The sequence below is a fragment of the Mercenaria mercenaria genome, chromosome 18 (genome assembly GCF_021730395.1).
Source record: "Mercenaria mercenaria strain notata chromosome 18, MADL_Memer_1, whole genome shotgun sequence".
NCBI lineage: Eukaryota > Metazoa > Mollusca > Bivalvia > Venerida > Veneridae > Mercenaria > Mercenaria mercenaria.
Window position 1 is genome coordinate 63,202,975 of NC_069378.1, and position 72,089 is coordinate 63,275,063.

The 72,089-nt window shown below is 34.3% G+C and overlaps 2 protein-coding genes across 2 annotated transcripts; one reads left to right on the top strand and one right to left on the bottom strand.

Annotated features, from left to right (window-relative positions):
- Positions 1 to 12,746: 12,746 nt before the first annotated feature.
- Positions 12,747 to 43,216, bottom strand: LOC128550606 (protocadherin Fat 4-like). The gene is made up of 8 exons (XM_053529900.1): positions 43,155 to 43,216; positions 40,649 to 40,782; positions 40,033 to 40,101; positions 26,291 to 26,394; positions 19,843 to 20,108; positions 15,595 to 15,719; positions 15,376 to 15,444; positions 12,747 to 14,001 (listed from the first exon to the last, which is right to left on the bottom strand). The coding sequence occupies exons 1-8, from the start codon at positions 43,214 to 43,216 to the stop codon at positions 13,751 to 13,753; spliced, it is 1,080 nt and encodes a 359-aa protein (XP_053385875.1). The 3' UTR covers positions 12,747 to 13,750.
- A 2,049-nt stretch (positions 43,217 to 45,265) lies between these two features.
- On the top strand, positions 45,266 to 58,222 carry LOC123538270 (cadherin-23-like). Its single transcript, XM_053530434.1, has 5 exons — positions 45,266 to 45,536; positions 51,519 to 51,783; positions 52,371 to 52,507; positions 53,060 to 53,128; positions 54,867 to 58,222. The coding sequence occupies exons 1-5, from the start codon at positions 45,479 to 45,481 to the stop codon at positions 55,100 to 55,102; spliced, it is 765 nt and encodes a 254-aa protein (XP_053386409.1). The 5' UTR covers positions 45,266 to 45,478; the 3' UTR covers positions 55,103 to 58,222.
- Positions 58,223 to 72,089: the final 13,867 nt, after the last annotated feature.

Consider the following 72,089-nt stretch of genomic DNA (forward strand, 5'->3'; position numbering starts at 1 on the left):
GCTTGAACTTCATAGACTAAAGAAGAGTTGCAGAATTTCAAGAAGGTTTCGAGCTATACGGACAGCGCATAGGAGTTTTATCTTAAGGGTAGCTGACTGCTATAGACGATAGCAAATACAGTCTGGACATCGGAAAGCTGAGACAGAGACCCAGAATCCAGGAGTCAGGGCAATCATATACAGTTGCCACTTCAATTAAAAGGACAGGGGCCTAGCGATAGGACTCGTATGTTGTTAATTCAAAGACATTGTCTGACGGGACCTTCGACAAAAAGACCAGTCAAGTATAGAGTCTCCAGCCTATAGGTGTTTGAGCTATTTATTATTAATTGAAGATTGTTAGTTTGAAACATTTAGTGACTGAACGGTCCCTGAAATTATCTAGCTCATAATTGAAATCATTTACAAATCATTGGTACACGAATCATTTAGGCAAGGTAGCAAGAGAAAAAAATTATGTATGAGATATTTGGTCTCACCAGCTATACGTTTGAACAAACGACATTCTTTATCGTTTGTCAGCTAGTCTAAAACATAGTCATCTTAGCGATTGGACCCATTTCATTGTTCAAGATACTAAAGACGTAGGCACTTCCCTGGGTCATATAAAATCTGGAAAGTAGATCCCTCGGAAGCACCGAAAACAATGCAACCATTGACAATTGCATCCCGATAATTTGTGGGCTCGTCCTGGAATATATCCAAGGAAGTACAGAAACTAGTGGTTTCAATGTTCTGTTGGTGTACCAGAAAGCGCTGTAACTGAAGGCTGTTTGAACTAAAAATAGTTGGGTTTTAGAAGAAGAAGAAGAAGAAGAAGAATGATTTATTGACTCAAACTGTACATAGTTTCCCGTCATACATATATACTTATTACATTAAACATAGTTTAACAATAAGGTCATAGTAACTGTAAAATAAATCTATAATTAACACCAGTAGTTTGCTCACAAGTTATATACTGTGCTATGAGGGTGGTTTTCTTTACATTATAACAATAATATTAACACTTTTGTCCATCATAATACTCTTACTTTTCTAGCGACTATACCTAAATATCTAACAAGCAAAATGTTACCAAAATAGATGCTCGATTTCCAGTCTACAGTAGACTATATTTAGGGCTAGTTTCAGTCTAAAGTTTCAACATGGATTACAATAAATTGGTGGCGGTAGGAGAACGAATGGGCTTTTCGGGTTCTTATCTCAGTGAATATGTGGATAGAAAAGAGAAGGAATATACTGAATGGGAAGTACGTATGCTGAGACGAGATGAGGAAGGACGGCATTTGTCAGCTAGACTAAGACATAGTCACCTTAGCGATTGGACCCATTTCATTGCTCAAAATACTAAAGGCGTAGGCACTTTTCTGGGTCATATAACTATATCCTGACACTGTACAATAATGAAACAAATAATTTGTGTCGTATTTTTCTCTTTAGTACATAGTTATTTCGAGTCACGGATACTTTTAGATAAATGCACATTCCTCTTTAGATGGAGCGTGCTTTGACTTTCGTCACAACTAAAACTAGGTAATAAAGAAAGATTTTCCGTCCTGATAATAGATTGTAATCTATATATATTTTGAATAGCTGCCATGAACTTTATTGAAATCGGTAGTAAACCAAACGGTAATGATTTAGTTAAACACACCTGATATTCTGACGCTAGCTAAGCCAGCCGTAAAATATCTATTCACTTTCTTGGCAAAAGGGTAGTGACGACAAAGAGTAAAAATCTAAACCAAAATCTCGAAGAAACATGCTGTGAAACGTCTCCGGTCCAGCTTCTCGCTTTACGTGTATCGTAATCCTAACATCTCTTAGTCAAATCCATTAATACAACCTAGAATACAAAATCGCAACGCAACCAATCCCTTCATTGGAAATGGTGTCAAAAAACGTTTTAACACTCCCTTTTGTTGTATGTGTTTGTTGTTTACTGAAGGCCTTTTTCTAAATTCTAAACAGGTGGTCCGAACTTAAAATACATCCGGCACACCCAAACATGTTACTGGATGTTTTATGTAAGGGGTGTTGGATCTAGATTTTCAAGTCAAATATTCTTTATCATACAATTTTGATAAATTTGGCTTAGATTGTTTAAAAAAACCTCCAATTTTGTAGTGGTAGTATATATTTATACTGTGTTCAGTCATACATGTTTATAGCGTGTACTATTTCAACCTAATGCATAGTACTGTTAATACACACAGACTTGTTAATTTTATGTTTATAAAACTATAAATAGTATCTGTCAATGTTTTCAGAAATGAAATTTGGGTCTATTATACCTTTAAAGTGACTGAATATGTTTGATAACATATAAAAAATATACATGTGTACTTATCACATGTTGCTTTTTCTGCATGTCTGATATCACGGCAGAGCTCAAACTGGTTACAGTGACAGAAACAATAGTACATATAATGATATTTAAGACACGTCTTAATCTCAAATGTTTGCTAAATTAAAAACAAAAGTAGAAATATTACTGCTAGATATATTTACTCTTTGATTTAATTGACCAAACAAGAGTATATGGCTATAGACGTGAATTTATGGTTTTAAATGCAAATTACGGTACATTGTAAATATATATACCATAATGTATTGTAAATAAAGAAGGCGGAAGGGAACACAAAACGTCAATTAATCGACCATCACTTTTATTCTTATAATCTAATCTAAACTAAACTTAGAGACTTCGGGAATATCTCAGCGATAAAAAATATTAGTTATCATGTGAAATATTTATCAGTGCGGAATACATTCAATTTAGTCTGTAAATATGTTGTGAATACAAAACCAGTAATCGTATGTGATAGTCCTGCTGATGAAAAGTTGACCTTATGCCTGATTCACTTATTAACGCTTCTATAGTTACTCCAAATGCTGACTTTTTTATCATTTTACAGCTCTCTGCATTTACTTAACAACATTAATTGAGCCGCACCATGCGAAAACCAATATAGTGCATTTGCGACCAGCATGGCTCCAGAGCAGCCTGCGCATCCGCTTTCAAACCCTATTACAATTAGAGATACCGTTAGCGAACAGTATGGATCCTGACCAGACTGTTCGAATGCGCAGGCTGGTCTGGATCCATGCCGGTCGCAAATGCACTATGTTGGTTTCCTCATGGTGCGGCTCAATTATTATTTTTGCTGCATATGCTATATTTAATATTTTCTTGATTGTAAAATAATGACTCTAAACGACTGCTCATAACACGTTTTGGCTGTAAATCGTTTAATTTCGTTAACAATGGTGTGCTGCTGTTATAAAGTGGTTAGTCTGTCGACACTACTAACGATAAAAAGTCTGGTTTATATGAGAATCGTATACACATTACATATGTTTTGTTGTTTGGGTTGGGTTTAGCACCAATTTTCAACAGTATTTCAGTTATGCAAAAGCGGGCAGTAAACCTAGCCAATGTTCCTGGATTCTGTACCATTGCACACCTGCTCTCCGCAAGTAACCACCAACTTCCCTACATGAATTAGAGGTAGAGGATGAATAATGCTGCGTTTACACTTCGCCACGATGTCCACGATGTCCACGATTTGAGAGAAGCGTGGTGAGCGTGGCTGCTCGTGGGATCGAATCATGGTGATCTTGAGGGAACTTGGTGGAATCGTGATGATCGTAAGGATCGTGACAAAATTTTTGACGGTCAAAAATTTTGGCACGATTATCCCTATTTGTCTTGAATCTTAAGAGAGCGTGATAGAACGTAGAAATCGTTGTAGAGCGTAATACAGCTTAACAGACCTTAACATAGCGCATCAGACCTTGATGCTCCATCGTATGGGGATCTTGGTGAACTTGGAAACAACACGATTCTAAGTTCCACTAGATCTGGAGGCATCCTTACATACTTGAAGTTGGAGATAACATCTTCGCCTGAGTTCTGTGTTGAAAAGTTGAGGGTATTGTCCCAATTAGTGCCTATGGTTTCCACTTAACCATGGTCTCATCCAGCAGGTCTTAGGCCTTCTACTTCTTCTTCTTCTGCTTCCTCTCTCTTCTATCCTTACCTGTTCCGTCCCTTGTTGCTGCTGCCGACGAGTAACTATTATAGGCATACACGAAAATTGTAAATTCAGCATTTTGTTTAGCTTATGATGCATAACTCGTTCCTCTTTGGAATCTCTGGAGAGAATAAGAGGATGACCCATGCCTCCTATTTATACGCCAATCGTGCTCAGAACGTGTCAATCTTGATCAAATAGTGGCCAAAAATCGTAGGAGAGCTTGACAGAACTTGATAACGTGAGGGATCTAAACAGAACGTGACAAAACGTGATAGCATGTCGTGGTAACCGTAAGAGAACTTGAGAGAACGTGATGAAAATCGTGGCAGATCTCGACCAGAATCGTGTTGGTTTCGTAATAAAACGCTGCAGTTAGTAACAAAACGTACTGAGAGCGTAAGAAAGCGCAGGAAAGCGTAGTAATACAAAATTCGTGCAATAAATCGTGGATCTCCGAGCTTTCCTTTAAATCGTGGACTTCGTGGACATCGTGGCTAAGTGTAAACGCAGCATAACATGTTACATATGTATTATGAGCGTTTGACGTTTACTGCAAATAATAGTAAAATCTTAAAATTTGTTTCCTAATTCTGTTGAGATATCACTATATAAAAAGTCCATAATGACCAATGGATATAGAATCATAATAATAAAATAAAATAAAAACTAATTGTTGTAAAAGTGTGTTCAAAGTTGTTATCTATGACACATTTATTTCTAGTGTAATACTTCTACATACAGTAGATAGATATGCATTTACTTCATGTCCCTCGTACTGAACAGTGTTTTACTATTAAAGAAAACAATCATATTTTATAAGTAATAAATCAATCAGGTTCTTCAGAAAAAATTATGGACGTATTCTTATATAGATAATGATATATAAATTTCAATTGTCACGATACGAACAAGGTAAGTCTCTAGCACAAGTTACAAATGATTTGCTACAGCAATTGCCTATCTTATACGATGTACGTATTTAGTATAATTAAATGTTGTCTTTCTATATAGACGTTTCCGTTTGTATGCTGATCTGGTAATTACATATTGTTTTATCAAACAATATATATCGTTATACAGTGATAAGGCTTTATGTTTCTCCATCTGTTGATTGTATTAGTTCATTGTTGCCGGCTTTAGTATATCTCAAGATTTACGCGAATCAAAGATTACAGAGTATGTTTCATTTCAGAATAAAAAGGGACATAACAAGAACGGATGTTGAAAAGAAACTTTATGAGTTTCCTCCTTTGCCCAATTTATATAACATTTGGAATATATAGGGGAGATGATACTAGGGAGAAAATTAAAAAGATAATTGACGAGTTGCCTCCTATGTCTTACAATATAGCACAATTTCAATAATTTCATGTAGTGGTTTCGGAAATTATGTTACGTATGTTATATTTCTCGAAGGACGCAGAAAGGAAGATGCATTTTATTATTTCTTTCATAGCAAATAAAGCTTATTCGTCAATTAAACAAACTGCTAAAATAAAGAGTTGGTCGTCGTTTGGATACAACATAGCATACATGTACATTTAGATACAAAACATATATTATAATACACCTAACCCTGTGAGCCTGTAACACGATTCAAACATAACGATAGTCATAGTTCTACATGTTTAAAGAACGCATATGAAAACTTATATGAGGAATTATAACAGTTGCTACTTATTATATGATTTAGGTCATTGTTTTCTGTTAACATCATAGCTCTGACTGACGCAAAACAGGTTTTTGAAAGTCTACTAGGCAGAAGTAAGCATTTAAAAATCATAGGATGTGTTACGGAGCACATTTCACATCTTAACGTAGCGCTACATGTTAGAATAAAAGATTTTTCTACACTTTAATAATTTATCTTTTTAAAACTTGAGATTATGCTTAAACAAATATACGATGTATGAGAGTGTAGTAAAATTGATGTAGATCCTAATTTTGAACTGAATTAACATTAACTTTTTGTCGTGAATAAACGTCCTTTGCAAGACGTTATCTGACTTCATGACAGTGTGTCTACCGAAACATATGCATGTAAAACTTGAATCTGAAGTTTATTCACAAAACATTTCGAGTGAAATACGTTTCTCCTCAGTATAATTCAATTCTGTCATTTGGAGTTTTCTCATCTAATAAACATCAATAATTGAATACGCGTTTCAACTGAAATCTACTGTTCAATTGGGTTTAGCTCTATATATGCAACTTATGATTCTATACCGTAATCTAAATCTACATCTAAGTATGGAAACTGGCTGGAAAATATCTGTATATATTCGGCCTCTTCTCTTCTACACGAGAGTGTCATTTCAATGCGGCGCTTCACATTACAGATATGCAGATATAGTTTTACAGACCAGCTTATTTGATATCACGACTGTGTTCCAACAAATGACAAAAGATTTAGGGACTTACGCAAGATACGGCACTTAAATCAGTTTCACTAGTATACCAGTCGTATTCTTTAAACAAATTAGATAAGGTTGAATGATGGAACAATATGTTCATAAATGAATATAGACAGTAGGTCGCTAGCTAGCTGAATGTAGGACGTATATGTCAAAGCCTAAACAAAAATTGTCATTTGATAGTACTCGAATGGGATCTTTGAACTCCAAACATCATCATGAAATTTGTTTGACCTGGCGTATTCAAAAATCTTTCTACATACTTTCTAGAAAGGAGCGTTCCCCGGGTTGCTCTCAACAGGTTTAGCTTGCAAATACTAGTAGTGTTTGGTCTAGCGAGGCTCCTGTAAGTTGCACAGTGTTCAAAGTAACTAGTTTCGGCGTATTTACCGAGTTACATGAAGTATTGTAATAGTATTATTAGTATTATATACATATAAACAAATTATAATAAGCTTATCTCTTTTCCGCCATGGTAGATTGGTTAAGATTTCCCTACACAGTTAAGGGCTGGGCACGGCCACAATATACATTTTACTCATTTTAACTGATTAATAAATCATTGCCGCATAGTTTTGATCTTTCACGGTCAAGTGGCATTTTAAAAAAGAAGCATTTATTTTCTGTGCTTCACCATGGAAAAGAGACTATATTGCGGTCAGCACGTCCTGCTGCTACCATGGTTTGTTTGTTTCTGTCATGTTCAGATTAATAATAACAAATTTATGCTGCTTGATTGCTGACGATAAAGTTACATTAGTGTGCCCTTAACTTCAATCTTCAGATATTGGAAAGTGTGTCTTTCGTCTGTTTGTGTTTTTAGTCTCACGTACAATTTTGACCACATTTATAGGGTCTTGTCCCCAGGTGATCACCAAAATACTTGAATTTTAAACAAATTATATGAGATTTATCTATTTAAATTTCAATTGATTGTAGAATAATGTGTATACTTGACAATTTTCTGGGAGTCATCAATGGGGATAATTGTTCTTTCGCTGGGATATAAGTTTTGATTACTTATTTAATTAGCTCCGTGGCAGTACTCGCTGGAACATATGAAATTAGGAAACTTTCAATGTTCATAGAGTCGTATGTATAGTGTATGGATTTAAACATGATCTCAACTTGTTTTCCAACTAATTTGTTTTTTAGTTTTCATTCACGTTTATGAATTCGTAGCGGCTGGTATTACAGACGTATTTGTTTGACGCTTACAATGTGCCAACGCATTGATGATCAATTGATACCTTATGGTGAATTCTCAAAGAAATGGCTGATGACTTTGCGTTTTGCTTACAGTTGCTGACATATCCTATTACATATAGTACATTGATGTAATAATAAAGTGATATTCTTTTACATATTTGCAAAACTAATACGGTTGCTACTAACAAAGGTTCTTTTTACTCAAAATTAAAAACCTGTAAGATATACTAACTACGGTTAAAATCTAATCATTTATTATATATTCTTCCTTGATTTAATGAAAGGTATATAATAAAAAGATATGTATAAAGATTAATGTTTGTTCACATAAAGGTGTTTCAGCGATACATTTATTTGTCAGACAGGAATGTGAAATGATCTTCAGATATATTGCAAAGTATATCCACATTACCAAAATATGAGTACTTATTTTTGTGACGATCGGCTTACTAAAGATTTTCATATACAAAACGCTGTATTTGCATTTTAATGAAATCGAGGATAATGGAAGCAGCTTATTCACGAAATAAATCCACGGAACAAGATAACATCTGACAACCGTTAATTATATAGTCAAAATTATGGTGGCATATTTCTGCCAACCACATATCCACTTATTTATGGAAGCAATTTTCTCTAAAAATGTCACATATCCAGTTATTATCTGGCAAGTGGCAAAATTGCGTGTTATCTAGATAAATTTTGTTGACATGACAAAACTGCTTGTAAGTGCCCACTACTACTATCCACATATTCACATAAATAAGTGGATATTGTGAAAGTTTTCCTGATACCCAGTTATTATTCGTACCCAAAATTGCCGATTAACGTGTTGACTTTTCGTAACAATTGTTCTCAAAATGAAGAAAAGTGTCATACATATTTAATTTCTTGACAGAGGTGTTAGATGTTGGATCTCTTTACAATTAAGCATCTTTCATGTCATTAAAGTGCTTTTTAATTTTAATAGCTTCTGAAATATTTTCTCAAAATATGAAAATTTCAATTTCTTTCAGCCTAAACCTGAAGACTTAAAATTCATCCCACCATTTCCTTTTTATGAGGAGAAATATTTAAACCATCAAACTGTTTTAAAAGTGGTATCTGCTCTTTCCCTTCAGCTTCATTCATTTTAGAAATATCTATGTCAACATTAAAACGGTTTTGTTTCTTGTCAGTTACCCATTTTTCGATTTTTTTCTCGGTCAGATAAAATCCTACACTTTCATGATGCTTGCTTGTATATATAGCGGACTTTAGGATGTAACAGATAGGGTGAATTCCATTGCATTTTTTGCACCTCCACTTGTTTTAATGTATTACTGACATATACTGACTGTGAAGTAGATTTGTGATGCATGTTTGTGGTGTTTCCTTCCACAATAAACTCATGAAAACCAAAGCTACCTGGTGAGGACTAAATTAGTGTGTATATAATCAACGGCAGGCAGTGTTCAAAAGTATTTGAAAGAAGAAAAAATGCTGAATGATTTGGAAAAATTATATTTTGTCCTTCTTATGTATAGTAAATACTAGCCCGGGAAGCCGTTGATAATATTTGTGCTTTGTCAGAAGAAATCATACATAATACCTATGCATTAAAGATCACTTAATTTGCGCTAATTAGTGTTAATTAGCATTCATCGAGCTTCTGATATTATCAACGCCTGGGGAAATCTGAAGGAGTTTCGATGTCACTACTGATTATCGATTTTCTATAATTAGCCTTATTAACATGTGATCATATTTGCGCTTGTTTGAAACGTAAACGAGACAATTTTGCCGAAAATTCGGCAATTCGGCAATTTTCGTAGATCACTAGGTCTGCATTAATATAACATCTTGATAGCTACAAAGCAAATTTAAGTTTATATTGACATATTTAAAAGTTGTTACAACTTGCTGGAAAAGCTATGGGAGGTACAAACTGGTATTTGTCTTTGGCCCGGAATTGTTCGGAAACCTTCGGAAGAACAGGATTCCGATTTGTCTTTTCCGTGAAAATTCCGTTTCTATTTTTAGCCATGGATTATTGCTTTCAGAAGTTATCATCCTTTATCAAACACCCGCATATTTCGGGTGTAATATAGGTGGCGCTGCGGTCGGAAAACAGGTTTCCCCATGCTGTCAATTTGTAAGTAGAAAAAAGTTAGAAATTGTCAGACTGGATTCCAAGGCTAAGTAAATACCATAGGGTGTAAGGTTTGTTGCAGTTTTCATCACAAATAATCAAATAAAGACCAAATTATCCATTGAAGACTAAATCAGTGTGTATTTATAAACAATGACAGGCGGTGAAAGTGCATTAATTTTGAAATAAATTTCAGACGCTGAATGTTTTGCAAAAAAGTATTTGTTATTCTGATTTAAAGTAAGAATTCCTAATATATCATTTTTTTCCGGATTAGCAGCAATTGCAGCCACCATCAGTGCTTTGAGCGCTTTGATGTAGAGGAGGACCGAACAATAACGATTTTACATAACGAATCCATTTTAAAGCCAATATCGCCCCATTCTCATTTTCGTTGCGCGAAAAAGTAGGATATCATTAAATATTTAGTTTAGTTTGTGATAAATTTTACTGTTTTGTATATAACAAACATTTAATATGCCTTCAGGCCATTGTAAACTGAGACACGAAAGGGGATTCACCCACATAAGGAACAATGTTTTCAAAACAGTGTTTCATATAAACTGTACGGTCTACTGATTTTAAAATGTTCTTATCATTTACAATGACTTGAGCTTATCAATTTAGAAACTCCGACAAGAATATTTAAATATAACAAAATTACTTGTTGAAAATATGGTCCATGTTATTATTATTTTCGTAATGTAAAAAGGATGAATTTGTGCACCATTATAAGACTCGATCTTTATTGCAATATCTCGTTGTATTCAATCATACTCATTTTTCAATAGCATCGTGGTAGCAGTCCTCTCATGCTTAACGGTTAGTGCACCGGCATCATCAGCGGAAAGTCTTGGGTTTACACTAAACTAGAGCAATGTCTGTAACATGCATTTTAATCTAAAACCTAACATTGTTACTGTTTTTTGGTGGAGTGGCAAATATGGTCTAACGGTTGCCACTATGAATGAATGTAGATGCAAAGAACTGCACAAAATAAGTTGTACGTTAACTTAGCTTATTGTGAACGAAAGGGAATTTTTCCTAGGCAAATATCAAATTAACAGGTCCAGGGTGTTTGTTGTCACGATCAGATTAGATCTGGTTATTTTTTTAAACTGTAAAATCAATCTTCACTTTTTTTTCTTTCACCCTGGTGTTTTGATAAAAATCCGATGAAAATATTGAGACCATCTACCAACACTTCTGAATAGTCTGAATTAACTTATGACAAGGTTTCATTTCCCAGTATGTGGTCAGTAAGGAGCGGATCACAATATGCTGCTTTAGGACATTTACTCTCTCGTTATATTTCCCACCTAAATTGGGGGTCTCATATTCATTCAGTGATGTACGTTTGTCTGTCAGTCTGTCTGTCCTCCAGTCTGTGTGTATTTCACAAAGTTTTTCATCAAACTTCACAAGAACAATCATTGCCTAGTTTATTTGTGCACATCGTCGGTATTTTCTGGGTTGGTGACTTTCAGCGGAATTACTGCCCATGATTCGTCAAACTTTAGCCACTTTAATTACATTATTGGGTGGATTTAAACCAGACCTTCTCTTATATATTAGGGTCTAGCCTAGTTATGCATATAATCAGTATGTTCCGGTTCAGTGATTTTCACCAAATGTCCTTAAAATAATGTCCATTGTGGTGTAAAAAAACACAAGAAAAGGACGAAAACCAAAAGGAAGTGTCACATTCAAACAAAGCAGCAACCGTTTATTGTTTGTAATTGGGAGTGTTTTTAAACTGACATTTGTCATCTACATGCAATAAAGATGTAACAGAATTTTTATCATGATCAAAGTTTTCTTTCAAGTTTTTAATAAAATTATATTAGAAAATATGGAAATGCTATATGCAGCTCAATGTACGTAAAATAATTAAAATTAAGATTTTCTAAGAATCAGATTAATGAGAAAATGCCAACCCCTTTTGCTGATAATGGTGTAGTTGTTAAGAAGATAAAGGGGAATCAAGAAATTTGTCGAAAGCAACGGCGACGAAATTGACGCCAGGACGAGTACAACAGAACTCCCAATTCTTCGAATAGTCAAACTCGTTTTAATTAAAGTTGTGTCAATACTCAAATGTTTGCAACTTTCTGACAGCGGATGTTAAAAATCACAAGGAGGTGTTCAGAGGAAGACAACTTTCTGGGGAAAATGTTGTCTAGCGGGAGGCCAACACGATCATTAGGTGGGCCGGTGGTCTAGTGGTAACACGCTTGATTGTCAACCCAGAGGTCCGGGGTTCGAATCCCGGTCCAGGCACTGGAAATTTCTGAGATGCTCTTGAGTGCCTCCCACGTAACTTAGAGGCCTGTACTGGTTCTTCCCAGGAAAGACGGCTTCGCGTTCATCGGTGCTATAAAGAACCAGACTGTCTATTCGCAAAGAGCTAGGGTAAGTTAGCCGAACAGGTCTGTATCTAAAAATAATTTCTCTCTATCTGTTCTGGGGGCTTTATCTGACTCTGTCCCTCTGGTCAGATCGCTCTATGTCTGTACTAGTAGAGGATGAATTTCGAGCCCTGTGTGGCTGCGTTTGCTATTTTTAAAGCGCCTTTGATTTGAGCGTGTTATCATGAAAAGAGCGCTATATACATCTGGTATAATAATAATAATAATAATAATTAACATGCAGGACATGCATACATTTACATGCTTATAATATTCTCAGTATCAGTATGTGTATTCGTATCCCATCCTATTCAAATACTGAATTTGCAGATTTGTTGTACATCAAGTGGTTTTGATATATGAAATACTGTTTCTATTTCAACTAGTATTTTTCTAGCCCGATGCACGCTGGTATAAAGATATACATCGTTTTCTGTTATTTGCAGACTCTTCTGTTGTGACTTGAACACGTGTATGTTTTCAAAATATGTAGAAAGACGTACAACGTGAAGTCCTGATAATTAATAGAACAAACGTAGTATATTGTGTCCAATATTTTATTTCTTCCACACAAGAATAAGAAAAAGTAAAACTAAAAGAATATTGAACATTAACTAAGTTATACAGATAATTATTTGCGTTGATTCCGATGACTTGACAATAAATAAGTTGGTAAATTTAAGCAACTGGATGTTAGTTTTAACTTAAGTTGTTTTTACGTTTGAATCCAGGACATGATAACTTGTATTTCGAAATTATATGAAGAATATAGTCTTAAAACAACTCACTCAGGATAAATGCTAATTCCTTTTTTTTTTTTTGAAGGGAACAATTGAAAATATGTGAAATGTAAAATAGCTGTTAAAATGCAGGAGCAAGAAAGTACATAGTCCAAAGTGGGAAATGACTCAACTGTCGATACAGTAGTATCTCATTATTGAATAATTTCTGGACAGATAACTGTTAGTACGACAACACAAACACACACAGAACAAATTGTACTAAAGGGAGTAGACAAAGAAACCTGGATTCTGTTTTATCTATTTGCATTCCAAACACTAAATAATCTATTTAAACCGAAGTGCACAAAGGTATTGGTAATTGTATGAGATTTTTGACAGCCGTTTTAGTTTGTATCGTCTAAGTTTTAATGTCTTGGTGAAGTAAAATGCCAGATATGTCAGTGAAATAAGACGTTTTCATGAGTATCCAGATTTACATGAGTCATCTCACCTATTGTACTAGAACAAAAATATAAAAATGTCCTTTCAGAGTTCAATTGGGAAAATTATTTGACGATCATTTTGGTACATAACATAATTTTTTCAGCTTAATAATTATTTTAAACAGTATAACTCTTGAATAAAAGGTTCTAAACCATGCCGCTGCTGGAAATCGGTTCTAGAATTATGGATTTGAATATACTGTGATTACGAAATAAACCAATATCATAAACAAAATAGTAATATTAAGAAAATGTTCCTGTAGCCTATTTTTACCGGTTCAGTGATTTTGTACGCATTATTATTTCCTTAAAATTTTCACTTATAAAACTGATACAAGCATGGTCACGAAAATTGCAGTGACGCTGAAACCTAGAGCTGCTGCGCTGCTACACTCGGCAGCAACAGTTACAGACACAGTTGTCGACCCTGTCTGAGCGGTTGATTCATCGTCAACTGCATGAATTACAAGCGTGTAGCTTGCAGTTGTTGCCATGGCGAGAGTTTTACCAGTGTTAACCTGTATAACGCCTGTAGTCGCATCAATTTTAAAGTCGGTGTTCGTGTTTCCAGCTGCAAATGGAATGAAGTATAAATTTCGTGTCGATTTTAGTAACGAAGATAAAAAAACGTCAATAATGTGTTAAAGCATGCATAAAACAGAAATATAATGTGTAATGTTTATATAATTATCTTCAATGGCATGTGAATTATACTGTTGCATTTGTTTTCATGTGTCTTATCTTTGAAGACCTTATACATTTTGATTTTTTTTTCAAATAAATTTATTGCAAAAAGGCATTATCTCCCTTGAGACAGCCCAATTTTATAAGATCACAATAAAACGTTCATAAGAATAGTTTACAATGATGAAATACGCAAATTTTAAGTGACAATGTTTGACACATGTTAACCAAATTAATCATGTTTTCAAACAAATATCAAAGGAATTCAATTTAAAATTTTACAATTATATTCCATCTTCTATCATCTACGAATAGACATATCCTTTTCACATACCTTATTTTTAGCAAATAACGTACTCCCTTTGATAATATCAGTTATAAATTTAATAACTGATATATATTTCATGTAAGAAAATCACTAGAAATTGTATCATCAAATCTTTAATGGTTTCCTAAATCTCACAAATTGTTATATGTTTGAGGGCCAATACCGACAAATACACATAGACCTGTATGATGTAGCATGGTAAAGCATTTTAATATAAAAGATGAAAGGTAAGGGTAGATTTCTTTGAAGCACAAAGCACCTAAACAGCCAGAACCATGCATCACATAGTAGGTCCAAAACAAAAAGAAACAGTAACGCAAAAATATAGTATACGTTTCTAAATAATGTATCTTAGACCTTCTGATAAAAACCCGTCACTCGCTAATTTCGCTGATAACTTAATGCATACGTCAGTCATAAATGCCCTTAAAATATTTAACTTCGGCACTAATAGTCCACCATTTCATCTGCGATTAAACTAAACCAGCGAAGAATGCATGTTTACCTTCTATGAAATATGTAAGAACTTTGTTATCTTAGTTTTCTTATATAAAATGCTATATAAAGAAAAGTCTTGGGTATTGTCTTTTTTTACATTTTATGAAATTTTGAAGTTAACGATAATTGAAGGAAAAGACCCATTTTTCATATCATGCTGGATAGATACATTGTTTTCGTTCCAAACACTTATACATCGTTTTAACTATTTTGGTTTATTTAAGTGCAAACATTTAATGTATATTCTCATTTAGATAGATCTAAAGGATGGCTAGGGCGTTTAATGCCCGCGTAGCAACAAAATTAATGAAATAAAGCTATTTGTTTATCATTCCCTTATTTTGACTTAAATTATAACTACAAGTTAAAAAATAATTCAGAGCACTTACAAAAGACAATATTTAAATTAGATAGTTTTGAAGACTTTATACTTACAATTTATATTATGAGTAATTGTATCACCAGGGTCAGAATCGGTTGCGAGGAGAGTTGTCAGTGTCGTATCTAAAATAAGTATTAAAATTTGATTAAAAACACATTGATGAGATTACAATCTGCACAATGAGAGAAAGCAAGTATACCTGTAATTTAAATACAATATATTTCCTACAATGTAATTGTCTTAACCTAGTTGAACAATTTGCAAAATCTCACCAGCAGCTGATCCATCAATTATACACTGACTGTAGGAAGTTGCACCGAATGCTGGGGCGTCATCAATATCAGTAACTGTGACCGCTATAGTAGCTGTACCTACAGCTGAGTTATCATCTGTCGCTCTAGAAATAAAACAATAAAACACAGTTTATAATAGCATCAAAATGGATACACATTCTATAACTTTTCATAAACATTTCAGCTTTAAAATTTATTGATTAGCAATAGCTTATTAGACGTGATGCCTTTGTTATTTTCCATCTACTTGTTGGGCTTAACGTCACACCGACACAATTTTAGGCCATTACAACGACTTTCCAGATTTTCATCGTGGAAGAAGATCCCAGATGCCCCTCCGGGCATTATTTAACAGGGTCGGGCGCCTGGGTAGAACAACCGGTCTTCCGCAAGCCAGCTGTTTCGTCACATGAAGAATTCTACGTCCCAAGTGAGGCTCGAACCCACATTTGTGAGGCAGTCAGTGACCTTAACCAATTAAAAGAACGCTTCTCTTGATAGTTTCAATAATGATTGGAGAAACTTCATATTAGTGCTGAAAATTAAATTTGTACAAACGATGTTTACCACCAAAGCGGTTACTTCTTTTTCTCTGATTTACTTCATTTTGTTAAAATTCCATTCACTTTACGTGAAATATTTCTTCACATTTTCTTTTTCCTACTCTCCTCCTTTTTTCATCTTTTTCATTTTAATCCAAATAAAATGTCTCATTTGAAATCAGTTGAAATTGTATACACTAATGAAATCTTTTAATATATATATTTAGTCATGTAATTAGCTGTAATGCATTTAAAATTGTAGTATTGTATAAATGTGTATATGATGTATTCATGAAATAAACGGGCCTTAAACGGGGTTAGAAAAAATAACTTGAACCTACCATCTAATATGGACCTATTTAAGACAGTGGAATCGTAATGACAGTCGAAAATACGGAAAACAGGAGAATGCCGATATAGAGATTACGGAAATTGCAAAATTAATATTACGGGTCCACTACCTTATTTGATTTCTTAAATGATCATTAGTTAGAATGTTAATATTTTGGCACTACAATCCCTGTTTCATCTGCAATTAAAATGAACTTCTCAACAATATATGTATTTGTAATGCAATCCGAATGGGTTGTTTTGTAATTTGTAATGCAATTATTTGTAGGATGATACATTGTATAAGATATGAAACAAAATATGGCAAAGATGCTTTCGTTTGTGAAGAAAGCACCAAAATTTGCATGAAATTACTTTAAGGTATCCCAAATCCTACAAGAGGAGGAGACACGCTCTATCTGCCCTGAAAAATCCTTTTAAATAAATTTAAAAAAGGGAGGTTAAAAATAGTTTTTCCTTTAAACAATAATGTATGTATAAAGTAACATTTTATATAATATTTTATTTAATATATCACAGACATGGACCAATAACCATTAGGTATTACAAATATACGAAATTTGACCAACAATGGTCATAATTCTCAAGGTACGCACTAAAAGGGACGTAAATAGATGCTTACTGTATGTTGAATGTTAAAACAGACTATAAAGAGATATTCTTGACGAAGAAAGCATGAACATTTGCATTTAACTACAATTATTATGAAGTATGCTGAATAAAAACAGGATTATAAAAACGATGTGTCGGTTTGAAAAACCCTAAAATGAGACCCAAAACGGGAATAGTATTCTATTTATTTCAATCAAATATATTTAAAACAATATCCAAAACATTAATTCATTACCTTAACCAATTATAGCCCTTGACACAAAATTTATTGAATTACATTGTGTACACTTTCAACAAACATGCCTCCGATAAAATGATATGAGGTCCTAAAAGGGGAAATTGTTGAAGAAAACTCATTTAATTATTCAGAGGGAAAATTAACTCATTTTAATCATGAAAAACTAAACATGAATACATGAACTGACTATGTATATCATGTATAAAATATCAAAAGATAAAAAAATATTTACGTTTTTAGGTCCTCGAGATATCTTATGTAATATGCTTACATGCACCAACTTGTACATGAATAGTTAGCCTTGTCAGTTTTGGATATTCAATTTTCATTCCTATTCTGTACTAGTTTCATTCTTACATTGTTTTAACAATGATAACGCTGTATTTGGTTTAATTTGACGTAAATATTAGCTGTATACATGTTATTATTATGGCAATAGATTTACCTTAAAACGTAAGGCCCCTTTAAGGATTGTTTTTTTTATATGCTTTTGTAGTTGTTTTTACATTTAAACACCAAATTAAACTCCCTAAATCTTTTGGTTGTTACATAACAGTATATGACATTATCATGTTTTCAAATCAAAAGACACCTCTAAAGACACGTAAAATAAAAGAGACTGAGATTTGTACCCTTACAATATATATCTGAGAAATGTAATAAGTTTTCCAGTATTTCTCTCTTAAGTACAAACCCCTTCACAATGACATAACTGTACATACAGTAAATTTGTTCGACAGATTCACATTCCCTATGCATAATTGTGTTCTTGCAGTGGCATTTAATTGGTTCCACAAAGGTACACCATAGTGGAACACAAATGTCATCACTCTTGGTCCATTCCGTGTAAACAAGATTAAGCAATTCCAGGAACCAAATAATGCCTCTCCCCAAACATGGCCTCCCCTCATTAATAAATGGATATAAGGACATTCGAGAAGCGTTATAATCGGGTAGTTGGGGTGTTTTTAAGCTGTCTATCTCCTTGAGAAACTAGATTGTTTTTCTGGCTCGATTTACTGATTTACAGCATGATGCCTTTATTTTATAACATGACAATGTATTGTTCCAAAAGTGTAAAGTATGTTACAACATGTGGAACATTAACTTGTATTAAATGACGCAGTGTCATAAATCAAGGCTATCTTCATGCTAATCCCTGCAGACGCAGAGACTGTATCACAGTCAGATAATCAATGAAAGAAACATGCACAACGATACATACATTCAGCAATTTATAGCATCCATGAGAAAGCTGATTATGTTATGCATTTGTTTGCCGCAGATGCATTAAAAAACTACAAAGGGATAATGTTACGTGCAACAGGCACTGGGACAATCAGGTGTTTTCTACAGTAAATCAGTTCGCTAGTTGTTAGCTGTAGCGTCTTTTGGCCATTCCAAACGTTCTGTTACATACTCATTCCGTAGCAAGCCGTCCTTAAAGCATAAAAAGAAGGACAAAACTCGAACAGAAAAAGCCACATAAAAAACAGCCGCCCATGCATCACTTAAAAGCTAAATTAAATATTCTTTATGCATTATCCGGTTTTGATACTGTCTCAAAACGTTTGCAGGTCTTTTTTTATGACTATGCCTCGTTTGGAACGATAGATTGTCCTATTATACAACAACAGATGTGAGTTAGTTAATATATTTTCTTAAGAAAATAAACACACTGAAAGCAATCCTGAGACTTCAATTTACGATGCTGCCAAAATCATTAAAACACCATAAGAAACTTGAAATTAGAAATTTTTGTTTAGAAAGAATTTGTGGTTTTATTTTCAAAGATCAAAACAAGTGTCAACACCAGTGTCATTTGAAAGTCCAGATTATTAAAACCATGAATTCATACTTAGGCGTTTTTGATTCATGTAATGATGCGTCCAACTCATTAAATATAAATGTGTTTTTGTTTAAGATTTCATACTGGTCTATCAATTTGTCCTTTGCCAGTTGTGTCAAAATACAAAATACCAATTTACAAGGCCAAAGTACATACTTACATGTGTATTTTATGAAATGTAAGCAAGACAAATGAATAAGTAAGATTCACGAGACTTGTCGTTCTTATGTTATTTCAATTGTAAATAAATAGCCAGGCAAGGAGATGTATGCTGGACCAGTCGAACCTAATCAACTGAGCAAGAAATAAAAATTAATACGTAAATTTTTGTCATGATATTTAAAATTTCTTCACGGTTTGTGTGATTCGACCTCTATTACTTATTTAGCCTTCGTGAAAAAACATACATTACCAATACTTAATATGTATAGTTCTGAAACACATCTTTAGAAAGATCATTTTACAACATACATGTATAACACAACCAGGCGAGATAAACGCAAGCTTGGTTTGATCAAGTCACTTCATGTGAGGAAAAAGCATAACACATTTCAGGACCGAGTTCATTAAATGGGCATTGACTTAACTGTCAGTCTATCATTATCTTGTACAAATGAAATTTAGTTGAAACTTACACAACATTGAGCGTGTAAGAGGAAGTTGTATCGGCGTCCAGGTTAGCAGTGATCGTCAATACACCAGTTGAGGATAAGTCAAAAGGAGCTACTGCAGATGCGAATGCGTATGTAATAGAAGTAGCACTTGTGACTGCAACATACGTTGTTATTGTTGTTAAAGTAGCTTGGGATTCGGACACAGTTAGCGTTCCAGTGCCAACTGCCGCTTCTATAGTAGGGGTAGTCCATCCCGTGATTGTGGCATCTGTAATTAGATGCAGACACTGCTCAATAAAAATAGTTTAGAAAATGAAAAAGAAAAGATAGATTTAACTTTCCGTACTGTGTTTCGTGGATTTCTATCTCAACGTTTTATGACACTTCCGATATACATGCGCAAAACAATTGTACTAAACTGAATACGAGGAACTTCATGAACAAATTAGGCAAAGTTTGTAGTCTTGTCTTTATTATCAACACTATATTTGAACCAGATGGTTTCCATATTAATATCTGGTCACGAATTTATCACATTTACATTTAGAGCTTCACTTGAACCACCGTTTATAGTTTTTAATTTAGTTCTTGCTTTATCAACATGTATTTTACTCTTTTTTTTAAATTGAGGGACCTCTGACGATACATGTCTTTTATTTCATTCCCAACATGATTGTGGTCATTAGCGCTGTCGCTGTTATTTATCAAGTGTTTGAATGTGATGAATTCATATTCACTTTTTAATACATGATTTTCATTGGATTATTAAGATATTGCTGTGAAATATTTCTAATATTATATAGTGAAAAATAAAAAAAAAAAAAAAATAATCACTGATTTGAACTTCACATAATAGGATGGTTATGAATTATTACAATCGGGAATATTAATAAAACATAAACCTCGATAAAGGTAAAGGCGTGCATAATAGCTGAACTGACATAAGAATCTATGCATTTTACGGTAAAATGAAATAGAATTCTATAAACCCAAAGAATTCCATTGACATTCATCTTCAGTATGCTTTATAAAGGAATCCTCAATCATAAACTTTTCAATCCTTTCTAGAATTATAATTTCGCAACGTGTGTTTGACGGTAAAGTAGTTTATGACGGGTGCCTTTAGAAACGTATAATGTTAGATTTTCATGCTACATATTTTGGCAATTTACATTGCTTAGACATCAATGTAAACAAAAGTAATTGTTCACATGTTTCACTAAATTTCATAATTTCCGAAATTTCGCGGTCGTTTTGTTATGTAAATTATACGTATCCATTTGTTTTTCCTACTTGTAAGATCAGAAAATCTTTTTCTCACGAACAACATATTTCAGATTTTCAAATACTGCAAATGGTGTTCAGTTGAGGAAAATTATTTCTTTCTCAGTAAAACGAATAGCCTTTTTATGCATTTAGCAATTTCAAGAATAAATAACTGTGAGTAGTCATCGATTATATTCCAGATTTAAGCTCAAAAATATTCTAATCATTGAATACTTATACGAAATTTAACGGCCTCAGTTGGTGCTAAATGAAGTTATGATTTCGTTATTAACACAGGTCATGCGAAATAAACGATTGAAAATTTTCCGTAAATCCATGAATTGCGCAAGTGATTCATGATTAAATTCACAAGTCATATTTCATTTCTGAAAATTACACTATATTCCCGTTCCATTTGTTAACAAGTATTTGCACATATCTTTTCTGTATTTGAACAGACAGAACAACTGCTATGGATTACATGCAATCACGTTATCGTTAAGTAGCGTTTACGTAACATTTGCGCCTACTAGTATTCCTATGCGGTTCAAGCAAAATGAACATCATAATTTTCAGTGGAATCTATTTTAAGAATTGTAAAATAAGTCAAAATTTAATGTTAAAGTTTGAGATGGATTGATATGCAAGTCATTATCGAAGTAACAATTTTATATCGCAAAGTATTCTAAATTTATACGATATGTTTAATGTTTGAGAGTTCTTATTTGAACTAGTCGGTGCTCCTTTTTTCTGTAGATACTCAAATGAGTGAGGCTTGTCAAAATGAACACAAAACAACGACAAGAAACAAGATAATATGGACGAAATGAGGGAAGATTAACAGTTTAAATAACGAAATTATATATCAAACATTTAAATTATAATACTGAACAGCAATAATTGAATAAACATCTTACCTGTACAGTGCAAGAAAACAGCAAAAGCAAAACAGACAAAGCCACTTGAATTAATCTTTATTTTTTTCTGTGTAGCTAATTAAACTTAAAAAATCAAATATTAGGTCTACCTATTACTTTTAGACAGCCCGGCTTGACAGTTGTTTAAATTCGGTGCCTCTTTATATCGTAGATCCCGGCAGTTTCCATGGACTGGTTTGTAACATAAACACATATTAGAAACACAGCATTGGGGTTCCCTTGTCTACTGCAGGTGTTCATGAAACAAGTCCAGGCATAAGTCCAAAACCTTGCATTTGTACATTATAATGCGAATTTAGCAACAACGGCACACTGGCGTAAAGCTTTGCAGCCAATCAGAATGATTGTTACATCATAATTGGCGTGTTTATATCTCGTTAGACAAGAACATATGCTACACAGTTATACTGCATTTTGATTGGTTTTATAAGACATTAGAATTCGGTATCAAAGTCAAATACATTAAGCATGAGAAAATATGAATATCAAATGTAATGGCAGGAAGCGTAAATTTGTAGAAAACATATGGTCTACCGTATAGCGGGTTAATTCTGCGGGCAAAAAATTCTGCGGTTTTGTCTTAAAATGGGCCTAGTTTATTTCTGCTGTTTTTATTTTTGCGACCTTCGAGAAAAGCAGGAATTAATGTTTGCGTATTGCATAAACAGGAAGTAAATACCGATTTTCAATATTTACATGTATGATTGTTATTTAATTTTTTTTGTATTTTCTCGAACCTGGCATTATAACATAATATCGTGTATGTGATAGTTACATTCTCATGAAAAGTGTTATGCTAATTGAAATATACAAAGAATAAAATTTATTTAAAAAGTATTGATGATAAAATAAAGTGTAAAACTTACAAGTTATGTTTCGCATCTCGCTATTAAATTCTTCCAGAACTCCTGTCCCCAACAGCTCTGAAAGTGCCCCAATCCCCATCGGGAATAGAGTCTTTCTTTTTAAAGTATCGTAAGATGCTCATTTTAATAATTCCAAATTCAAAAAGTGTTTTCCAAACTTTCTATAAACTTAGCGTGTTTTGTGATATACATGTATACACTAGTAATGATTACTCGCCCTGAGCGGTAACCATTCATTCGTGGACAATACATTGATATAATAACAAAAGCAATCAACCACAATCGATACGGTGTGAAAAACTGGAGAGAAGACAAAAAAATCCTAAGATAAAGATAACGGGTCATTATATAAGCGATATATCAAACTTTATTTCTGCGTCAAAAATTTCTGCTGATAGTTTAAATCTGCGGAATTTATTTCTGCGTGACAGCCTCGATCCGCAAATTTAGCAAAAATAAAAACCCGCAGAATTAACCCACTATACGGTATGTGCTTAATTGAAGAAAGCTAAATTTACTCTGCCAAAAGGAAATCTATAAACAACAAGTAGGCTTCTTTTAAAAAAGAAACCTAGGAGAGGTCCAGTGTTGCTTCTTTTTAAGTTATATCAGTGACGTAGATCACAATCGTTATCTATGTCTCTGGTTATATTATAGGTTGTGCTATAGACGAAAAACAGTTTCCTTGTTGCAGGTCACTGTAACCTATTAGGGGTCATAGTCACTGTGAACATGACCTAATGACCTCAGAATAAATAAGTCATCTTCAGCTTATGATCAACCGCCAGTCCGACAGTAGGCCTAAGCATTTCATAGTTAATGAATTGCATTTAAAAATGTTCAAAAGCTACCACTGCAATAATTGTACACTGAACTTGGCCTTGGTGGAAGCTATCAAATTAGCATGTTACCAGTTCTTGCGAGAACCTCACCTGGCAGGCTTATTTGTCAACTGCCCCGTTCGTTTACGCCCAAGAGAATAGTTTCCGAGGAGCTTTAGAAAAGCTTAGAAGAAGATCCCAATCGAACGGACGTTTGTCGGAAGTGAAAAAATATATCATTCTTTTCTTCTAATGTATTATTTTTCAGAGATTTTTTATTAAGTTATGATAAACTTTATTTAGCGTCGATTATAACAAACATGTAAACATTAGATAATACAAACTATTTCCGACATAACATGATTAACCTACATTCTCCTATTATTAATGTGCTATTTGAAAAAGAAATTCTGAACATTTTATTTGTTCTAGTCTATTACTCAGTTTGTAAAGTTTATATGTCGAATTGCCACCTTGTTTCGATCACGTGATTAACATCTCCGACTATCGAAGCTCGGAGGAACTCTTCTCATTCCGGCAGATCTTCCGAATGGGGCAAACGAACCCGCTAGTGAAACAATAAATTCATTTAACTGAATGAAATACATTTTAATGTGATTCAATTCCTATGTATATTTTTGAATACTGCGAAAACAGAATAGTAAATAAATATCTATATATTTATTTCGTTAATAAATGAACCGTTTCCAACATTTGTAACAAAGTATTACACTATATTTCTTTATTTTAAACGAACAATTATTTTCGTCTAAGAGGATTTCAAAACTTACTTGTGCGCAAAGGCATTGTGCCATTTTAGACTGGTTCACCGTAATTTGCGCTAGAAAATGAAATCTAACGCCGTAAAATTGGTAGATTAGTCTAAATCCTCCTAGTTTGAAAGCCAACACTATAGAAAGGTCTTGGTAGACCTCTCCAATAAATGTACAAGTGTTCTAACTCTTATTATAAATGAAGCTGAATAACATTACTGAAAGACAAGATATAAGCTTAAACCATCAACAGAAATCTCTTAGAATCAATATGAGACTATATCGGCTGTGCAATTCTTTACTGTTCTAGATTAACTTTCTAAGTATAGACTCACCCTTGTTACCCGGATAATACAAAATGATGTGATAACTCCAACATGCTATAAAATGGCCGATAAACGATTTTGAAAATTTCACGTTTTTCGGTAAGTTGCTGTGGCTTGATAAGTGATTTTAACCCCCAGATGTTGCAAAAAGAACGAATGGCGATTTGTTTCAATGGAACTCAAACTATTTTACTGTATTTTTGTGAATACAATACACAATATGTTAAATAGTTTACAAAAACCATGTAAGTTTAGTTTGAAAAATCATAAAAAAATATTTAGAATTGTTTTTCATGCTTGTAATTCACTGTATATACGACTCTACCATTTCACTATCTGTCATAGTTTTCAGTAAATTGTTTACTTTTGCCGTTTTAATGTCAAAACCATTTATATTTATCTGTGTATGAAAAATGGATAATGGCCAAAAATGATAATGGATAATGCCCTACATGCGTTGTCTTTGAAAGTGGATAATAACCAAAATTGTTTTTTTTTTCATTGACATCCCATTACAGATTGACCAGTTTTGTGTGCGTGGACATGTTTTGATAAATTTCTTTGTAACAACACCTTCCTGGTATCAAGTACACATATGCATAAGTATTATTTCCCCTCGCTGTCCCTTTTTATCCCACGGTCTCCATATTCCATATAAAATACATACATATATTTGATTGTCAACTACCTTTTATAATCACTAATAACACAAACCCTGTTCACATTCTGAATACCTAGGTGCAGTGTAGGTGTACATATTGGTACACCAAGACCTCTCTTACTGACCACGTGTATAATACATTGCACTGAGCATGTGAATACAATACACAATATGTTAAATAGTTTACAAAAACCATGTAAGTTTAGTTTGAAAAATCATAAAAAAATATTTAGAATTGTTTTACCCGCTTGTAATTCACTGTAAGTATGACTCTACCATTTCATTATCTGTCATAGTTTACAGTAAGTTGTCTACTTCTGCCGTTTTAATGTCAAAACCATTTATATTGATCTATGTATGAAAAATGGATAACAGCCAAAAATGACCATGGATAACGCTCTACATGTGTTGTCCTTGAAAGTTGATAATAGCCAATATTGATTTTTTTTCATTGACATCCCATAACAGCTTGACCACTTTTGTGTGCGTGGACATGTTTTGATAAATTACTTTGTAAAAACATGATGATATCAGCCTGTTAACATATTTATGCTGGTAACAGGCACAGTGTGCAACTTGCACCTTCCTTGTTTCAAGTACACATGTGCATAAGTATTATTTCCCCCGCTGTCCCTTTTTACCCCACGATCTCTATATTCCATATAAAGTAAACATGTATTTGATTGTCAACTACCTTTTATAATCACTAATAGCACAAACCCTGTTCACATTCTGAATATCTAGGTGTACATAGTGGTACACCAAAACCTCTCTGATGAGAGACTGGCTGTGCTTATACGCCTTTCCAGAAACCGTACATTTATGAGGGTACTCATCAGTTGTTGAAACTTCAACAAAGGAGCCAACTCTACCTGTTCGTCAATGTTATCTATTTCATCCATCTCTATTCTGGAATGAATACCTGTAATTAAAGATGTGTACAAGTTTCAAGAAGTCTGAACCTTGTTTACTAGTTGACAAGCAATTATTTACAAAGAGCAATTTTATGCGTGGTAAAAACTGAAACAAACCAAAATTGTTACATTCTGTTAAAAGTGCGACGACTGATAATGAAATGTTTCAAGAAAATCTGGTACTGACCACCTGTACACTACATTGCATTGAGCGTGCTACATCAATAAGTTACCACATTTCATGCGTATACTTATCTAATATACAAAATTCTACCTGAAGAACACCATATGTAAATATCAAACTAAACTTACACGAAAAATAAACGCAACAATTATATTTCCTCACCATTTCGTTTTAAGAGCCTACTATATTACCTACATGGAGTCCAACTTGAATCGGTCAGCTCAGTTAAATACCTAGGCGTGGATATCTCAAATGACCTATCATGGGACAATCACATAAATAGGTCAACCAAAAAAGCTAACCAAACCCTAGGGTTCTTACGAAGAAACATTAAGGTCAAATCCCAACCCATTAAGAACATTGCTTACCAGACTCTAGTCCGATTCCAGCTTGAATATGCCTCTGAGGTATGGTCGCCCCACTCCCAAACCCAGATAGACCAAATTGAAAGTGTCCAAAGGAAAGCCGCTCGTTGGATCAAGACTGACTATGGCCGTACTTCCAGTGTAACAGATATGCTACACTCCCTAAACCTTCGTCAACTGGATTATAGGCGTATAGATTCTAGGTTATCACTCTTCTATAAGATTCATCATGATCTGGTTGCTATCCTAATCATAGATTACCTTACCACAATGACCCGTTGTGTCCGCTATGGCCATTCCCTAAGCTATAGGTTAATTACTGCAACCACAGACTCTTACAAGTACTCTTATTTTCCGAGAACTGTGTACCATTGTAACCAACTTCCCCCCAGTGTCGCCCACCTCCCTACCCTAGAGCAGTTCAGTGCTGCAGTTTGCAGCCTTGAACATGTCTCGCCCTAGTTATCCTGCAAACTCAAGTTTTAACCTTTTATTTCACCAAAGTTATTTTTTAGTTTCTTTAACTCTAAGTTTTTATCACTATTCTCTTTCTCTTAATAATTTTGACGCGCAAAACGTCTACGTCCCCGCAAGGGGTTCGACGTTTCACGGAAGATAGATAGACAGATAGAGCATATATCAATACTTATATTCCATATTTCGCTTCCGGTCATCTAAATGGCGCTGCACAAAATGCTCGTGAAACTCGTGCTATTTTACCACGAGGTTATTCAATACAAACTTTTCTGTGTATAATTCAACGCCAATTAGGCGTGACTTAACCGCTATTTTCGGTGTATACCGCAGTATTGTTATGACCTAAAAGAGCAGACACGCCTCGATGCATAAAGTTAATCTATACATTGCCTCATTTACAAGGAGTATACTCAACACCGATTAAATTTCTTGTTCAAATACCAAGGCTAAATATGGCAGAGAGAAATCGAATTTTGGGACTTTTAACCGGTGGAATTTCACAGATACAATGTTTCAAAATTAACAATTTTGACGTTAACATTACAGTTACAGCTGGTGACCGTCCACGTTCAGTTGCACCGCGTCTGACAAGCATACATCAAGATAATATGATACGTCAACGTCATTTACGTGACAGCTTTGTGTTTGTGACAATCCACGTCACATGTTGTAATTGAAAATCCCGGACGACCAATTCACCGTGACACAGTCATAGGTTGTTTGCGTAAACGCGGGATTCCTTTCCGTCGTCCAACTCGATGTCAGGCTCTCGTCATCGTCAAGAAAAGCAACGCTGAGCTCTAAATAACCGACGACGTCAGTGGGGAACTGAATTCAGAATATACAGACGCCGCAACGAACGTTTCGCAAATAACTGTGTGCGTGAGGTTTATCCGTACAATAGTGGCAGAGTCATAGTATGGGCAACAATAAATTCCACCTTCAAGTCCACCCTTGTATAGGCTGGCATACAGAGAAATGGTGGCTATACGCGTTATTGACTGCACTGACGTTGAAGCATGGAAAGAAATATGATCTCAGATGATATTCATTTTTTTTGATGATAATTTTTTTTTCTGTTATGTTTACTTTGATTACACATATAAATGTGTATGGCTAAACATCAGTAGGTTATAAATATTAACTATTACAATACTTGTTGCGTTTCTTTTTCGTGTCAGTTTACAATGTTGACTATTATCCATATAACATTTTGGGCTTTATCTTCAAAATTTCTGTGAACACTTTGGTCAGTATCCATCGACTAATACATATGCTTATATATTTATAAATTTGGGTTATTTGATCTAAGATAAAAACTTTCTTACATGTTCATATCATTGTTTATATATTAACTGAATATTACAAAATAACATTCATTAACGAAAGTCCATAAAATGAGGTTGACAACGGTTTGAATCGCCAAACTCGTTCTCAAAAGCAAAATATAAACATTGTTAAAGGGTTTCCAAAGTGAATAATATGTCCGATATGCAAATTATTTAGTGCAAATGGTACAGCTTGTAAACTACTTTGAATCAGTTATAACACTTTAAACGATCAGAATGAGTAATTAGAAAATATTGAAATAAACAATGTCCTGACCAAGTTTGACAGTTCATCCCGTTTGTAGTATTTTGGAATTATCATATCATTTTGTATTATCCGGGTAACAAAGGTGAGACTTAGACACATTAATACGCTCGCGAAATTCCGCACTCAAACTGTGAATGAGGTGGGGTTTTCTAGACAAACCAACATTTAAAGAATAGGCAGATACATTTAAACACGTTATGCATTAGTTAAAATTGATGGTAATTTTAAGTTTGTAGATTGAAGAATAAACGTTGACGACAGAGGCATCAGCTTATGGGTAGGTGATAAGATAACATAAACGTTCATAATCATTTAGCTTCTATATCTTTAAATAATTATCAAAATAAATAAGAAACTTTATTGCGCGTTTGTTAACTGTTATATATCGAAGGTATAGTAAGGTATGTTTCAATTAGAAGTAAAACTTGTAAACTGGAATATCCGAACGAAGATTTTTGACATAAAAATTGTCACAAAGCAACCGCGACATACATGTTTTATTTATGGATAAAACCAAAAGCATTCGTTCAATTTGGATAGAGACTAGTCAGATTTCCCTTACACTTCTCCTTTATTATTACCCTTGCGATTGTGATGGAATTTCAACACACTCTCAAGAGGTAGCAACAGGCTTTATTGAACAGGTAATGTATATTTTCTATGTATATGGCCGTAATTTATTTATTATGTGTCTAGAAAGCCATATAAAAATAAAACTAATATAAAACTGAGGAATACATTGCTTTTAATTACGTCAGTAGAGTTTTGGTTTTACTGACCCCATTTTTGTCTTGTAAGTTCTAACTTTAAAATTGAAAATTATAAGTAAACATTTTCTAAATAACAATTCATTTATCTGGTCAACAAAACTGTATTTTATATTTTAACATATTGGCGTACGTTATAAATTAGTATTTACTAAATGTGTTCTTAAAGTGTAATTTAAAATAATCCTTTTTGTCTATAAACGATTTGGATATTCAGTCGACAAAACTATTTTCAATGTTTTACAATACTGACGTGCGTTATAGTCTGTTATAGTTTAATGATACCCTGAATGAGTTCTTAAAAATGCAATTTGAAACAATCCGTTATCTATAAACGATTTTGATATTCAGTCGACAAAACTATTTTCAATGTTTTACAATACTGACGTGCGTTATAGTCTGTTATAGTTTAATGATACCCTGAATGAGTTCTTAAAAATGCAATTTGAAACAATCCGTTATCTATAAACGATTTTGATATTCAGTCGACAAAATTGATTTCAATATCTTAAATTGTTGGCGTGCGATATGGTTCATAGTACTTATTTAATAACATATTAAAATGATTTCTTAAGTGTATATTGAAATGATTACAAGAAAAGCGCCAAAGTCACCAAAAGTTGTCAACTTCAAAATACGATTAAATTACTGCATTTTTTTAAACATCTATTTATCTTTCAAGTAAACCGTTTCATATTCAGAATCCTACGAATATTTTATATGCTTTCAAACTTGTAGTTATAGCCTTTCAAGTACTATATTGCAGATTAATTGTACCCATTTGTTATTACTATTACGAAAAATAAACAACAGTGATGCACAAAGAAACGCGTAAGTCCTTATATTTTTATCAAAATAACTTCTGGCCAGAAGGCAAATGCATATATCATTAAAAACTATATAGACTAGCGATACTAAAGAATGATCTGAATATTACAATCATTTTGTGTTCATAACTAATTCTTATAGATATTTAGGTTAAAATGTACTTCAAACATGATTTAATTATACATGTTGTTAGTAACGAAATCTACCAAACATTAGTCCATTTTTAAATTTACTCTGATTCATTTAGCAATAAGCCTCCTGTGCAAGTAAATGGGTTGATAACTGTAACTCAATCGCAATTAACTGGAATGTAGTTACATCTAACTACTTGATATCCCCGCTACATGTTATTTATACCAAGCTATATATTTCCTCTGATTACCACTTAATGCTAGCGTTGCTGTGTAATCTATTACCTAAGAGACTTGTTAAGCTTAGAAGGAATCCTTATCCGTATTGACTTTTCAAAACATGATTTTTTTTGTAATGCTGTTTATCATTGGTTTAAAATTTATGGCACCAATGCACGGATACTTGACCAAAATCAAACATATCATAAAGTCCACAAACTTTACGAAGGTACTTGAGTGCACTTGTTACGCAATAAAAACAGGAAAATATGTATTCATGAATTGTGTATGTTGAAACAACTTTCGTCATATATTATAACTGCCTGCGTATGCTTAACTAAGCTCGCTTAAGCGCTTTATTCTATTCTATCCGTATGAATATGAAAGACAAGCAGATAGTATGGACACTGTAAACATGCGCAATAATACGTTTAGAGTAGAATTTAAAACAAAAGTTTTCTAACGTTAAGTATAAATAACCAAAACAGATTAAATTGTTACATCAATATATCATGTTAGATGCAATTTGCAAGAATTCTTCTGACAGCTTGTAATGTTTGTAATATTGTAATAAAAAAAGTTTATTTCTGACGAGGTAAAGATAAACTGTGCACCTATAGTCGACATTATGAGTTGGCAACGAATCAAAATAAGCAGGTAATGGAAGCAAGTCATATTAAGCAAAACATTGAGGCTCGTGTCAATTTGTGTAAAAACAGAAAATCCAAAAAGGCCAAACTCTAAGAATGTAGTTCTCTTATAGCACCCCCACCCCCGTTTTGCATGAGTGTATGGGTACCTATAGATATGAATAAAACATAGAAAAAATGTGACATGATCAAACATCGAGGACAACACAAGCTCTTAACCGCAAAGCTCACTGTTGTACAAGTAGTTTGTATTAAGATGTATCAATATAACTTTCGGCATATTAGATTTAGAGATGTGTTCAGCTGGACTTTAATGTAGTGACACATTGTAGAATCAAAGTTTTATTTCTACAGAATAATCACATTTACAAAATATCATTCGTAAGCATGCAACTAAATATTCTAAATAAACTAAAGATTCGGTTTAATTGAGTCTGTTGACGACAGTTAATAAAATGTGCGACATATGTCGAGATACTATCACCAGCTGAAGCGAATTCTATTATGCAGAACAATTGACTGGACAACTGAAGACACTTGTTTGTTCATAATGCCGTCCACGGCAAGTCTGAAACCTCTCAATGGTTATATTGACGTTTCTATATACGATGCCGAAACGCGCCGTTATTCAGGTTATCCGGGAAAATCATGATTATGCAGCGTGAGGCACGTTGTGTCATTATCGTTTATCACTGGCATTTTGTAACTATTTATAGTAAGGTTTTAAACAATGCGATATAGAAGCAATGCAAATTGTGCGAACGTACTTACGCATGAGGGTATCTAGTTACTAAGTGATTTCTAAAGGTGTATAGTTTATATTTTTAGATAATTTGAATAAAGTACATTGATTTACCAGTGTCACAATTCAAGATATTTAAACATCATTTTCCCGGGCATACTACTCTTTGCATAAGAATGCCTTAGCACTACCATTCTACAAAACCCGCCAATCAGCTGGGGAGCTCGGCGAAAATTATCTGGGCAATAATTCGAAGTAATCAGAATGCGCAGTCGCGTCATTATGTCTCTTATATTTCATTTTTTCGGTCCGCATCAATCTAGTTAGCGTGTTTGCGACCTGCGCCCCGCTCATATCCCGCGCCCCGCCGTTTTATTTCATAAACCTCGGCTTTTGCTCCTCGACCCCGCTCGAACATCTTATATTTCGTGCTTTCCCCTGTGACATCGCCGAGAAAACAACACAACTATTGAATTATATAAATGACCAGGTTATGCTGCGAAAACACGATAATCAGCGAGGTCACGCGGCGAAAACTCGACGTTCATATTCTCTTTTATTTCAAAGGTTAAGCAAAAGGCAGTGAAGTGCCCCATCTAGATAAAAACACGAAGGACTGCAGTCTGCATACAGAAAATCTCGTGCTTGATCAACAGACACTTCGCCAAAACTGTGTAATGGGTATCGTGTTGTCTGATCTGCCGGCAGCCCGTGGCACAATTGACTTATGGGCATTATTACATTGTCTTGAACACCAAGTATGTTTCACAGACAAAGGACCTGCTTAGATGTCATATCTATGAGACTACAATCAAACGATTTGCTTTGAGTGTGCATTTTCGGCGCCTGTCCTGCTAAATATGTACCCCTGGGATAAGGACTTTGTCCAAAGAGTTACTCAATGTACACTAAACAAATAGGTGAAATAGCAAGTGGCGTCTCGAACATTTGTACATGCCATTTAAACCAAACAATGTGTAACAAGAATTGAGCGAGCACTACCTTTAGGAATCATCTAATGGATGCATCTCAATGCGGTGATTAATCGAGGGTAATTCTGTGCAAATAAAAGCATGATTCCAGACACATTACTAACTACTTGGTAGCTGCCATTATTTTACTAGAAAGAAGAGTTACTGTCATATTTCGGTGCTACACTACCCTGAGATACAGAGTACAGTACAATGTCATGTAAAAGGCTGTACACGAGCATTTCTGACAGGAATATTCTTTCTAAAGGCATCGTTTCATTACTAGTGTCAAATACTAGAACCGTACTCTATGACAACCCGACCATTGCTATGGAACGCTCTGCAACTTTAAATAAGGAATTTATATTGACTACTTTAAAAGGTCTGTTAAACTGCCATTTGTCTGTACACGCCTTGCAAACTGACCATCTTAAGTTATTTTGTCGTTGATGATTCATATCTTAATAACTTAGTTTAGTTTTGTTATGCTTGGTCTTCTAATCTAAATAGGATGGATGTTCGAAAGCAAATTCAGCCTACACTTCGATTGTTCATCTTAGATATAGGATTGGAACACACTTGTAAAGACAGACATTTTAGCTATATTCAGTACAAATGTTTGTTAAGGGTACATTCTTATTCACTAGCAATAAAATGTAGTTTTATTTTGCCAGCTGATTTTGAACAGACACTTTGTTTTGAGGGGCTATAAAATGTACTTGGTCTCTATAATTAAACAACCACAATGGAATTATGTAATTGGGTCACCAAAAATCTTATCAAGCTTTCATTTTTGGAACTAGGTATCTCTCTTGGTATGGAAAGACATGACACGAACAGGAGTTTACGTAGCACAAAAAATGGATTGAAGAGGCAGTCATAACTACACGATTAGAAAGGAAACAACTACGTCAAATTTATTTCAATTTGCAGAAATTCTGTGAAGACTGACGTTTGTAAGCTGTGACAAATAAGGTTACAATACGTATATGAAAATATAGAAATACGAGTAAATTAATGCAAGAAATAATGTAACAAGAAAACATAAAAACCAACATTTACAAAGGAGAAAAACATCTTAATAGGCATTTGTATAAAACAATACAGAGCACTTCAACAACGAAGAATGTTTAAACGAAAGATTGTTGTCCTCTTAAAATGTTTGTGACCTTTATATACACCCTAAAATAAGGGTCATAATACACCCGTTTTTATCTGAAGTAGTGAGAGTAGTTGTTAACGAATAAATGTGAATTCATATATTCATAATAAACAGGACTTCTTCATAAAATCAGCACAGTTCTCAAAATACTGACCCAGTTGAATCATTTTTCGGACACCCTCGTATTTACGTTATTACTGTCATGACGTATCTCTTTTGTACTCGCGGTATAATTGTATATTGATATTGGACTGCTTTCGATGGAGCTCAGCACCGAGTTCAATATTTGTTTAATTCTGTACTATTTGTCTAATATTGAACTGCACGAAGAAAAAGCGTTTATAAGAAAACAATTAGTATTCACATTCAATTTACTCGTGAACGTTTTAACAATAATTGGATTCTACAAAGAAAATTCCTTTCTATATCCCATTAAAAGCAGTGAAATATTAAAATCACAACACCGAAAGTACAAAAAAGTGATCATTATTAAAACACCGTTTTGTGTTTGCTTAATCAATATCGAAGTTATCGCAAACAATATTTCAATAAAATTATGTAATTCTTGGTATGTGTCGAAGAAGTCTTACTCCCTAATTGACATCTTCCCAGAGCAACAACCTCCGTTGAAAATTATCGTTAAGGCTTCTAGTTTTAAGAATTGTGTAAGAATTTGACCACACCAGTGATATTAGGTTTGAGATGCTGTACTGTAGTTAGTCTTATGTCAACTGTGTCTTGATTTCGCGACGAGGGAATGCCTGCTGGTTTTAAAATCCCAAGTCCAGTCTAGGGATCAAACCGGTTATCTACAGTAACTGCTTGCATTAACTTTGATAGCAAATGATGAACTAAGGTATTTTCGTTAACTGAAAATCATATCAAACATTCTTGAAGGTTCCTTTTATGATGTCTAATGAAAACCATTTTTGAAGGTATTACAGTCACATAGTAAAATGGACTCAAAAATAGAAATAAATTACAAAAGCAGAGTGGATATTTACACTTTATGCATATTCCCCAGTCTGCTATGTCTGTGTCAATATTTAACAATTCTGAATTAAAAGGTATACAAATACGAAAGTTCAAAAGGAAACTCCACACCAAACAAAGCAGTGCATGTAGTACTGATAGAACAGGAGATGATATAACGATACTGGTGTCTTTTGTGGTAGACTCTAGGCAAACAGATAGTCTGATGGGGTTTCATGAATGTTGGCGAAAAAACATTGCCTTTATAGTGTGAGCAGGATTTTTATTGTTGTATTTAGTGACCTACTTATTGACTCATCATGACAACTCTAAAAACGACCTTTAAAGCAGTAGTATGTAAATTACCAAGGACGTATATACCTTATTCAAATAACTGTATAAATATGCGGATCACCTTTTTATACGCCCGTTTGAAAAACGGGACGTATTATGGGAACGCCCCTGGCGGGCGGATGGGCGGACTGGCGGGCGGGTGGGCGGGCGGCGTCCACAGACTTTGTCCGAAGCATATCTTCTACAAGCATGGAGGGATTTTGATGAAACTTGGCACAGTTGTTCACCATCATGAGACGGAGTGTCACGCGCAAGAACCAGGTCCCTAGGTCTAAGGTCAAGGTCACACTTAGAGGTTAAAGGTCAAATTCAATAATGACTTTGTCCGGAGCATATCTTCTACAAGCATGGAGGGATTTTAATGAAACTTGGCACAGTTGTTCACCATTATGAGACGGAGTGTCGTGCGCAAGAACCAGGTCCCTAGGTCTAAGGTCAAGGTCACACTTAGAGGTCAAAGGATACAAGAATGAAAACTTTGTCCGGAACATTTCTTCTTCATGCATAGAGGGATTTTGATATAACTTGTCACAAATGTTCACCATTATGAGGCGGAGTGTCATGCGCAAGAACCAGGTCCCTAGGTCTAAGGTCAAGGTCACACTTAGAGGTCAAAGGATACAAGAATGAAAACTTTGTCCGGAGCATTCTCTCTTCATGCATAGAGGGATTTTGATATAACTTGTTACAAATGTTCACCATCATGAGGCGGAGTGTCATGCGCAAGAACCAGGTCCCTAGGTCTAAGGTCAAGGTCACACTTAGAGGTCAAAGGATACAAGAATGAAAACCTTGTCCGGAGCATTTCTTCTTCATGCATAGAGGGATTTTGATATAACTTGGCACAAATGTTCACCACCACGAGACGAAGTGTCATGTGCAAGAACCAGGTCCCTAGGTCTAAGGTCAAGGTCACACTTAGAGGCCAAAGGTCAGATACAAGAATGACTTTGTCCGAAGCATTTTTTCTTCATGCATGGAGGGATTTTGATGTAACTTGGCACAATTATACACCATCATGAGAGGAAGTGTCATGTACAGTTCCTTTCTTTAGAATTACTTTCCTTTGTTGTTACTATAAATAGCTTATATTGTAACTTCTTCATTACTAGTCGTAGGGAAAAATCGAGACCACTTTTCTGTAGTACAACATGCATGCTACATCCAATTTTGAGGTGTATTTTGACGAATCTCTACCTGGTAAAGATTTTTGTGTGGACATACAATTTTTTTTTTGGGATTTTTTTTTTTTTTAAGATTAACTTGTTACTATAAATAGCTTATATTGTAACTTTTTTATAATTGACCATAGGGAAAAACCAAGACCACTTTTCTGTGGTACAACATAAATGTTACTTTCAAATTTTAGGTGTATTTTAAGGTCTCTCTACCTGGTAAGGAATTTTTTTGTGGACTTAGGAAAACAAAAGACTTACAATGATTACTAAACAACCACAAAATTAAAATTCATTTGCAATACAGCAGCTAGAGTAAAGAAATTTGCTGTGACGGGCGTGACATTCTGGCACTCTTGTTATCATTTAATGTAATGTACGCGTAGAACAGAACGGCTTGGGCAATAAACACCTTGAAGTATGTCTGGTTTTTGCCATTTTTATCGTTAAACAATTTTGTATCAAAGACTCTCTTACGAAATTTTGTCGGAAGATAAAATTGGTATGTCTTTAGCGCAGACTGATTTACCAAACGCGCAAGGCAGCTACGAGTTTGACAAAAGTGAGTAAGGTTGCCCTATTTGCCAATCGTTGCGCTAATCGCAAATTGATTATTTGCGCTAAGCGATTTACAAAACGCGCAGATTTGTTATTTGCACGTAACCTTTGCGCAGCTACTGCCAATATTATTACGCAAACGGTAATTATGATATTTGGAAATGCTTATATTTAAAATAATATTGGTAAGCCAACATTATCTGCTTGAGAAATGCATGTTTTAGAGTTTATGGAAAAAACACGCTCATCCATTCCAATTCTTTCTTGCGCATTCATCAAACTGAAAACGAAAGATATATCCCATGTGATGTCCGACAAAAATTGCTTTCTTTTCTGCTTTTTGATTTCTTTTGTGCTTCTTTTCTTCTTATGAAGTTATTTTTCTCGTTTGTGTTTTTAAATCTGATGCCATTATTATTGGTCAGGTCAGATATTTAAAATAAAAAATTGAAATTTTGCAAATCGAAAGTAAAAACTTTTACGACATACATTGCACTCACAAAAAGCCATCACAAATACTTTAATTGATGGAAAAAGACTACTGTTGCACTTGTATACGGCTACTACCATGGCATTCATACACTGGTTGTTCATGTAAACACCTACAAATTGTACTTTTGTTTTGGGTACTGTGAAGAAATTGTTACATGAGCCATAAAATTTATATACCGTTATGTTTGTTTAAATGTACAGATTGAATTTCGCATTCAATGTACCTTAATGATAAAAATACTGTGGAAAAGATGAAATATGATAGTAAGGTTTTCTATAGAATGTCAGGCAAATTTCTAACTACACTTCTCGAAACAATGAATGTTCATTTAAAGATTTAAATGAATATTCTAGGTCCACCTATTCAACATCACACATTTTACCCAACACAACCAGAAATCATAAACTTTCCACACGCTTTACTTTGACAGCTCGTTACAATTGATATTGGGTCCACATGCCTTAGCATGAATATGTATTAAGCATTGTAGGCCTGAAACAGCAACACAGTTAATTACGCGTTCATGAAACTTAAATCTGAACTTAATTTTGAGTTTTAAGGCTACTTTGCAGAGTGAATGTGCAGTTGCTAAACGTGCACGAAGACGGATTAAACATTCCCATTCCGGAATCTTGTTGACACATGGTGATTGTTTTTTATTTTCATAGGTTGGATTTGGACCATCCGAACTTGGAACCAGAACTGCACATGAATTTAGCTGAGAATTTTCCCTTGAGCCAGTTGATAATTTGGTGAGGATTTTAGACATCTTCATTTTCTGCTCTGTTGTCGTTCCTCTGCTGTACGACCGAACAGATGCCTCGTTACGATGTCCGGTCATAAACATTATATGCCGGATCTCACATCCGGCATCATCCAGCTCCTGGGTTGCAGTAACACGAAGGCAGTGTGCGGTGTATCTGAAAATGCGATGGTACCATACAATAAGATCCAATCTTCGGTGTTTATGCACATCAGTCGTAAACTTCCTGACAGTTACAATTCAGTTGTTATTTGAAGATCTGTGTGAAGTGTTTAGGATTGAACTTGATTTAATAGAATCTTAGTTTTTTTTTTGTTTTTGTTTTAATAGAAATGAAATTAACTGAAAACATAATTACCGTGTGTCAAGACCTGCATTTCTAGAAATGTCGCCCATAAAACTGGTGAATTGTTTGGTGCTGACAGGTTTAGTGTTGTACAAAATCTAACAAACATCTGGAGCCTCCAAAGCTAGTTTGTTTACATGGCAAAACAGCTTTTCAGCATTTGGGTCACAGTGCACCATAAAAGCCTTCAAGTTCTGTAAAGGACAATTTTCACTGTCACCTTCTATGGCATAAGTTCTCTTTTTATTTGTGATGCCACTTTGATTTTGTTTTTCTTTCACGTCATGGGTGAGATGAATATACTCTCTGCCTTCCTCGTCAGCACGAATTTGAAGGCTGTTGCGGTTCAACTGTGGGTGAAATTCAAGGCCCCGAGATTAATATCTGCAATGTTCATATTTTATCAAATTTTAATGTTAATGAGAGGGAAGGTCCATTTTAGTAGCATACTAGATGAATAATTGATTTGCTAAGTATTCCTTCTTTTTGAAGAAATATGCACTTTTTTATTATTTTTGTTTTGTTCGGAAATATTTTTGTCTAAGTATATCTGTGAGAAGATAAAGTCTTTCGAAATGAATGCATAGAGACAAGGATGAATATCCAAATAAATGCATAGAGACAAGGGTGAATATCCAACAGGGAAAGCCCCGTTCTTAAAACGCAGCCTCCCCGAACGAAAACCGAGCACGCGGAAGGGCACAAGACCAACACGCACGCACGCACGCACGCACACACACACACACACACACACACAAAGCAAACACAAAAGGACAAAACAAATAAATAAAGGAAAACAGTCAGCAGCTGGAAAAATTCATACGAATTCCAAAGTACTTAAATGAAGTTATGATATGCAATGGTATAGTATTTAAAAAGCGCTTTGTACTTACAATTTATACTATGTGTAATCTTATCTCCAGGGTCAGAATCGGTTGCAAGGGTAGTTGTTAGAGTCGTTTCTGGAAGTATATATTAGAAACTGATTAGAAATCAAAGATCAATAAATTAAACACGTACAGCCACGTTCCAAAACCAAAGTCTCCCCAAACCTATCGTTTTTAACGATATTGATAAGATTATAATCTATACAATGACGAAAGTAAAATTTATGTACTTTTGGTTAGGTACTTTTCGATATTTTAAGGTCAAAGACATGTAATGACAATTAATGACTAATTTCCATTTTGTTACGTATTCTCCATAGCCAATTTTGGCATTTCTCTGGAACAAAAATACCAAAGTGCCATTAATTAGCAAATTTCAATTAGCAAATTCAAAGCAGTCGTTTATATAAAACTGCAAAAATGCGCTAACTTTTAACCATGCAAAACGCGTATTGCATAATAAATTTCTACTTTAAGCTCGTTCTCAAATATATTCTGAATTTCTGAATAACAACACAATTACATGCTCAGCTTATTCTAAAGGTGCATACTCTTCTAGAATCATGTTTATATCTAACATCATCATGTTCTTAAGCTAGTTCTAATGTTTGCAAAATTTCACCAGCAGCAGATCCGTCAAGTATACATTGGCTGTAGGAAGTTGCACCAAAGGCTGGTGTCTCATCGACATCAGTTACTGTGACTGTTATGGTGGCTGTACCTGTCCCCGCTGTTGGTGTTGCACCATCTGTCGCTCTGTAAGAATGTGACAATATATAATATCACCAATATGAACAAGCATTCTAGAACTAGTTTTATTTCTGTTTTTGTTAAATGATTATACATTATAACCGTGTCATATTTATACAAATGCGTTTCAATAATTTTGTACATGTGCATTTACTGCAAAGTTTCGCTGCCTTTTTATTTAACATTACACTAAGGCCTTAGGGCCAATGCGATAACCCTTGGACAAATAATAAGACAAATTTGAAATCGCTTGATTAATAACATTTTAATACGGGCCAACTAGACTGATTTTTAAAGTCACAGCAGCTGTGAAAATACATTGGTTGTTGTTAGTTTGGCGAGCAGTTTCTATTTTTCCAGCAAATTAAATAGGTAAGGACTCGTGTGTGTCAGCTATAAGCTAGGCAGGAGTTCAGTGCCATATGAGATACACACTCTACTTAGAGAAGTTTGTTGGGGTCGTACAGAATTATTCTGTAGGACTTTGTAAATTTTACATTTAATGCAATTTTGATATAAACAATAGTTCATAGAACGTGAATGTTACTTCATTTGCACGATCTGTAAACTATTTGTCTTTTCTACCTAAAATTGTTTTTTTAACCATTTATTTCATGTCGGAACAGAAGTATAATCTACACACTCACGAGGAAGGTGGCAATGACTTTTGAATTTTGTACTATTGAAACACAGCAAAACATTCAAGATATTGTCAATAATTGAGGTATCTAATCCAATACTTATTTGACTACTTAAATGAAATTATTGCAAAATCCGATTGAACACTGGCCAGTTTCTTTATGAGTTAACTTCTGATTGGATTAAATGCAATACAATAAGTATATTGTTGTTGTTTTGTTTTTGGAAAAACAAATAACATAGTCTTATCACACGGCTCGGACTAACGACGCTTCAATTTGATCATCTAAAACACTGTTACATACTAGAGATAAAATATCTAAAAAACAAAGAAAAATATCAAACAGGGAATGCCACACACCAAAAACGTAGCCTCCTCAAAACGAAACCCCCAGCACGCAGACGCGTGCACCACACACACACACACCCAAAGCCAACACATAAGGACAAAACGAACAACACACACGCACACAAAGCCAACACATAAGGACAAAACGAACAAACAAAGGAACTTAATGTTCGGTCAAAGATTTTGCCAGTTGCTGGCGATATTCATGCGTTACAGCGGGAACACCCAGCGGAGCGGGACCCTGAGCGACAGCGAGGGCGGAAACGGCCATCGGAGGAGTTGGAGGACCTGGTGGATGATACCATCACAAACACAGAAGCCGGTAGGTCAGATACTATAGATTTTGAACAGATTTTAAGATCTTCTGGCTGAATTTCTCAAAACAATATTAGTTCAAATTTGACATCAAATGGGTGTAGCTCTATGAATCAAGCGGGTAATACAGCCTTTCATTCACCCGTCTGTGAAAATAATTTTCAAAACGGGACGAACTCTATTCTACCAAACAGTTATTCTAACTCTATAATACGTCTAGCGCACGATGATTTATCGGTGCACGTGCCAACTACTCTAAAACAGCAGATATGTCGAGGAGAATATATTAACTTAGCGCTACTTCTTAAGGGAGCGATAGAGTTGTCAGAATTTTGCAAAGGTGGAGTGTTTAAGTTAAATTCAGAGGGCCTTATTATATCTTCTCAAAAAGAATGTAAGGAAAATATCTCGAACATTGAAAAATGGACTGACGCATTTCTTATTTTTGCATCTGTTTATTTATCTAATCATCCGGATCAAGTATATGAATTATTGCACTATATGTACAACATCCGTGAATGTGCTACGCGTCAACCTGGCTTTGCGTGGAGAACGTATGATGAACAATTTAGGCTTCGCCAAGCTATATCTCACGCCCCGTGGTCACAGATAAATAACGACCTATGGTGGCGTTGTACACTTGCAAAGCCTAGCTCATCAACTCCACCTGCTGTTAGACAAAGTAGGTTTGCATGCTTGGACTTTAACGCTGGTCGTTGCTCATGGCCACATTGTAGATTCCCTCATGTATGTTCTAGATGTAATGGGCCTCATCCTCAAGCTGAGTGCAATCCATCAGTTAACAGTCAGGGAAATATAAGCAACACCTCTGCTTTTCACAGGCCCTTCCGAGGTAGAGGCTTTCAAAGAGGTAGAGGTTTCTTTAGGGGTCAAAACAACAGAAAGTAAAGGGCAGCAATCAGTAAGTCAAAACGAACCCTCTAATTTAGATGTTCAGAGTTTAGCCCCTTCCCCGATAAATATATCCGTTCTGGAATATTATTTACAATTTTATGATAAAGCTGAAGCCAGTTTCTTACTAAATGGTTTTAGGAATGGATTTTCTATTCAATACTCTGGTCCTAGGATTTCTCGTGATGCTAATAACCTACGTTCAGTTTTACTCAAACCAGACATTATAGAAAAGCAAATTAGAAAGGAAATTGAGGCTCGGCGCGTGGCGGGACCATTCCAAGATCCGTATTTTGTATCGAATTTAATTGTTTCACCCTTAGGACTAGTGCCAAAGAAATCTCCGGGGGAATATAGAATGATACATCATTTGTCATACCAACCCTGTGAATCTATAAATGATTATATCGACCCGGCCCTCTGTACCGTACAATACACCCGTTTTGACGAGGCAGTAAATTTGGTACAGGCTCTTGGTCGCAACTGCAAATTGTTTAAATCCGATTTAAAAAAGCGCATATAGGTTAATTCCGATCTGTCCCGCGGACTGGGAACTACTTGGTTTCAAATTCAATAACAGATTTTTTGTGGACAAAATGCTCCCATTTGGAGCCTCAATTTCCTGTATTACTTTTGAACGTTTTGCCAGATTTCTGGAATTTTGTGTCAAGCTGAAAATGAAATCGGGAAAACTAATTCATTATCTAGACGATTATTTAGGGGGAAATAAAACTCAAGATTCTTGTTCAAAAATATTAACTGTTTTTAAAGAAACGATGTCCGAGCTAGGGGTACCGTTAGCAGACGATAAGACAGAAGGTCCCTGTGAGTGTCTTACGTTTTTGGGACTTGAACTTTCGAGCCGGGACATGTCTGTAAGGATTCCCATTTCGAAAATCGAAGAAATTATCTCAAAAATTGAAGACATGTTACATCACCCCAAAACAACTTTAAAGAAAGTACAGTCGTTGATAGGGTCTCTGAATTACTGCTGCAGGGCTATTGTGGTAGGTAGGCCGTTTATACGCCGGCTAATAAATACAGTTTGCGGTCTCACTAAACCCTACCATCACAGTAGGTTGAAAAATGAGGTGAAACAGGATTTGACTATGTGGTTGACATTCCTTCGAAAGTTTAATGGTATTTCCGTTTTCCACGATAAGTTCTGGGTCACAAATGAAGATGTGCAATTATTTTCTGACAGTGCTGGGGGCGAACAACTAGGCTTTGGTATTTATTATCAGGGCCATTGGTGTAACGCTAGGTGGCCAGTGTCTTGGCATTTATCGGGTATTACGACAGACATTACTGTCCTAGAACTATTTCCAATCGTGGTAGCATTGTTTATTTGGGGAGATGAATTAGCGAACAAGAAAATTAAATTCAACTGTGATAATATAGCAGTAGTTCAAATTTTGAATAAATTGTCCTCCAAATCAGACCTTGTCATGTGCCTTGTTAGAATTCTTACCTTACGGTGTCTTAAATTAAATATACTTATAAAAGGTTGCCACCTTCCTGGTCACCAAAACGACATCTGCGATGCTTTATCTCGGTTTCAGTTAACCAGATTCCGGGAGCTAGCACCAGACGCAGACAGCACCCCATGTCAGGTTCCGGAATTTCTATGGAACGCCTTCAGTCTAGAGCTGGACAACTTTTGCAGTCTGTAATAGCTCATAATACTCGTCTCACGTATCAAACTGGCATCACTGCTTTTGAAAAATTCAGATCCCTTTACAACTTAGATACGCAGTGGCCAATTCCTGTCAAGCATATTATTCTATTCATGGCATACTGTTTTGAAAAAGGGCAATCACCTAAAACAATCTCTACATACATTGCTGGCATAAAATTTTGTCACAAAATACATGGCTATTTTGATATTAGTCGGATTTTCATTGTAAGCAAATTGTTAGAAGGTTGCTATAGGTCTCGCAGTACAAATGATAACCGAGCACCAATGACAATACGAATGTTATCAGAAATATGTGGACCCCGCTGGATGCGCAGGTTGACTTATCAAAATTTTAACAACTGACTGAAATTTAAAAATTAATATTATAGTTTAACGTCTGTAATTACATAGTCTTTTGATTACGAAACGAAATAACCACGGAATGGATTGCACAAGCTCTAGATTCACAGCTGCACATGCGTGGTAGAAACTGTCGTTTTGATACGTTGAGTTTTTATTGGTAACTGAGGCGTGTTCTTTCTACCGGTGGCAACTGGATAAGGCATTAATATTTCGTATGAAATCTTTGTTTAAGTAGAGTTTGTTTCGACCTGTTCCTCTGAAATGCAAATTGCTTAGTGACAGTAATGTTTCCATAAATATTTGGATATGTTTAAGGCAAGTCATGGAAACGGCCGGGGACTTATATTATATAAGAGCACGTAGCAGGCTGCGAGAGCCCAGAGCCACCGGGCAAAACTAACGTCAGGACAGCTTTTGTAACAGAATTAGAAATCGTAGGAAGAAGGATGCTCACTGAAGTTTGGATTGTTGTCTTTTTGTGTGGAGCTACCTTGTATACCACAGGTAAGTGATGTTTCAAATTTACATGATATATACATTACTAGTAGAAGCATTAATTTTGCTCAACGGACCTATTTTTAAAATTAATATTAAATAATTAGACAGATAACCATTTTGGTACAGGAAAAAACTTCTAAAGTGAACCTAAACTATCTTCTTCTTTTCAGATATATATATTTTTGACAGGAAAGAAAAAAAATGTGTTGATAATGCAGAATAATATTATGTAAAATAGAATTCTTTCCTGGTGTAATTCAGAAATTATTTTAGGCTTATTTGAAACAGAAGTGGATACTTCCTGTCTGTGTGATATAAAACATAATTTTATATATTTATTTGGAAGATCAGTAAGTGATATATACATAAATGGTAAACATATATTAAAGAAAGGTAAACACTATATTCCGAAAAATTGTAATACTTAATAGTGCAAGCTTGTTTCTTCGAACTGCAAACTGCTAGGAATTTAAATATTTCCGTTAACGTATATAATCTCTATAGATTTATTGTATCACTGTGATCCAGTCTCTAATCAGAAAGAGAATATATCGATTCTCTTGTCTAATTTACTCTAAAAGACTAACATGTGTGACGTGATAACAGTGATTTGATGATATATGCAAATGTTGATCCAGTTCCAATATGTAGTGTAGTTCGAGCGTGTATATATCTTAAAGGCAGGGATGAAACCAACTTTATTTAGTTAATGGATTTGTTGTAGAATGTGCACACTCCCCTGTAATGCTAGGCGCTTTTCCGTAATCGGGCTGGTGTATTGTGGTGATTTGTTCATATAAATTCTCTAGCTCTCTCTATTTTGCTAGACATCGGTTTGATCATTTGATGAAATGTTTAATATCAAAATTCAAAGGCTGGTGTTACTAAGTGTAATATATTTCGATCTTGTGTGTAAGACAAACACATTTTCTTTTATTTTGATGATTTTTATCAAATTATGCCAATTTTGCCCGCACAACGTCAGGCGCATTGGGCAACGATACGAGCAAAACCTGACACCACAATAATAGTTGAAGAATTGTATGATGATTTAAGATTTTGTTTTTTCCATATATATATGATGGAAGGCATGTTTATATGTTTCTAAATTTTTATTGATGTATAGTTTGGAAAGATTATTAATAATTCATCTACATTTGCGTTCAATTGTAGTTCTGTAACCGTAAAAGACTCCACTGAAGCAAATATATGCCATCGAAATAAAATGAACTCCCATATTTTTTCATTTAGGGTATAAATAAATTTCTTTCTATATCATTTCTCCTGAAAATGCTCTGTCAGTTACACTACAGTATCATTACCAATGTCAGTTTCTTTTGAAACGTCAGGAATAGCATTAGGAGGAATTTGGAATACGATCCAAGATGTTGCATTGTTTATCTAAGTTCATGTCGCTATAGTAAGACGGTAACGTTGAAGTTTCTACATTCCATGAAATGTGTATAACCATGTAAAATCCTCATGAGTCATAACAGATACTTAAAACATTTATAAATATGTAAGTTTCGATGAAAAGAGATGAAATGGTTTAATAAAACTTTATACGCAAAATTTAATTTTACAGCACACTTCATAAGATCAGATCTTTTAATATAGTATATTTCGTGAGCATTTGTATTGTATTGTTTATGAAAATAATTAAAAACTTCAACAAGAGAGTGAAAACGATGTGAAATGATTGTCTGCGTTCACACAATTTTTGACGCATGTTAATATTAAAAGACACGACAATGTTGTAGAAAGTAATTACGTAGAGAAAACATTTTCAATAGATAATACATTTGACATGATTTCAATATAAAAGGTCCCGTTTTACTTTTATCTATTTCTAAATCAAAAACTTGAAAAGCCTCCTTTGTATAATTTGATATAAACTATATATGCAAATATTGATGAAGTTTAACACACATTTTTGCTACACGTATCGGTATCCGCACGTGTTTGAAATCGCAATTTCTCTATTAACAATATTTGTGTAAACGTCAGGTCTTTTCAGCATGTTCAGTGTTTCTGAAGGGTGATATCAAAATCTCACTAGACTGACGCGATACAGGTATAAAATATTTTTCTTGACATTGCTAACATTTTATATATTGGTTTGGAAAAAAATCAAGGACTACTTAGATATAAATGATTATCATCAATAAATAAATGATTAATTAAATATAGCGGCTATTTTATAATTAGAAATATAAAAGGCATGTACAAGGTATACTTAATGTGGAAAATACTAAAACCAGATTCCCACGAGCAAATGTTTCATCCATGTTTTAGTTTCAATGCTGCTTTAAGGACACACTTAGGAGTGAGGGATGCCTTGCTTTAACATAGTGTTCTTCTACGTTTACTTAAATAACATGCTATGAAGCATACCTAAATAAAGGGGAAAGATTTAGCTATGCCATGGTATTATATTGATAAGATTTTAAGCATCAAGATTCTGTAAAGATAACACAATATGTAAAACTCTGTTGTTATGTTGTTATCTTTAAACAGATTCAACTCTATCATCAGTACTTCAAATGAACCACAATTTGTATGCAGTGTGTCAGTCCTATAAACTACCAAAGCGTTTCACAATTTTTCTTTTAGTTATCAAAAAAAAAGTTACAGAGAAATCAATTATTTTTGGGACTCCGATTCCTTCCTCACTGAATTGATATGTAATTCAAAAATGAGTTAATAGACCATTCTTCAAAGAAACAGTCTTGAATTTCTTCAAACACTTCCCCAAGTTGTGAATTCCTGTTGTGAGAAAAAGACAAAAATGTGTTAAATGAATTTTATCCTTAGACTCCTCCTTCATAAAAGACTGAACTCTCTTTATTTTTCTGCCGACAAATCAGACTACTTCATTCTTTAATTTCATGTATTAATAAGCCGACAGTGTGAACATAATTAAAACTTACTTACAAATAATTAAGCCTCAATAGAGCAAGTCAAAAATCCATTATATTTACCTTGTGAAGTTAATACATATAACTTCGGTTACACCAAAGCAATATAACTCCCATTAACGCTCCATTGGCCTTGGATGACCACATTATAATTATTCAGATTCAGGAAATCAAATGCTAAGCTGATGGTATGGAAATACCGTGACTAAATTTATAGCTAGCCTGGCTGTTCTTTGCGGAAAGGTGTTATAGTTTGTTTTGTAAACACATGTCAAATGGTCACTGTTTATCCTGCAAATTCATCAAATACTATGCCCCAATGATTACGTGATGTTTACAAACATAACTATTAATAGAGTTAAATGAAGCATTAGTGTAACTTTTCGTAATCTAAACATTTCTATTTTCCCATACCAAATACAAATTAGCACAGAGGTAAAGCATGCCGTTTATGGTCATCAGATCTTTTGCCGTTTGGGTTCGAAACTTAGCGACGGCAGTTAATTTTCGTTTTATTTTTCTAAAATTGCATAGAAAATACATGCTTAAAATGCATGCCTTCTCTATGACACAATGAAGAGGATATTGCAAATGAGAAATATTTAGTAGCATATCAAAGACGAAATTAGTTATATGCATAAGAGAATAATGCACACATTTTAAATAAAGATATATATGCATACACTAAACATATAAACGGAAAGAGAATAATGCACACATGTTAAATAAAGATATATATGCATACACTAAACATATAAATGGAAAGAGAATAATGCACACATGTTAAATAAAGATATATATGTATATACAAACCATCAAAGAAAGAAAAGAAGAATGAAAACAGATAGGAAATACCGAAACTGAAAATTATCTGAACAAAAAATCGTCGCGAGGATTCGAACTCATACAAATCATAACGGTTTGCATTTGGCATCTGCAATTTACCCGACTGAGCTATTTTGTTATGTACTTACTGGACAGTTGCAATGAAACAAATACCGATTATTTATTGTCAAGTATTGCTGTTTTATCTATTATCATGAAATGGACGCACCCTCGCGTTTGCGTTTGCGCGGGAATCACGTTATCATTTGGAATTAATACAGGTTTTATACTGAAGGAATAGTGTATGTTTTTTTCGTATTATAACATACATTCTAGCTTGAAACATTTAAAAACTGATAAATAAATATATTGTCCCTCAGCGTCATTAAATTTTTATGAAATGAGCGCGAATGTCTGAGTTGTTTTCTTCACGCTGATGTCATTTCCTTTTGAATTATCTGTTTTGGGGCTATAATATGTCTAAATTTTCCACGGAATGCGCATAAAAAGGTATTTTAAAGCATGTGAGTGCGAGAATCGCTTTGTTTACACACGTTTTCTCTCCTGTTAAGATAATCCTAAAAGTGACAAGAACAACAAGTATATGCTAAAATTGAACTTTTTAATATTTGTTTTGGAATCTGATAGAGGAAAACATGATGAATTTATATAAAATAAAAGCAGAAAATGCCCATTAAATAATAGAGGATATTTGTTTGTTTTAGTGAACACTGTAATGCAATATTTTCACGAGTGGCGTAGCCACGAGAGAAAATGTAAATTATTGTGTGCACGAATGAAATACATTTTGATCTTACACTGGAACAAACCTTTTTTTTTATTTATTTTATGTATTTTTAAATGTTTTAACCAACTTATATCCAGTTTGTCCGCGCAACGTCACGTGACTCGCATCATGACGCCATTATTTCGTGACGTCAGAATATCTTTGTATGAAAAATGTAAATAGTTCTATTACGTTTCCTGAATTGTTTTACATTTTATTATGATAGAATATAGTATATTTATGATTATATTAGTATTTTTATACATCTATATCTTTGCTGAAGTATATTTTGCAAGGAATTTTCTATTATTTAGAATTCATATTCTTTCGCACTCAGGTGTAGTTCCGTACCAGTGAAACAGTGAAAATATCAAATTTTTTTTCACTGATAAATTTCAGTATTTCACCGAAGAGCATAAAATAAAGACCAATACACTCCTAAGTGTATCCTTAATACACGCCTGAATCGTACTGCAGATTGGTACTTCAACTTTTCTTATATACTTATCCCAGCTGTGACGTTCTTAGTCTTTTTTACTGATTGAGACCAGAGGAGCTACATGTTATCTGTCTGGAATTTTATAGAAATAGTGCTTATAAAAGGATATACTTAAATTCAAAACAGTACGTTTTTCCATACAAGAGATCCGCGAAGTTTGCATTATAGATTTTAATAGGCCAAAAATAAAACTTACTAGACCAATTACTGCTAGTTGTAAATCGGTTTCCTTACAAACTCTATTGATTTCTGATGTTACTTTGTAGCGCTTTTATAATACACCCATATCTTCAGCCCGTAGATATTTTACATTTTAACGAATGTTAAATTATGCTTTAGTTTGTAACGTTATAATTTCCTAAAAACTATATATTATAAATTACTTTTACGAGCTATTTTCAAACCAAATAGTTCTACTACTTGATAATTGCAACTGTACACACGCTGTTAGATTTTATATTTAGGGTTTTCTACATTTACAGTTAATATATAAAGATACAATATCTTAGCGAAAGCTGAGCACAGTATATATTTTATACTCATTTGGAGGTTAACATTAAGTTTATCAAACAAACATGTAAAATATTTCTTTTAATGCAACGTAGATGTCTTTTTTGAACATTTTTACTGATTTATTTAGACAATAACTTTCTTCACATATATCTTCGTAATTTTATCTTTAAAACTTATTATTTTCTTAATACGTACATTTAAGTCACTTTCGTTTATAATGGTGTTTCCTTTTGTAACTTTAAAAGTAGTACAATGGTTTGAAAATAGCTCGTAAAAGTAATTTATAATATACAAGAATATTCCATCTTTTGACCTAGACAAACTTATACACTTTTGTCCAATGGAATTTGTCATAAGATTCATTGCAAATTGTTGCATTGTAAATTGCATAACATATAAATACTAATACTTGCTACATGCTTTACACGGATAGTATATTGGTACAGATGCACAGATTACAGGATGGACTGTTCCAAATATCACAGACGCCGCAAGTGGACCAGGAGCAGCACCAATTACATTTCCCGAGGATCAGCCTGTGGGTGCAACAACAACTTCATTTACAGCCACTCCATCTGGTTCCGATACAATTGCGTCCTACACCCTGTTGACTTCTGGTACTCCTTTCTCGGTAAACTCATCTTCTGGTCTCATCAATCTAGATAGTGCACTTGATTTTGAAACGACCGCCAGCTACACAGTTGAAGTTCGGTAAGCTTCATGTATCTTTTGCATGGTCTTCAGTAAAAAACACAACCGTCTATAAGTAGGTTTGAATATTATTGAATAAAATCCAGATGTAAATATAAGCCATGAAATAATCTTTGTTAGGAAATAATATTAACGTTTGGCTAAATACATGAAATATACGATATATTTCCATTTGACTATTAATTGGTAGCGGGCATTTTGTTAGCGATTTGAATTCATTGCCAACGGTTTCAAATCTGTTTTGAAAACAAAATAGATTGGCTTTACTGAAAATTTATCTCAGGTTATATCTTATTAGAGTAAGTTGTGTATCTATATATATATGTAGTCGATTTGGGTTTGAGCCTCACTCGGGACGTCGAATTCTTCATGTGAGTAAGCCATCCAGCTGGCTTACGGAAGTTCGGTGGTTCTATCCAGGTACCCACTCGTGATGAAATAATGCACAGATGGGCACCTGGGGTCTTCCTCCACCATCATAGCGGGAAAGTCGCCATATAACCTATAATTGTGCCGATTCGACGTAAAACCCAACAAAATGAAAAAAATTTACGTAGTCGAATAAATTTTTTAATTTATCATTCCAGAGCAGTTGATAGTAATGCATCTTCAAATACAAATACTGGAACAGCAACTGTTTCAATTACCGTCACGGACGTGAACGAGGCCCCGACATTCAGTGCTGCATCATTGTCAGCTTGCGTTGCTGACGCTTCCACAGGAGGTTTGCTTTAAATGAAATATGAATCATATGAATCAATAGATATAATATATTGTATAGTCTATTTCACGATAATATTTCAGATGTAATTTACACATTAGAAATAATAAACATGTAGCTCTAATATTTTACTGAACATACTTTTTTAGTCATGAATTATAAATATAATCAAATGTTGAAGTGTAAATGCATACAGTTGCAGAAACGCTTTTAGTTTGCAATTGGGAAAGGTGGACAGTGTTGTGAAATGATTGAATTTCCTCTAATGTATCCTAACAGCTTACGTTATTTTATATTTCATATTCGTTTAATAAATGGTCGGAATATTCATATATGCATCGGGTCTCTTTCTCCATCATAAAAGCCAAAGATTTAGAATATTGACATAAAACCAAACATAACAAATTAAATATATACGTGTCTAAACTTTGCGGAAGTGTGAAAATACTATCAAGTACCATCAGTAGAATGTAGCAAGTCGCATTAATTGTAAGAATCAGTTAAACGATGTCTTTTGAATAGATATACATTTCATTTTAAATATTATCATTTCAGGTCAGTCTGTGACGACTCTAACAGCCACTGATCAGGACACAGGAGATAACATAACTTACAGCATAGATTGTAAATATATAAATGTTTGAACAAGCTTTAAACATAATGTTGTTTTTGTTTGGTTTAACGTATTATCAATAACAACAACAGGTCAGCTTTCCCGTTTTTCAGCTTTTGATGCTAGAGGAAGATCACCGCTGTCTGACTTCCGTAAACCGGCTGGAATTCCTTCATTATGTGCATGAATTCTACACCCTAGCTGAACATTCGAACCCACAGTGTGTTGGGGAGGGGGTTGGGTATGTGAGTGATTCAAAGTCAACGCTCTTAACCACTCGGCCACGGAGACGCCGTTATAACTAACGACGACCGATATTCTTGCTGTTGATATAAGTTTTTTTGTTTTGCAAGAAACCTCGCATGGTGATAAATATTATGATTTTGATAATCGTCTATCAAAATGATGAATAGGCACACCTACCTACATTGTTTCTATTTTGGAAGAAAATGCCACTGCGGGGAATATTGTTATACTATCTTAAAATATGATATTAAATATACAAATGTATATAGGTCTAAATGTATGTTAATAATTTACAAAGCCATCTGACCTAGCCTGATCAGCAATATACTGATTTTCGTTACCATACAGATAAATTTATTCAATAATTTAAAAGCTATGTAGTTTTAGAAAAAGGACAGGGTTTTGAATATACAGGCCAAAAATTCACTATTTATTCCACTGTTCATATTTCATATAGCCACTTACTTCTTAATTGTCTTGGAAATACCATTGTATTATTCTAAATGTAAAATATGTTTTAAAGCATTTATCAACTCATTCTCTTTCAGCATGTACAAAGGTGATGTCATTTTTCCGGTATATCCGATCCTTCTGGCGATGGTCATATTTACCGTTATTTGTATGGGACTTGAAAAAGGCGTGATTAACAAAAATATCATACCGTTACAATGCACAGATGAGAATGTTTGCAAAATATAGATTCAGGCATTTTTCGTGTATGTTTGGCATGACCATATATAGAAAATGACCTACAACAATGAATGAACATAATCCTCTCATTATCTTTCTTTTACGTTCGTACTAGTTTAATTGCTTCGTAGCTTCACACCTTTTATGTACGTTGTCTTACGATATTTCTCCTTGCGTTTAACACTCAACATTATGTGATGATGACAATGTTACATCAGTATCCGTCAACTTATAGTTTCAAACCGGAAGCCAACATAACTGTCAAAATAACAACAAAATACGTACCTGTCTATTGAAATTAAGGAAATAGCCGGTGAATACAGAACCGCTGAAATAAATCCCATCAACGTGGGAAGGAAGACACCGCAGAAATAAGGTGTTCAGAAATTTAATACCACCTCATTTTTGAAAAAAAATCACAGAATATTAAGAACGCAGAAAGAAGTACCTTTACGGTATATTGTATTAGTAACAACGGAAAAAATGTATATTTCAAATATAAGAATATGCTTTCGATTATTTTCCGATTGTAAATTGAAACACCTTTTCAGATTCTATTCAATTATCGATTATGTAGAGAGTCGATTTCGAAACACTATTTTGTGTCATTTTAGCTGGACAAACGAGCAACCATGACCATAGTATTTATCATTTTAGCTGGAAATGACAATGATTTTTATCATAGCAGCTTAAGACAGGAGCAACCATCATCTTAACTTTTATCATTTCAGCTGCTGAAAGAGCAATCATGACATTTTTTACCATTTCAGCTTGCGAAAGGAGCAACAATGACCATATTTTTTATCGTTTCAGCTGGAGACACAAACAACCACTTCACATTTTTTGGAGACGAACTTCGAGTCAGTTCAGGAATTACTCTTAACATGTCAGCCACAGCAAACTACACTCTTGTTATTCATGCCGTAGACGATGATCTACTGACTGGGAATGCAACACTGACCGTAACAGTGGGTGATTGCAACAGCGCAACAGCTCTGGCAATTAGTATAATGATGTCCCTTATGGCTCTGGTTGTGTCGTTGTATTAAGATTCAAAGAAGGCTCATGTGACATTTCTAGTTCAAAGTACTTTCATCATTTTATATTAAATGAACGTATCACGAAGCGTACGTTTTCCTTGTTAGTTCATCTTTTGGAATGGACTAACTATATATTTTTTAATCTGAAAGTTATTTAAAGATGTCGCATCCGTCGTCTTCATCGTAGATTCAAATTTAGTGAACTGAAGAAATTTATTATTCTTTGTTTTACATATTTAGTATTTTTAGATACTAAATATCTCATGTCTGTTTGTCTCTGTTCACTCTTGTAACATTTATACAAGTTTGAAGTACATGCCTCTCTAAAAGTAACTCATGTTAAAAGAAGAAGGAAAATATATACATTTAAAACCTCAAAGTTTATTTTCCGTAAAATCTGCGTAGTTCATACATTTATTAGTATACGTATTAGCTTTCTAACATAAGGTTTAAATGTACATTCCGATTCTACGGTAACGTATGTATTTCCTTCATTTTAAGCAGTTATATGTAACAAAGAGTTTCAGTGCTATTTTAAAGTATATATATTTAAGTACAAAATCAAACACTTAACATTGTATCCTGTTGTTTCTTTGATTTATAAGGAACCATGGCAACAGCGATATTTAGAATATCTGTTATCTTTTGCATATTCAAATTTTATCGTATCTCATAATTTATAGCAGCTGCCTTAAGTGTAAAGAGTTTCCAATCTTTCCCTCCAGAATGATGTTGACGTCTTAAACATATCTCCGTAAAGACTATCGCTGATTTCAGTGTGTTGATGTAAATTAATAAGGCCCTAATCTTCGAGTATAGTGGTACTCAATCTGAACAGATAAAAGTTAATTTCTTACAAAGAGTTGTTCCTTGTTAGAAAACGATTTGTAAGGAACCACTTGTTTTCAACGGGTTTATCTACTAAGCACTGAAAATGAATATAAACGACTGTAACGATAAATATTTATGCAAAATATGAAGTAATCTCATCTCAAATGAAAACACGACACTCATCTCAAATGAAGACATGACACAAAGAGTCCATAGATTCTAAAATGTCATCTATGGAAAAATCATGCCATAGTAAGTACATACTTTATCAAGTCGAAAAGGCCTGGAAATACACCTTTCCTGTTACACCTTAACAGTTTCTAATATATAAAGATTGACTTAATTCTGTGATATTTTTTTGTAGTTTGGAAATGAGAGTATGATGTTAATTCTCATGTTTTGTTAAGTGTTTATTTTTAATACACTTCTGTTGATTTTTGCTTGTCAACTGCAATTCATCGAAAGATTGTTTACTTACATTTCAAAAATATTTGGATTTTGCATACAAGACGAGTTTTCTTCCTTCCTTCTCCGTCACAGTTTAGTATTTCTCTTTGATATGTATTCCATGAATGTTGTTTTTTTTCCACTATATATAAGTACTAACAGTACTCTAGGTGAGATGACTATTCTACTCTGGATACAATCACTTTGTACATTAATACCTATGCAAGATATAAATTTAAATAGCCGCAATTATATATAAAATGTTTAATAACGTACCTATAAAATTAAATGAGTGTGAAATAACTAAAATATCACAAAAATCTTTAAATTGGAGTTTATTAACAATATAAAGCCCGTTTTTGTATTACAAAATTTTATCAAATTGAATCAGAAATGAATACGTGTCCAGTCGTATATGTCTACTCCCTCCAGTACTACGTGTTTGTTTGTGTGAAGTATTCTAGTGTTTAAGAAATGATGTCAATAATGAGACATTACCGTGTCGATGCTTGCTTCATTTCTTGTAATAATCTCTATATTTTGTATTGCCGCAAAGACTTTTATTTAATTACTAATGTAAGTAACAGATCATATCAATTATTGATAAAATTGTTGGTGAATAATGTTTTCATTTACAAGACATGGAAAGTAGTTAAAATTGATGTCATAATGATAAGCTAATGATTGATATACGTAAAGATGATCAGTGTAAAAGCTTAAGTTTTACCATAAATCGTTAATTCTTTGTGTATAGGGTATATTAGCTAGTAACAACGACTGTAACGATAAATATGTATGCAAAATATGAAGTAATCTCATTTGAAATGAAAACATGACAAAAAGAGTGTATAGATTCTAAAATGTCATCTACGGAAAAAAATCATGCCATAGTCAGTACATACTTTATCAAGTCGAAAAGGCCCGGAAGTACACCTTTGTTATATTATGTATAACAGTTTCTTATATATAAAGATTGACTCAATTCTGTGATAATGTACTTTTTTGTAATTTGGAAATAAGAACTCTGTTGATTTTTGCTTGTCAACAGCAATTCATCGAAGGATAGACTGTTTACTTACATTTCAAATATATTTGGATTTTGCATACCAAGACGAGTTTTCTTCCTTCCTTCTCTGTTTAGTATTTCACTTTGATATGTATTCCATGAATGTTGTCTTTATCGATATATAAAGTACTCTAGGTGAGATGACTGTTCTACTCTGGATACAATCACTTTGCACATTATTACCTAAGGAAGATATAAATTTAAATAGCCGCAGTTATTTATAAAATGTTTAATAACGTACCTATAAAATTAAATGAGAGTGAATTAACTAAAATATCACAATAATCTTTAAATTGGAAATTATTAACAATATAAAGCCTGTATGCCTGTTTTTGTATTACAAAAATGATATCAACTTGAATCAGAAATGAATACGTGTCCAGTCGTATATGTCTACTCCCTCCAGTACTACGTGTTTGTGTGAAATATTCTAGTGTTTAAGAAATGATGTCAATAATGAGACATTACCGTGTCGATGCTTGCTTCATTTCTTATATTAATCTCTATATTTTGTATTGCCGCAAAGACTTTTATTTAATTACTAATGTAAGTAACAGATCATATCAATTATTAATAAAATTGTTGGTGAATAATGTTTTCATTTACAAGAAGTGGACAGTAGTTAAAATTGATGTCATAATGATAAGCTAATGATTGATATACGTAAAGATGATCAGTGGAAAAGCTTAAGTTTTACCATAAATCGTTAATTCCTTGTGTATAGGGTACCATAGCTAGTAACAATTGTCTTAGCCTGCCTAGAAAATAAAGCAATACAAAACAGATTGTTTTTTGTGTTAGTTTCCTTGTCCACTTCCTGGATCACAGCTTTTTTCTTTGGCACTTATCGATGAGATAATAGTTTGACCTACCATAAGCTGTTGCCTTTCTAATTACTTGTATTTCTTAGATGATTGTATTGGTAAAACTCTTGTAACAGGATGGTTCATTTTTTAATTATAGCTACCTCCTAAATACTTTAGCGTAATAATATTGGGATAAAACTAAATCGATTACCTTACAAACGTTTGCATTTGAGTAGCAATTAAATCTTTGTTTCTTTACTAAAACGTTAGTATATCTTTTGTTGGGTTTAATGTCGCACAATTATAGGTCATATGGCGACTTTCCAGCTTTGATGGTGGAGGAAGACCCCAAGTGTCCCTCCGACCTTCCGTAAGCCATCTGGATGGCTTCCTCACATGAAGAATTCAACGCCCCTGAGTGAGGGCTCGAGCCCACACCGATGTGGAGCAAGTGATTTGAAGTAAACGACCATAACCACTCGGCCACGGAGCCCCGGAGGCTGGTCGTGTTACTGAAGAGAGACTATTGATGAGAAAATAAATGATGAAATCAGAAAAAAGAAATACTGAAGAAATTGTGAAAAGTGTGTCTATAATAAACATTTGTTGTAGTTCTATTGAAAGCAATTGTACAACGTTTAGTATACTTGATTGTGACAAAAATCCTTCAAGTATATTAGTATCCTGCTACCTAAGAACACATTCAAACACCAATGGATTTGATTCCCTATTAAATTCAGACTGAAACTGTGTATTATCACGCAATACATGCACTGAATTGAATGTCAAAATTATTACGCCACAGCATCAGACGTCATTGCGGCGCAATGGGAAAAGAAAGGCTCACTAAACGGGCAATATTTTGTGCGTATCATTAAAGATGTAGATTATTATACTTGATAACGTGTTAGAATCGAAAAAATATATTAAAAAAAATTCAAACAGAAGGTTGCTCTTGAATAAAATCATCGTTTGGAGTTCCGATACGAAGGAATTATATCACGAGGGCTAGCCACCGACAAATCCCTGTTTGGGATTTTTTTTTCTAAAATGAAATCTCAACACCAATACCTACATGTAAATGCAATTTTTCCTGACAATTCTGTGAAATAGAAACATACAAATTGATACTTCCTAAAATTGTTAGTATGATTCTAGTCTGTGCCAAGACCCTGTGTTTTGTTTACAGGAGATAACTCCTAAGGCTATTCAAAGTTTGAACAAGTCAAATGGTTTATCGCGGCCAGAAATTTGTACAAACCGGACAGAAGTTGCGAAATCGTCATTTGTGCAGGAATGAAGCGTTTACCATAATGTCCAGTACTGGACAGGTATAGTGACCATGCACGGACACAGCCAATTTTCTCAGAGGGGGTCCGATCCCCTGCCCCCACCCCCCACCCGCCCTGGAAATTTTGCAATTTGGCACTTCATTTTTTGCATTCTGGGACAGTTTTATGGACTAACCTGTTAAATTTGCGAAAATGATAAAATCAAGCTTTCTTGAAGGTAAAATTCTTAGTTTCTTTTAGATAAATAATATGAATTATGTCGGGGTCGTACGTAGCAGCAGCCGCATATACTTTACATGCAGTCCTAATGTTGCCTTTTTCGAAAAACATTTTCTTTCCTTCTTGTCTTCTTTCCTTTTTTAAAGATTTTCCAGAGGGGGTCCGGACCCCCGGTCCCCACCCCACATCTGGATCCGCGCATGGTGACATATCATGCTTTCTGTTTATGCAGGTAAACTTGTGTTTGGTTAAATTTCAACAGAGCACAATTGTCTGAACAGTGTACAAACTCATTACTGTTTTTTCAGGCAAGGGTGGAAAAAAAGTGATAGACAATGAAAGCAGTAACATTTTTATTAAAGAAAAAAAACAATGAGACAAACATTTCCAACATGTTTGGACGGTTCAAAAATCCCATGTTAAACATACGATAAAGCCCGAAACGCGTGAAAATGTTCCGAATGTAAATCGGGTGAAGTAAACGCTCTATGTAGATTATCATTATGCGTCTAGATTGATTAAACTGGGCGAGTCTACTTACTTATTACTTGAGGATGAAAAAAAACGTGTTTTTTAAATGTTGCTCTTAAACAAGGGTGGCGGTTGAACTACTAAAAGTACAACAACAGTTGATTCACAACAAAATCGTACGGTATGTTTTATAATCAGTAGAAGCTAGTCGTATTTACGCTTATGAGACCTGTTTCACCCATAAGTAAAGAATTGACAGGTCCATCATGAAATATTTTCCCCATCGTGCAAATACTTGTCCTATTCAATATGATCGCGGCCTCATCGGCCGCGATCAATGATTATGTCCCTTTTCTTCTCAAAACACTGGGTCAGAGTCAAAAAAGATCGGTCAGAATATGATAGAAATGATTAAAAAATAAAAAGATTATCTAGTCGGTAGCAAGACTACTATGATTCCTAACAATAACAAATACATAATATATATGCTATTCAACAAAAAAGAATAAAGTTGAAGTACCTAAGTAGTTGCAATAAAGTAGATCTCCATTAAAATATATGTTACTACACGAGAAAACTGAACGTTTCGCTACAGTTACAGTCAGTAATTAATGTCCTAACCTTTCTTCAGAAATACAGCAATTATTTCCTAAAATCTAAATATTTACTCCTCGTTGTACTATCCGGAGGTTAGTGCCTTTAATTATTCTTATTCTATTTCTTCTATTAATTAAATAATACATAGTACGAATGGAAAACTTTCTGTCACTGAAAGCAAGCGTAGAACAACTCGCCAAAGCCTTGTTGCCGCCTTAAGATTAATCCTCGAGCCCGATGTTCCAGTCAGTACCTGTAAAGATTCTTATAAGGTACACAACAGGACGGTTTATTTTAAGGGAACTGCAATGGTTCATTGCTTTTGTAGGCAGATGCTTCTTTGGCTCAGTATGAACCGCTTCATAAAGTCATAATACATTGATACCTTAAAGTTATCCCGTCAAAAATAAATGCTTTTAATTGCATTAAGTACCATACAAAATGTTCGGAAATGTCGATTCAAATTGCAGCTTACTTGATAAATTGATGTTTTAATTCAATTTGTGTTTGAAAAAAATGTTTCTTTATTTCTACTTGAGCACATTTACAATCTCTAGCGGTATTATGTTTTGTCCCTCACACTAAGAATAGTGTGATGACAAAAAGCTAGAACGAACAAAATTATAGCATACTAATACTCACAAATAAATATTTTCCTGTTTTTATTTGGTTAACATGTACACTTAAGTACATTCTTAAAGTTTTGGACTTTGTGATCTGTTTGAGTCTGCTCATATATCAATTCATTGGTGACATAAATTATAAACCATTGTGAACTGCAGAAGGACTCACACAATTAATGTTTTGAAAAACAAATTCAATACATATAAGGCCTCCTTCTAAGCTCAGAAAATCTCATATGTGCTAGAGTACACAACAACTCTGGCATTAGGTAGCCATCACACTAAAATATTAGCATGGGTATAAATAACATAGTAGGGATATCAAGTTGTTAGATGCAGTTACATGCCAGATAAGTGTAAATAATAAATTTCAAAATTTCAAAATTTTTTACTGTTGTTCTCCGTCTTTAAAGCTCTCAACTGAATTGCACTTAATGTTTATTGCGGATGTTTTATTTGACTGAAATGCAGAAATCAGAATAAAAGAGAGAAAACAAGTTATTGTCGAACATAACCATTAGTGAGTGAGGGGGAGTCTGTTTCCTTTTTAAATGCTGAGCGCCAAGCAAGTACCATTCTTACGTCTTTGGTATGACGCAGTCAGGGATTGAACCCATGACCTCTTGCATTCAAAGCGGAGGCTCTACCACTGAGCTATCAAGGCGGAACTATAAATGTTCATATACCCTTTTTCATTAGCATATCACTTTGAGCTCCATCCCTGCCCTCTCATTATAGACATTTGCGAATTAAGACGAAGTGGAGTGTGAACACTACGAAAGTCCGGTGGTGACTTCAAAGTTCACACTTCACGCTTCATAGTTCAAACTTCACACTTCACATAAAACACAAACAAACAATAGAAAAATTTGAAGTGTGAAGTGTGAAGTTTGAACAGTGAAGTTTGAAGTCTGAAGTGTGAAGTCTGAAATATGAAATTTGAAGTGTGAAGTCTGAAGTTTGAACTGTGAAGTTTGAAGTATGAAATATGAAGTTTGAAGTGTGAAGTTTGAAGTCTGAAGTGTGAAGTCTGAAATATGAAGTTTGAAGTGTGTAGTGTGAAGTCTGAAGTTTAAACTGTGAAGTTTGAAATCTGAAGTGTGAAGTATGAACGGTGAAGTGTGAAGTGTGAAGTCTGAAATATGAAGTTTGAAGTCTGAAGTGTGAAGTTTGAAGTCATATCTCCCGCTTCAGACTTCACACTTCATGCTTTATAACACGTGACATGTTGCGTCATTTCCCGTTTGTTTCATTTTTCTTTGTAACTGAGAGTTTTACGATGGGATATAGATCATTCTCTTTGGTAAGTTACCTTATCTTACTCGTTTTGATAATTTTCTTGTATACGTTTATAAGTCCTAGATCTTAATTCATATAGATTTCATATATGCTTTATTATAAAAAGAGAAAAAAACAGCTAATATGAAACTAGACACCGCCTAGAAATGGGCTTGTCATAGACAGTAGATTTTAATATGTTGCTCGAACTATATCTGTTTATAACTTAGTTGAAATATCAGTATTGAACTTCAAGTAACGGACATGGAAACGAAAAAAGCAATGAAGGAAGTAGTGGTTTATGTCTGCACGCCGGACGGCGCCTGCCGAATGTTTAGGAGTAACTTAAAAGTTCGGGTATCAGGCGATGTTTATACAGGCACCTGAAGTCTCCGCCCGGTAATCGTAGCCACCAGGCTTTGCCAATATTTCCCAGACAGGTGTTGCCGGGTCGCTGCCCGGCCCCTGTCAGATTTTCAAATTACTCGATTGCAAGTTAGTTTAGCTTAGTTTATACATTTTAGCTCGATTGTGAAGAAAGCTTGAGCTTCAAAAATTGCGGAGACCATACGATTTATAAAAATCGAACGGCAATTGCTCTATTTGTGATCTAGGCATAAGTGATGCTACAAAACCAGTAAACGACAAAAACAACGGCACATGTGTATGTTACCGCTAAGGTGATGTTTATCGCGAGCGAAATCCCCTATTGTCAAAAAGTAAAGAATCTGAGGATTGATAAAACTTCTATCTTTTATTTTCATCATTTTCAGATCGCAATACTGTGTCTTTGCTCTTTCATCCATCAAGTGTTTGCTGTGTCTCAAGGCAAAAGCTCCCAGACATGTCAAGTGGAGCTGGAACTTATACGGCATTACTTCTCTCTTGGATACAAATACAAGGAAATTTTGGCTGCACATATTTGTATTCATGGAATAAAGATAAGTTACAGACATTTAAAACGACTCTTGAAACGAATGAGCTTGTGCAGAAAAGGCCCCGAGTCTTTAATTGAACCAATCATAAATGCCATTTTAAAAGAAATGTCTGGAAGTGGTAGGTGCTTAGGCTACAAGAGTATGTGGAAGCGGTTAAAGGATTTTTACGGATTAAAAGTCCGTAGAATAACTGTTCTCCGTTTGATGTGGCTGGCCGATCCGGAGGGTATGCAGCGGTGAAAAGCAAAGCGACTACTTCGTCGTCAATACTCGTGTCCTGGCCCTGACTTTATCTGGCATATAGATGGGTATGACAAAATAAACCATTCGGATTTGCAATTCATGGAGCAGTAGACGGATTCAGTAGAAAACTTATATGGCTTGAGTTGAGACCTAGTAATAACGATCCAAAGATAATCTCGCGATATTTTTTAAACGTTGTAAAAGATGGTGGTTTCCGAGTTCCAGAAATAATACGCAGTGATTTGGGCACAGAAAATACCATTATTCAACAGCTACAAATATATTTTCGTTATCGTCACCATGATGATCATTCAGCGGACAAAAGCTTTATTAAAGGAAAAAGTACCTCAAATCAAAGAATAGAATGTATATGGAGCTTTCTAAGGCGTCAATGTCTTGACTTTTGGATCAGCTTTTTCAAAGACTTGCGGGACACGGGAGTCTATTGTGATGGGGACATTTTTCAAACACAGTGTTTGGTGTACTGTTTTACACCTGTTATTAGGAGAGAATTGGCAACGTTTGCAAATGCGTGGAATACTCATGATATTTCTAAAGGAAAAACAGATGGACCACGAGGAAAACCTGATATTATGTATACATTACCTGAACTATATAACACTAGAAGCTACAGTCACAGTGTTAACAGTGACGAAGTTAATGTGTGCAAAGAGATGTATTCAAAACCTCTTAATTATCAGGGCTGCTTTCCGGAATTCTACAGGTTGTTCCAGCTAATTAATCCAACGATGCCGACCTCAAAAGAGGAAGCACTCGATCTCTATGTAGAAATCCTATGTTTTATCCGAAATAATCTGTAGGAATTCATATGAATATCGTCACATTTAGTTTACTATGTGCAAGAGTAAAGCCATATTAAGTAACTACACGTTAGGTAACGTAATTCACAAGAACTACATGTATGTGTGTTCATTCAAACTGGGTTGCGATATACATTTATAGTTAATATTATTCACATGTAATATGTGATCATTGAGTTTTGGGTTGAAATATACAATTTATATGGACTGACTATCGTTAATATTAAATTTAAAAAATTAAACATCAAAACGGAAACATATTTTACATAGGATTTTCGTAGAAACCGAATTTATGTGCTGAAGAAAATTACTATTTCGCTAATCCACTGTTTTAAGTCCTCTTGAGCACAATTCGAATGATTAATTTGCCATTGTTGACCGAGTATTGGCTTTTCGATGTCGTATTTAGGCCATATAGAATTTTATCAATAATGAAAAGCCTGCATGTAACTGCCATTTCAATATTTTGTTCCCATTTTATTTGGCTATCCCAAATCCCATATTTTATGCATATTTGAAAATATATGTTCCATTTAAAATTTATACTTATTCACATTATTTGTCTTAAATGATCGCTTTTTAATTGATCGAAATCACAGTCTATTTCCCATTGTGTAAATAAGTGTATATAATCAAACCTGCATGACAGATAATGTTACGGGGTTGTCTGTCTTACTTTTGCAAGATATCTAAATAAAATTCCATTGTTTTTATTCTTTGTGTTTGCGTCGATTTGGTTTTAGGTAATGTGCTGTTGTGGTCGTTTGTTGTCCATCATGATATTTTGTCCATTCATCCTTCACTGCTTTCGTGCGTCCACAGTGCTTATAAACGTTCTACATTGAACAGATGCTTAATGGGATGTTGATCTTCAGGTTATTACAAAAATATATAACGTTAAATAAAACTAGGATGTGGTCAATGTGATCCCGAGACCTTGGTTTGAATTATTTTAGCAAAGAACCACTAGCATACTAAGTAGTCTTTATGCCAAATATTTAGATCAGGGAAATGTTTTCAGAAAATTTTAGGTTTTCTCTAAACTAAACAAGAGTGCCAGAATGTCACCTGTCATATAATTTCTTTATTCTAGCACCTGCATTTGCAAATGGAATATTAAAGAACTGTAGGGTTTTAAGTTGCTCCTTTTCGGTTTTGTTTTTATAAAATACACCTTAAAATTGGAGTAAAACGAATGCTGTACCACAGAAAAGTGGGTTTGGGTTTTTCCTACGACCAACTATAAAAGTTACAAAATAAAGCTATTTAGTCCACAAAAAAATCATAACCAGGTATGAATAGGTCAAAATACACCTTAAAACTGGAAGCAACATCCATCAGAAAATTTTTCTCAGTTTTTCTTTACGACCAATAATAAAAAACGTTACAAAAATAAGCTGTTTATAGTTAAATCAAAGGGAAGTAATTCAAAACAAGGGTGCCGGAATGTCAATATATCTGCATGTCATAGCAGATTAGTTCACTCCAGAAATTTAAAAAAATACTCTAGTTATAGAGCGGACACAGTTAATTTAAGCACTTTCGATTAATTAAAGGACCATAACTCTGGATATAATGGTTTCAACTAAAGTGTTATCGAACCTGTCCTAGATTTTCTAGTAATACATCTTCAGTATACATAGTGTTGACATCAAAGAAATATGACCCTAGTTACCGAGCGGACACTTTCAATTTTGACCTATTCAAGGGCAGTAATTCTGAGGATACTGGTCCGAACTGGTTGATTATTAAACATGGCCTAGATTTGATGGAGATACACACTTTGTTTGGTTTAGTTCTGAATAAATACTCTAGTTATCAAGCGGGTACTGACAAGTTTGCCTGAATCAAGGGCCATAACTCTAGGGATATTGCTCCGAACTGGCTGGTTATTGAACGTAACCTAGATCTGATAGTAATTAATCTTCTGTATAAGTATGGTTGACATCTAGGAAATATTACTCTAGTTATCGAACGGACGCAGTCAATTTTGACAGATTCAAGGGAAGTAACTCTCGAGATACTGGTCCGAACTGGCTAGTTATAGAACTCGAACTAGACTTTACAATCGTAAACCCCTCGGGTAATTCTGTAAGCCTACATCATCCTTCGGATGCATTTGGTGAAAGGATACAAATTCTAAGCATTTTGTTAGGCGGAAAAAGAATACGCAAAAAGGTAGTTCTCCCGGAAAGTATGCACTGAAGTTGGGAATGCAGTGTCTGTAAAAAGTCAAATCAGGAAATCTGAATTTGGCATTTCTGTAAAGGTTGATGTTAAAGAAATGAAGATACATGCTGATTTAAACTTTTACCAAAATCCCTGTTTATGGGTGCCGCCATGCTTTTATCATATGACAGTAAATAGTTCAAATCACAGGGAAGGGTCGCATATTTTTTCTATAAACTATATGTATTATACAACAGCCTTTGTGGAATTTTCAAGTAAAGCAACTAAAACAGCCTGAACGGTTCATCCCTCTTGTTTGTGATAACCAGCTGATCAAACAAGTAAAAATGGCACCAAAATATTTGATGTTTTTTTTTTAATGAAACAACTTGCACAAGGTAAAAATAACAAAACTGTAAAAATCGACACAGGTCTGCAACGTAAACAAATTCAAATTTGTTACGCGTTTTCTGATTGGTATTTGTATTTGGTTTCCCCTTACTATTGACCAATGAAAACGTTTGTTACATAATGAATGTGCAGTGATAGCTCAGTGGTAGAGCGCACGACTTGGGATCGAAGGGTCCTAGGTTCGAGCCCCATGAGGAGCTGGCGGCTTCACACATTGGGGCTTGTACTGGTTCTATCCAAGGAATAAAATCCCCGCGTATATCGGTACCAGGGGATCATTTTTGTCAAGTTTCATTGAAACCAGTAGTTTCAGAGGAGATGCGATAACAAAACTTTACCAAAATATTAAGCTGAAGGTCACCTTGACCTTTGACCTATTGACCTCATTTCCACTCAGGATCAACTAGGGTCTAGGCGATCAATGTGACCAAGTTTGATTGAAATCTACCCAGTAGTGTCAGAGGAGATGCGATAACAATAATTGTTAACGGACGGACAGAAAGACGGACCACGGAGGAAAGATGATTTTACCAGATGGTTGGCTAAAATTAATGTGTGCCATGAGAGTTATAGCACTTAGCTCACTTATTTATTTACTGCATTTATCATGTGTACAAGCCTCCGCACCAAATACTCCCAACGAGAAGTGATAACGAGAAATTGTAAACGGAAGAACAAGGCACCATGGACACAGCGTAATCTGAGAAGTCGACCGTCAAATGTTGGTTGGCTATTAAAACATAAAAATGCAGATTTTTATTTAACATCTTTAATTTGTCGATCAAATACAGTAAATGAAATCTTTAACAGATGACATTTATGATGTTTTAAAATCACTTATTCAAATGTTTAACTAATTGTATGTGTGTGTCTTGATTTTACGCCGAGAAACCGATTACAGTTATATTTAGGCGGGACCTCGGTTTTAAGTCTCATCCGAAAGACTGTGTGGGTGGGGAACACTGAAAAAAGAGTTCCTGAAATTTCAGGCGTCGGGACTGGGATTCGAACTCACGACCTCCTGCATTTGTCCTGATTGGCAGTAAGGCGCGCCACCACTGGACCACTGCGCCAACTTAAACTATGTGTCTAAAAACTTTATGCATTTAAACTGTTTTTTTTTAAATATGGGATGAAACAAAACAAGAGCTTCTGTAGGACCGCGCGCTCGACTATTCTGACTGCCTGATAGTATAAAATATCATTAACAGAGATTTTAAAATAGTATTTACCAAGATTTTGAAAATATTTGAGGTGGTACACAAACTTGGATAAGCAATTCTAAGTAGAAAAGGGGAAATGATTTAGAGAAATTGCTTGACAAAGTTACCTTCTCCTGGGTAGTGGTTCGGGTTAGGACGATTAACGAGTGTGAATAGTATGAAACAACATGTCAATGGACTTTGAAAATATTTGAGGTAGTACACAGACTTGGGCAGGGATGTCTAAGTCAAAAAGGGCAGATAATTTTGACAAAATGCTTGACAGAGTTATCTACTCTGTCTATGGGTTAGGGACATGATGGTAACAAGTGTGGAAAGTATGAAAGCAATATGTTAATGGACTTTGAAAATATTTGAGGTTGTCACAAATTTCGGCATAGGATGTGTTAGTCAAGAAGGGCAGATAACTTTGACAAAATGCTTGACAGAGTTATCTATAACCGTGGCTGAATAAAAAATTACAGTAAAATGAACAATTATTTGACTTTAAAAAGATTTTTTAAAATTTAATTATGATTAAACCTTGTGAATTCCGACTTTAGTTAAATAGTAGCAAACAGTATACCTTTCACATTTAAAGTCAATTTAAATCAAAAAGTATGAACGAGAAATCAAACAGCACATCTTGCTGACAAAATAAATTTGTAAACTAAACAATCTTTATGAAACACAAAAAACAGTAACAGAAGCAAACCAAGAGGACCATCACCGATTGTCCTGAATTACTAACGGTCTAACCAATTAAATCTCACAGCACATCCTCGTTCCATATTCTAGTATATGGAAAAGAGGACACTTCAGTAAGCAATATACTATCAAAATTCTCATTCATTTTTAATATTCTTTTTAAAAGGTAAAATATTTCCATAATCATAAGTCTATGTGGTTAAACGCCTATCTGGGAGAGGTTTGACTCTTAAAATTATTTGCTTATATGCCCTTTTAGATATAATAAATTTAAAATATCCTTAATAAATGTATACAGCCATGCTATTTATTGTACTTTCACTATTTCCATTACACTACTATACTGAACGGTAAAAGTTTAGCAAGTCGTTTTTGAGTTAAAATAGTAGAAAGAACAAAGCATCAGAGAATAGGACAAGATCTTAACAGCACGTAACAACAGTGCACATGAAGAGTTATCACCCCTTTTATTGTAACTGCTCAGCAAGGCATAACTGAGAAAATAACCCTGCTTTTTCCATGAAATCTGTGCTCAATGTAAGAAAAACGTTTCACAAACAAAAAACTGCAATTACTGAATAATATTATACAGCATTTTGTTTGTATGACCGCGTTAAAAATAAATTTCAAATTACCTTCCTTTACATTGAATGAAGAATAAACTTTGAAAATCGAAATATGAATTATGGCTCAACTAAATCGGCTTCTCTCAAAAGGACCATTTTAAGTTTTAGCACTTTTTTCTATTCTATTTTACAAAGGCTTGCAATTTACTTCCAAGAAATGTATAGAGCATTAATTGTTGTCTATGGGAAACTCTATCTTAAAAACTTGCTAGACTTTTGCCGTTCAGTATATTTGCAATTTTACTAAAATGGGCGAAAAATATGCTACTAAAAATCATGAAACTGTGTATCATCATGATACTTAAAATAGAAAAGCCCATTAATGATATTCGAAGATATTTGATAATATCTGTATGTTATCCACTAAACATTTTAGGCTCATGTAAGTAAAATCATGAATAACGGAAACTGTTTCAGTTATTTCAGGCAAGATTGTCTTATAAATAAACTTAGCGTGGAGATTTACATTTCTATTACATACTTCATACCATCCAATAGGAATCTTAATACCTTATTTTTTTTATATTTATAACAGATTCCTGCAGATTCAGACACTTCCTCATATAGTTTTTAATATCCTATGCAGTTAACATAGGGTGCTAAAATCATTATCAGTTTTTGCTGATTTTTTTTTAATAGCCTAAAAAAGTAACTGAACATCCATTTTTATCCTTCCTGTATGTTATACAAATTGTGTCTGAATTAGGAAGAGGAGGAATAAGTTTCACATCGTAAGAGCTGCCAGGGTCAGTATTAACTGTATCATCCGAATTTCCAGCAGAGATACCACTGTTGGTGACAGGATCTTCGGTGACAAGGTAAATTTTACACCTGGAAGAATATAGACCATTCTGTTTAAAGTATTGTGCAAATGTGCATCTATTGCCTTCGCAATCTAGGAAGTCAGTCATATCAGCTCTATTTACTTCTAGTGTAGTACTTGTGTTTTGATCAAGTCCAAATTCAGCCTTTGCGGAAGTAACTATATTATCATACAATGTTTCTGTTTTTTCATTTTAATCTCATGAATGCCGCCTTCTATCTTCTTTACTTGTTTCTTTTTCTGTTTTTTTTTTTACTCTACTTTTCAATCAAATATAGACTGTCATTGTCCCTTCATGGTCTGCATCTTTCTAAAAAATAAAACAGATACAACAAATTAATGCATGTGAAAATAAAACAAGTAATCTCTGGGTGACTCTGACGACCACTATGAAATGGCCAATTGAAGACAGGTCTTTATTATCTATTTAAATCATTCTCCAACATAGAAATAAAATTTTCATGTATCAAAATTTCAACATTAACTTTGACCCAAGTGACCCTTAACCAGAGGGTAGATCTTCAAGCCATCTACTTGTGCAACAAATCGGAAAATCAATGACACTATCATCAACCTATAGGCACTATTGTGAATTTGTTCTTTATAGTATCTTGACCGCGCTTGACTATTCTCAGTGCTGGATAGTAAAATGTTAGTCATTCAGTCTGTTCAAATGCATTAGCAGCATGATAATAATAAGTTATCCCGAATCTTCTAAGAACAAAAAAAAGAAGCATAATTAAATTAAAATATATGACACAGTCAGCTAACGACCTAGCACTATGACCCTGAAGACATTAATGAAGTTTCAATTAAATATCTTTATCAATTTTAAAGCTATGAAGTTGCACGTAAAACTTTAACCAAGATTTTCTAAGTCCAAAAAGGGAGATAACTCAGTCAAACTCCTAGACATAGTTATGACTCTTGGTCAGTAACCTCTAACAATGACCTAGAATAGTTATGCAAGGTTTAAAGTGAAAAGCTTTGATAATGTTTCAGATATTTGCCAAGATTTCCAAAAAATTTAACCAAAATTTTCTAGGTGTAAAGGGGGGAGATAATCCAAGAGAGAGTTATGGTTCTTAGTCAGTATCCTCCAGGGGTGACCCCGAATACAAATGCAAGGTTTCAAGTCAAAATCTTTGAAAGTGTTTGAGATATTTGCCAGTCTAAAGTTTTTTTTTCAAAAAATTTAACCAAAATTTTCTAAGTGCAAAATGGGGAGATAATCCAAGAACGAGTTATGGTTCTTGCTCAGTCACCTGCAGTAGTGACCCGAATACATATGCAAGGTTTTAAGTGAAAAGCTTTGTTAGTGTTGAGATATTTGCCAGGTTAAAATTTTTAACCAAAATTTTCTATTTCCAAAAGGGGGAGACAATCCAAGAAAGAGTTATGGGTCTTGGTCAGTGACCTCCAGTA

Bases quoted from the DNA above. Each gene is read 5' to 3' on its own strand.
- LOC128550606 (XM_053529900.1), bottom strand. From the start codon at position 43,216: ATGTCTGGTTTGAGTAAAACTGAACGTAGGTTATTAGCATCACGAGAA. The intron at 40,783-43,154 runs GTATTGAATAGA...ACATTCTTACAG, and splicing joins CGAGAAATCCTAGGACCAGA to AGCGACAGATGGTGCAACAC. The intron at 14,002-15,375 runs GTAAGTATAAAG...TTCCATTTGCAG, and splicing joins AATTACTCATAATATAAATT to CTGGAAACACGAACACCGAC.
- LOC123538270 (XM_053530434.1), top strand. From the start codon at position 45,479: ATGCTCACTGAAGTTTGGATTGTTGTCTTTTTGTGTGGAGCTACCTTG. The intron at 45,537-51,518 runs GTAAGTGATGTT...ATATTGGTACAG, and splicing joins AGCTACCTTGTATACCACAG to ATGCACAGATTACAGGATGG. The intron at 53,129-54,866 runs GTAAATATATAA...TTATCGTTTCAG, and splicing joins CATAACTTACAGCATAGATT to CTGGAGACACAAACAACCAC.